This window comes from Megachile rotundata, unplaced genomic scaffold, assembly GCF_050947335.1.
Source record: "Megachile rotundata isolate GNS110a unplaced genomic scaffold, iyMegRotu1 scaffold0089, whole genome shotgun sequence".
NCBI classification, from domain to species: domain Eukaryota; kingdom Metazoa; phylum Arthropoda; class Insecta; order Hymenoptera; family Megachilidae; genus Megachile; species Megachile rotundata.
Window position 1 is genome coordinate 147,463 of NW_027473386.1, and position 64,053 is coordinate 211,515.

Here is a 64,053-nt window from a genome sequence, read left to right on the forward strand (position 1 = left end):
TCATTTATTTCAAAGTCGTAGTCTCTTATTTGCCATTTTTATTAGGACTACTTATTCTTAGTAATATCCTTGTTTTTAATGGGTGGCTAGGTACTTACAAAAGGGACAACACCTGAAATGCAAATTGCCAGCATGTTTCAAGAAAGTCGTTTTTGAAAGTTATTTTATTTCTTAACCCTGTAATTTGTATTTTTTTGAGTCTGTCCTCAGTCTGTCTGGTTAATTGTAATTGTTATGAATATAAGTTTCTAAAGAACTTTAAAACCGGGTCCGAGGCCCATAAACCCTGTCAGGTATCGCGACCCATGTGTCGCGGAAGTTCCATCACGTAGTTAAATTCCTGCTCTCATGGCTTCCACCTTCACTGACAGCTCTTACTTCGCACAAACCATGTTTCGAATACTCGAAATAAGGCGAAGTCAGTAATTTTAAAAATTCAAGTGGAAGTGAGTCATAAAATAGTTTTACAATACTTCAGTGCTAGAAGAAATAATACCTTTCCTCGTGTCATAACACGTAACAATTTACCTTTATCATCTCAGTAGTAACCTACCACATAAGAGTTTTCTTATTAAATAGTTTATTTTTTGATATCCACATTCTTATTATTCAACCGTTACTTATACATTGCATATACCCCCAATATGTATCCTTATGTCTTTAAACAGTCGCAGGGATATATACAAATACACCGGTAGGATACAAAATCAGGCATAAATTTACGTTTACTATCGATTACTGCCCTCAATGCATTTTATAGTAGCAACATGCAGCGCATTTTTATAAAAAACGTATGTTGCTTTTTGTATATATAAGTAGAATTTAAAAACAAAAAGCAATTTAAAAAGTATTTATTCTTCGGATAAATACGCATGTATCAGGCATCGAATGAGCAGATTAATCTTCGATTTAATTCAGACAGGATTACTTGAAGACTAAATCAGCTTAGATAGAATAGGTAAGCTTCTGGAACAATAGAAACGGTTCAAAAAATTCTTAGGCTCTGACTTTCCTTATGCATTTGTCCCATTATAAAAAAAGAGAAGATTCTGACTTTCTCAAAAGCTGTATATCAATTTTCAAGCTCTCGGAGCCTGCTGTAAGCGTACAATTTATTTGAGCGACTTGATATCTGAAGCCTGTTGTTTTAAATGGCGAATTCCAAAATGATTTAGTTAGTTTGTATACAGTAATAGTGAATCGTATTAAGCGTAGTATCTTCAATACAACATTTCTATTTTCCGCCAAACATACTGTCTTTTTATAATGTTCGTCGATTACCGAATACTGCTAATATTTAAATACCTTTCTAATACAATTGTTAAATGTTGATACATTTCTTTTTCATGTTATCATTGTGGCGTCGATAAACGGTCGCCACATCTCTACTATGTTTATATTTAGTTTAAGACTAAGAATACGAGTGAGAATAAAAAAAGGTAAATAACTTGATTGCGTGAATGGATCCAAGTGATTGCTGCGAAGCGTTTGTGAGAGATGGTCGTTTATTAAGATGATCAGTTCGATTCGAAGTTTGAGGAATGTCTGAGAAACACACGTGTATCATTGAAAGATTGATTTAGAGTTAGAGCGATTCGGTTTAGGAAAAGAAAAAATGATTTTGAGAAAGAATGTGTCTGAGTGTATAATGATGAGAGCGAGTTCGTTACGGTTAAGTACAGTTTGAACCGTGGTGTTAAATAAAGTTTGGAATTGTCGTCACAAAGTCGAGTGTTATCACTGTCTTTGCATGTACGTATCCTATACTATTATGCAACTTAATATTCTTAATTCATACTATTTCATATTGTCGAAATCTCTTTGTAAACGTTATGTTCTTCTATCCGACGCCGCACAATGGCGAAAAACGGCGAAAACGTGGACAAAAGCCAAAAAATGAAAATCGCAATTCTTGAAATCCATTTAGTGGAATTAGTTTATAAGGAATATGTGCATACTGTTCTCACAGTTTTAATGATTTTATTATTATCGTTTCGAAGGTATGAGCCACCAAAGTTGAACATTTTTTAAAATCAATTTTCTCCGGGTAAAGATTAACTTAATCCTGTTCATCATTTTTTAAATATTATGTTTATTCACTATCGGCTTTTTATATGATACTTTAGTATTATAGTAGTGCAAATTGCACAACAAAATGTTTATTTTTAACACTGAGATGGAAAGAGATATAAACCATAAACATACTTAATGTTTATGGAAGGAAAAAGTTATGATCTTCACCTCGGTTCATCTACCAAATAGGCTTAAATGAAAGCTGGAAGCTTCCTGAACAAGGATCTGTAACGATATCTTGTGGTAATTTGCGGTCTTCTATGTTATTCACATTTTTGTTCACTTGCGCGCCTTAGTATCATGTGCGACAACAGCGGTTTCAGATGTTTTTCAAATATGTCGTTGCTGACCTTTGCAAAAGGTATTGTTTTGTAGGTAAGATTTCAATATCCTCATCCATATATGTAGGATCGGAAATAATCGAGGTTGACGGATTACTAATTTTTTTTTGGGAATAATAATAACAGAATAATAATTTTAATAATTTAACAAGAGTATAATAATCAACGAAATATAAAAATCAAATACGGACACTGATACAACTTTTCGGACGACTTCCTACTTTCAACGTTACAACGAGACTGACCCGCGACGCCACGGCGTTTTCCTCGTTTGCCCTGGGTTCTCGCGTAAAAGGAAACAAATGCAGTCGAATTCTTCGTTCCCTCGCTAATTTTCGCGCCAACCTGTACTACCGCCGAATTACCTTGGCGCCAATCGTCCACGTTTCCCGCTCGCCCGTTCGCGCCCGATCGTATTCGACAAACACCGAATAAACCAATCCCACATATATATATTACGTATTAGATATTTAAAGTTTATTCAACAATTTAAAAAATAAAAATTTATTTACAATTTTTGATATTAAAGAATGAATTTGTTAATGAAAAAAATATTACTATGATAGTTCAAACATTCAAGATTAAAATGCAGAAAGATTTAATTAATTTCGATAAATAGTTTCCGAGATAAAAATTCATACGTACTAGTTAACTAACCGTATTAGTTAACTAACAAATAAAAATTCGATTTTTCACACAAAAAATTAATTTATAACACTAATATAATCACCTTATAGAAAGACATTTGAATAATTTATCTCAGAATCGAAGATATTAGTTTTGTCCACATTTTTGCCGTTTTTCGCCACTGTGCGCCGCTCAACTAACACTCGACTTCTCCTTGTGCTCATACTTATTAACACGCACGCACATTCTTACACTTTTCATGCAACGAATTTTTCGTATCTTTCACCTGTCACTCGATCCTGTTCATTCTCATTCATTCGGCGCGCAACTCATACTCATTTAAACATTTACTCACTACAACATTATATATACATTTCATACTCATATAAATAATAATTAAATGTAATTCAAATTGTAATAACAGCAAAAATATTAAATAATAATACAATTAATAAAATATTAATCAATTGTTGTCTGAGCGTTAGCGAAGACTATAAGATGAAAAATGTAGGGAAATTACCCACGCTAGGGCCAAAACTACTGGACCAATCTCAACCAACTTTTGAACTTAGCATCCTCATGGCATGGGGTATTGCAGATGAAAATTTGGTTGAGATTGGCCCACTTTGACAAAATTAGTTCTTTTTTTGCATAATAGATGGTTAATAAAATCATGAATTTTGCATTAAATTAATTAAATTGTATATTCAAATTGCATATAATAACAGATTTGGCATTTTTAATTTATAATTATTGAAATGAAAGTTGAAATTTTATAATAGAATCAAATTATGTAATATTTTCTAATATCTTGCTTAAGATTATATTTATTTTATATAAAACTTAAATAAATTAACCTATGGCTTATTGGTTAGAGCCATAGCTCACATGAGCATGAGTGACCCGAGTTCGGGACCAGCTGGTGGCAAAGATTTGATTTATAACTTTTGATCAAACAGAAGGTATTTTAGAATAAAATTTTTATTCTTAAGTACATTTCATGAGATTTAAGCATTTTAATGCTACAATAAAATAAATTAACTCTTGGCTTAATGGTGCAAGCCATAAATCAGTTAAATTTGAATGGTCCAAGTTCGAAACCAGTTCTTGGTAATGCAGTTGGTCAATGATTTTGTTGCAGTTAAGTCAACTGCAAATTAAAATTTTTATTTCACAGTGCAATTTATGTAGATTAAATATGAAATTAATCAAATTGTTTCCATAGAGTACATGGTAGTCCAGTGGTCCGGACACTGTCTATTGTGCTCGTAAGTCCGCTTGCGAGGGTTCGAGCCTGACATAAGCTTAATAATTAATTTTTCTAAGAAATGTACACGTGCGTGGTGCACGTGGCAAATCGCACGTGGCACATGCTCTGAAATTCCAAGTAAAACGCCAATTACAGTGTTCATTCTATATACGCAAAAATGTCCTTTCCGATATAAGCAAAAATGTTATCCCCACCACTGGGGGGAAGACCCCTCGAGACGCTCGAGGTTCGCTCGCCTGGAACTGTAACGTGACCTGGGGATTAGTGTATCCGTGAGACAATACCAATGCAAATATAAAAAATGAAAAAATTTCAACAAAAAAAAATTAAAAATAAAAAAGTTTTATTCGTGCATTAGGAGTGTCCTTCTAGTAGGTCATTGTTTGTTTACGTTCAGTCTCCTTCGCTCGAAATGTAGCACCTTTACGATATACGCAAATGGCGACCGTGATATTTTTCTCTTCTGTCCTTTTCTACGTTCGGCAAGACATCAATCAATGTAGGACCTGTACGATATACGCAAAACCTCAGACCCGAAAGATTTGCGTATATAGAATATCCACTATAATAAGTATTTGATCCACCGCGAAATGGCGGCGAACCCTGGTGCGCACTTCGGCAGAAAAGAAAGACACTCCTCGGCGACGTCTCCTGATGCGTAATTTTCCAGAAACGCGTACAAAGGTGCGGACCGCTCCGTTTGATGGCGGGTACCGGCAAGTGCCGGCGCAACATCGGTATCGGCGCGTGGTGTGGCGGCGCGGCGGTTCGGCCGCAAAGGGCGGGCGGCATCGCGAGGTTCGGTGGTTCGGTCGCAGAGGGATGACCGCGAAGCCAAGGTCAACGGAGGGCACGTGGCAGATTTCGAAGAAATCGGATGGTTGCTAGGCGATGTCGTAGGGGAGTGAAACATGTAAAATAAGCGAGGGTACCGAGGCCCAGACTTCACTTTATAATTTGTTACTACGGAATTTACTTCGTACTTGTCATTACGGACTGTACTTTATATTTTTCCATTGAGCGTTTACTTCGTATTTGTCGTTGCGGACTTCATATTTTCACATTGTGCAAAAACTTTCGTTGCTTGATCAAATATTTCGTTACTTGATTGTAATACTGATACTTGATTTGATATCGTAAATCGTCAAATTACTTTGTCTATCACTCGCTATCGGACTAAATTATAATACGTTTGTTATACAATAATCGAAATAAATTGTGCGTTTTCACCGTCATAAAAATTGAATTGTTCTGATACATAGGTGTTTTTACTTTTTTAAAACACGATAAATACTTTTAACATTAGTTGTTAATGCAACATTTTCTGCGGTTTGCCATGCAGTCAGTTCTGAATTTAAAGCTGCTGTATGATCGCTCATTTTTCTCGAGGTATTCAATTTTACCGTCGTTTATAATTCTTCTTCTTTCTCTACTTTTCAAGACCTTCTAAGAAATTCCTGATCACTTTTTGAGTTTAATTAATTATTTTGGGTAATTAATTGAATTTTGATTAATTCGCCTGTTATTGAGCGTTGTTCTTCCTTTGACTTTAATACAGGATGTGATTCATCTGTATTTAATTTCTTTTCGGGGTCTATGGTATACAATTTATATAACTTTCTCAATAAATTTGTGTTTTTTTATATTGATGCCTATTTAAATAACTTTTTTTTATAATTAGTGTTGTTCTTGTAGTCGTTTAACTACGATTGAAGAACATACATTTTTTTATTATGCTATCTCATTGCTTTACTCGCCTAACATATCTTTAAGGCTAGGATCCCGCAGTAACTGTGCATGTACACTAACACATAGCGGCGCATGCACGTATAGGCGATGTGCGAGAGAGAGGTCCCATTTCGTACTTTTCGTTTCACGTCTCGAAAATTGCATAAATTCACTTTCTGAGGATAGCTTTAGCATCGGTAGATATGCCCAATATCGCGCTGCTATCGATTTTACGTCAATAAACATCACATTCTGAATAAAACGAAAAATTCTTCGGACGTACACGTGAGACAGACATAGATGTAAACAATCAAGATGGCCGCTCCTAGACACGTTGCGCCGTATTTTCCATTTTACGTAAAATTTAGGCATTTACTCACCAAGCAGCGCGACATTACTGTAATGGTACGATGTCGGGTTGGTCCATTTTTTGTCAATTTATGGCTTCTAGAAAAAATGAGACGAAAAATACGATTTCGTGCACTTGCGCCTGTCAACTGTGTTCCGCCATACAATTATAGTTTCACGATTTTCCACTTGGAACGCTTGTAGTATTAGTCGCATGTTGTCGCGGTTTTGGTCACATTACCTACAACGTCGATGAAAATACGAAACTGTCGGTAACTGCGTACAATTTTCGGGACAAGGTATGACACTGCGCATTCCACTGCACACGTCACGTATTCAATCCAATTTTCCACCTTTAAATTTTCCGTGCTTTATTAACAGAGATAGTCTTCGACCATTCGCTTTCGCCAACAGTGACGAACTGACTCGCACGAACAATTACTCATCTCCGCGCACGCTGACGCATTCTCGCCCGAGATTATTCTTATCAGGCATTCCTCGAACTCAGACACCCAACGCGACATTCGAACCGATCATCTAAACATCCTCTCGTAAACGCAACTCAATATCTCATTTCATACGCACCGACATTCTTACAGCTAGACTAAATAAAAGTTAATACCATATAGTGTATATACCAAAGCAAAATAAAATCTCAATTTCATCAGTATCGTCGGATCTTATTTCTCAGAGAAAAAAAGAAGTGCGATCTCGGTTACCGGGAATCGAACCCGAAACCCCAAGAATCGTAGTCGCCGACTCTACGCATTTACCCATACAATTTCTTGGAAGTTCGTTTTCTAACAATTGTAATAGAGGAATCACATTGCACCGAATTTATATAACAGAAAATAATATAATATAATTATATATATAATAGTATATGCAATATTATTTGATATAATACTGGAACTATTATGAGTAATATCACCTAACTCAACCCATACTAAAAGTATTACAAAAAAAAAGAAAATTAAAAATATAACATGCAAAACTAAATTGTTTTCTCCCGCAGTACCTTTTAGCCAGGGGGATTCGATCCCGCGCCTAGAAAACATCCACCGATTACGAGGCAAGAGTCCTACCGCTTTCGCTAATAATGCTGTTGTAGCATCATTTTACATTTCTGAATATAACGAGATATGACGTAAAATTAATAAATGCGGTTTTTCATTTTTTACAACTACAGTTTGCAATATAAAAATCTGAAAAAATTCTACAATATGCGCTATATGAATCTCAATGTTTTAGAATTTTTTCAGAATTTTTATACGAGATTAAATAGGCAAAATAGACCAAAATCCAAAATTTCGTTTTTCCCGTTTTACTGCCCACATGGTTGAGATAGGTGGTTGAAACTTGGTATAATATGTCTTTTTTTTATATGCTATCGACTGCCGTATTGGATATTTCATTTGGCTCAAGTGCATTTTTGATCATCCCCTCCCTCTTTCCTCGAGTCGCGCTCGCTAGGATTAGGAAACTTGGCTCGAGCCCGTATTTCTACAATTTGCTTGATGTCTAAAAATAGATTGATAGATATGGCAACAGCGTAACAATCCGGCAACGATGCCTTCGCGTCCTTTGTCTGTCAAAAGTTGGTTGGTAATAGGAATAGGAATAGGTGGCTAATAGAGTTTAGATATATTTGTAGATCCAGTCGATAGAGGACGCAATCTGAGTTGTCTATTTTATTTCCAGTTTTCTCCGCTCATAAACATTGTCTCTTCGATCGATTCGGAGGTAAACAAAAACGGGATCCTAACCTTAAGCTTCCATTTGTATAACATGGTCGAATCGATTATTACAGATGACATCCAATATGTTCAACTTATAAACATATTCACAATTATTTAAGTATTCAAGCTCGTAAATGTGCTACTTTATGGTATAAAATATCAAAAAATAAAGAATGTGAAAAATTTAGACTCTAAATTTTAGAGTTCCTACTGTTAAGAATACATTAGAGAGGTCAAGTTTATGACACGACCGTTGGTCAAACACTTGATCCAAGGTTTGAATTTGAAACGTAGGTTAGTGGTGTTATAAAACATAGGGCAAGAATTGAAATTCGCAAACCGTTAATGTCATCGTTGCTAGTATATAGGAAAGTAAAGAAAGTTTTCAACCTCGAAGCTATTTTTACAACTTTTTTAAAACTACTAGAAGACTTAGAAGGAAAGCTTACAGACATTGGTTTTTTCGGGCCTCGTTGCAAAGACAGAAGATTCTCAGCAAGCATTGAGAGTCACTGCCAAGTTATGTTCTGATCGTCGGATACATTGCTTTTTGTATTAAGAACGGACAGTCCATTAATCGACACGCGTTCCGATATACAGTAAAGACTGGATGACTGCGACAAACGATGGACTGGATAACTGCAACGTTACTATCCCCACCACTTAGGGGGATCCCCCTTGAATTTTGACACTTGACGAGCGAGCAGCGTATGTAATGTAATCCGAACCGGCGTATCGATGTGACAACACTAATGCAACAGTAAAACTTTTTTATTGTATGGTTTTACTAAATATTACTTTTACCAATGTAATTGTGAAATTCTCCTGATCAAAATAAGACCAAACACGGCATAATTTGAACAACATTTGTTTATGTAGTAATATTGTTTGTTTTTTCGAGTGTATGGAGGCGTGATTTTGTATGGAACCAAAAGACTATTACTCGTCAGACTTCTCTAAAAATTTAATTTTAAACAGCCTCACTCGTTCGCTCTCTGTCCCTTCCTACGTTTAGCGGTCGACGCGAGCCAAATGTAAACAAGGAATCGACATCTCGACTCGATAACTGCAAGGCTTGTTCCCGATTTTGTTGCAGTTGTAACGACTCTGGAACCTAGATTCAGATAGTTACTAGCGCTAGTAAGGTAAAGAGCGGCTTTTACCAACTGAACGACTCGTTTAAAAAAATAACTAAATATAAAGATTGTGGGATTCGTGTGGTGTGCGGTTAAGGAGTGAAATCCACAGGCCAATATCTTTCAACAATAAGGGTTTATTCAATAAAATAACGAAGATGATGAATTTAACAAATAACAAGTAACAAATAACAAAATATGAAAAGTATACTGGTTTGATCAAAAGAAACTAAATAGATATTTATATAATATTAATAATAGAAATAATAGAACTTGGCAAATTAAACAATACGTAATAGGTAATTGTGAATCTAACTAAATCTGATTCTCGTTAGTTAATTCTTTATATTATATCGTACCTAAATCTGATTTCGGATGAAGCTAACTTCGCTTTTATGTAATTAACTGAATTCGGTTTTCTATAGGATTTGATTCTCGGTTTCAAACGCTATCGCAATTACAAAGTTTATCTTGATTAGTACGTTTGTAGTATACATAATGAATTATTCTTTTATGAAATTAATAATATAAGCGCGTTATAGTCTACCGCAGCGAGGAATACGACCTAAGTGTGATTCTCTAAACGTACCTAAATACGCTTTCGCAAAATTGGACAGATTAACGATTTTATCTGATATCTAACGCGGTGTAGTCGACTACGGAAATTACGCTGATGACAGAACAATATTCTTTTACTAATTCAAAATTCCAAGATTTGTTTGATTCTAAATGAATTAATTACTCGGAACAGTTACTCTTTTAACCTGGCTCGACAACTAATTGTCCATGACCCTTTTTGTCAAAACGAACACTGACAGCCAAAACCAGATTGCTTAATTGGGGAGCCTGTTGATCACTGGCTACTAGAACGACCCAACGATACAGGAAAAGGGTGAACAGTATAAGTTCAACAGGGCAGCAAATCAATTGATTCTAACATAAAATCGTAATTGCTGAACTGCCACCCAAAAGACACGGGCTTCAGAGACCAAGCCGCTCAAATGGGGAGCCTGCGTTAGCTGGCTACGAAACTACCCAGAGCGAACTCCGAGAATCTGACGGCGCGTTAGCAATCCGACGAAAAATCAAATTTGAGTAGCTGAGAGCTATCGTTTCGATATCTTAGCCTTTCTTGGCGCTAAGTATAGCACTCTCCTAAAGGAGTTTCAGATACGAGACCGTTTGAATGGGGAGCCTGTTGTTCACTGGCTACTAGAACGACCCACGACCAAGTATCCAAATGGCGTATACCCGCTTTACCAGTCAAGTATTAAGAATCGTTGCGGCTCTTCACAGCGAAAACTGTTCCGGTTATACTTATCTGTAGACTTCTAGTTCGCTCGACTTCGAAAACTGTTCTGCGATTTTGGCGAGCTCCGCTCGGCCTTTTATACTCGCCAGCCTGGCGAATTCTCGGAAAACCCCCATAACGTCGAAATATATAATTATCGTATAAATTCGCAATTAGGCATTAATTATGAAAACGAACGATTTAATTTCATTATCAATATCGCATTCTACTCAATGGTTTATGTTGTTGATATAAAAGTAGTATTTTAGTAGTGTTTTAATGAAATTGCATTTTCTGTCTTCCTTTATGTATTACGCACGGCTTCTATACGGATTGAATCTAAATGTATAAGCATACGGTGTTTCTAGAACATTCCATTGAACAATATTATAATTTACAATATTCACTGCAATAAACTAACATCTGACTCTATTTCCGGATAACATAATATTAGTACGCTCGATATGCATTAACTGATTTGTTCAACTAATGGTTTTTAATAACTAATAACATCGAAATTGTAAAATATATTCTTATCCTTCTCTAGGATTACGCGAGAATACTAGGAAATTCGGGGCGAGCATCGCGGCACGTAGGCACATCGCATTACGGAATTTTCCATATAGAATTATACATTTATTCGAATGACTATAAAATAATACATTAATTTTGTTTTTAATTGTTCTAACTTAACTTGATTGTCTTTGTAAATTGCATTATCCTTTGAAAATATAAAATAATTATTGAAAATGAAAATAAAATAAATATATATATATATATCTGTTACCGACCGTTGAACTGAATACATAAGGTAATTGATATATAATGTACCGTCGGTAATTGTCTAATATTGTCGGTAACTAAACTATTTCTATCAGCGGGTAATGAAATTGAACATAGGACTGTCATATAAAAAAAACCCGTCCCGGGATGTTACACAGTTATCAAGTCGAGGTGTCGATTCTTTGTTTACATTTGACTCGCTGCGACCGCTAAACGTAGGAAAGGACAGAGAGCGAACGAGAGAGGCTATTTAAAAGTTAAGAATCGACACCTCGACTCGATAACTGCAACAAAATCGGGAACAAGTGTTGCAGTTATCGAGTCGAGGTGTCGATTCTTTGTTTACATTTGGCTCGCGTCGACCGCTAAATGTAGGAACGGACAGAGAGCGAACGTGAGAGGCTATTAAAAATGAAATTTTTAGTAAAGTCGGGTGAGTAATGGTCTTTTGGTTCCATATAAAATCGCACCTCAATACACTCGAAAAAACAAACAATATTGCAACATAAACAAATGTTGGTCAAATTATGCCGTGTTTGGTCTTATTTTGATCAGGAGAATCTCACAATTACATTGGTAAAAGTAATATTTAGCAAAACCAAAAAATAAAAAAATGTTACTGTTGCATTATAGTGTTGTCACATCGATACGTCCTGTCGATTGTTTTCTTTCCTCGGACCTCTCTCTCTTTCAGTCTCTGTCCTTTTCTACGTTCGGCGCTCGGCTCGAGCCAAATGTAAACACAAAATCGACACCTCGACTCTATAACTGTAACGCTTGGGTCCCGATTTTGTTGCAGTTATCCAGTCTTTACTGTATTAAAGTACAGTCTACTCGTATTGAATATTGTCAATTCTCCTCTTCCTTTATCAACATTCAAATCTGCAACAATTCAGGTGCGAACATCTGCTGGAAATATTAGAATAGAACAAGAATAATATGTACTGAATTTAAAGTCGTTCCAAACGATTAAACGTGTTTGAAACTATCAGAAACAGTACCAAGCATAATTTGATGACGACAGACACCAATTATGATGAAGTATTGTTGTCAACAATGAGTTATAGAACTTTTATCGTGCTTCCAGTTGATTCTATGTGTCAAAAATAATCGAAAACAATACCAAAATATAGTTTTTTGTCAATTTCATAAGGATCGATATTGATGATGACAGGTTTTTGTCGTCACACTGCCATTCAAATCTGTACAGCAAATTTAGGGTGTCTCGCCAGTCTACTCTTAAAATTCCGAGAGAAAAGTCCTAAAATTGCGGTTTGTAGCACGCTACAAACAAATGAATACTTAAATGAATAAATATGTATCGAGCAGTGTAGAAATATCAGATAGGTGTATAATTTCTTTAAATTCTTTTTTATTCTTCCACACGCTCTCATTGTACCGCACATTCTAACGTTTACACTCACGATTCACTCATTGCTTCGTCCATTTTCTGTATCTTTGCTACTTATTCGCCTTCGCTCTTCACACGCATCCTTGCCAATCACATCAATAGTGTAAAAAACGAGGAATTGAAACCAGAAATTTAGTTAAATCTTATATTAGTTTCAAAGTATTCGATCTATTACGCTTCCAGATACGTACATTCAATCATACTCACTCACACGCACTTTCACACGCGCCAATTCGCGCTTGACGCGAATTTTAATGCCATAATAGTCACAAAAACGTCATGAATATGTTAGTAAAAGTCGAATAAGAAGAAATAAAAATAAAGAGCTTGGTAACGCATTTTTATTGTAAATAATGCAATAGGCTTTTAATTTTTTTCCAATTGCTACAATAGCAGCATTAACTTCTTTTTCATTCGCTATCCTTCTCTGTGTGCGAAACTCATTATCATTATGTTAGGAAATTTAAGGTTGTAGCGTACAGGAATAATTGTAAAGTGCGACAAATAAATTAATTGTATTCAAAGAGAAATCAGACAAGAAAATCGTTAGAATTCCCTTGCGAAATATTATATAATAGAATAGATGGAAATAATATTTAGCGTCGAGAACATTCGAGAAATGCGAATACTTCAGACTAATCGAAATTCTGTCGCGATGCGAACGGAGTTCACGCTCGAGAGTCGCGCGCCCGGAACGGGCCTATTTGGCCAGTCTGGGAGAGAGGACGAGGTAAGTACCATCGGCCGCTCTCGGACTAGCCTAGGAACTCCAGCAGGAGAGATCGGCGAGAATGCCTGGTCGCCTGCTCGGAGAATAACTAGTAGGAAACTCCGGCAGGAGAGTTCGGCGAAAATACCTAGACGCCTGCCCGGAGAGTAAAAGTAGAGGAAGCTCCAGCAGGAAAGTTCGGCGAAACGCCAATGTTTCTTTCAATTGTTTGTTCTTTTATTTTATTTTTATTTTTCAAGTTCGGCTACGACCCTTTGATCGTGACGCGCGACTTATATCGTGCTTGCCTTATAATAAATGTTTCCGTTTCTAATAACAATGGGAGAAATACTAACGCTAATTAGATAGTATTTTTTCGCTGCATACTGTTGGAATATTGGGTGGTTACTTATTTAAATACAATAAAAGTGGAATATTTTCAAAACAAATGAATTTATTTAAGCGATTCAGAAGGACCTCTTCGTAATTCAAGGATCGAACTAAAAATGAAAAGGTTTTATTAAAATAGTAAAACTGGGTCCCACTTCTTGAAAAAATATAAAAACGGCCTAGTACCCATTGATTGTGGAGATAGAGTTAAGGATTTTCTTTATTGCAGACTTAGTGACTCTCAATGCATATACTTATTTTTGCTCATTAATTAAAATGATAATTAAACACTGCTACACGGTATTTCGCGGCTAGCTCGGTGATGGCCTGCGACCTCGCTTCGCCCGCGAATTCTCGACCGGCCCTTCCTGGCCTTGCCCGCGACGATGACCGTCGCGGCGCCTCCGCGGATTCGCGCGCACGCAGCACTTCGGCGCCCGATCCGAACCCGTTCGATATCGATTTATTTTATTTGATAACTGGGCGCCAGACGCTTCTCAGCGTCGCGATAAAGAACTTAGACGCGAAACGAGACTCTAGAGCGGAAAGCTGGGAAAATCGTTTATGTCAATCTCGGAAAAACGCGGAAGATTCGAATCGGCGGCGGAACGGCTCGGTAGCTCAGTATCCGAACGCAGTGGTAGAGTGACGGGATTCTTTAAGGGTAAAGGAGCCAGACGCGGAGGCGGACGAGAGTGATTGATTCGGGACAATTCGCGAGAAACCTCAATTTAGCGGTATTTGTTAACAGCGGTGTTTTATTTAAAATCTAAATAACCTAGGCGTACAGTGTGATCCAGTATCGGAATTCGATTTAACCGTAACACTCTCGGCGGAAGGCCGAGATACGATCTCCGCGAGATTTTAACCACGGAAACGAAATATGCAAGTTCCTAAGCGGAATACAATCTTTGATATTTCCTCGATTCCCGGAACGGTACGCGACGCGACTAATGTAACGGAAACGCAACGCAAATACTTAACAAAACGCGACGCAATTATTTTAACGGAACGCAACGCGACGAAACGCGACAAAACGCGACGAGACGCGACGGGACGCGACGAGACGCGACGAAACGCAATTATACTAAACGCAACGGAATCTAACGCACTTAAACTTATACGAGACGCGATTTAATTCTACACGCGGAACGATTCTGTATCGGCGACCGTCTAGAGAGAGAAAGCGAGAAGTTGCGCGACAAACACGAAATGTCCGGCACGACAAACATGCACTTTACGATCTACTCCCGTACCAAGAGTTCGCGAAATCGAGACGTGGGAGGGTACAATATTGGCTAAGGCCTACTCGAGACGATACTTTAATTGTAGCTTACGCTGTACCATCCCCCGGTACAGGTTCGGTGATCCAGCCGAGTGGCGAATCGAGAGATCGAGAAGCGATATCTCGACAGAGCGAAAAATTCCGGAAGTCGGGATCCTTGACCCTCCCGGACAGGGGCCCCCGAATTTTACCCTTCTAACTTAAACTAATTTCCCTACAATACAAAGCCACTCCGGTCACACTTTGCAGAACCTGCTCGTGAATGGCAAGCCAGGTGGTCGACAACCCACGATATGGTAATCTCGATTTCGCGCCCTTTTACATACATATATCGGTAAATGAGGGGGCTTACCAAGGTGTCCAGACACTAGGCGCGATAACTCGGGGTGTTTCCCTTTTTCCTCACGGAACGATAATTACTTTTTAAACGAAACTCTAGGCAAGTGCCGAATATAGAATAAGGCTCCGCGAGCCCTTGCGCCGGTATCAGGACACCTCGTAGCCTTCCCCTACCCTCGGCCGGCGTCTCCGAATTCTGTCGAAGTCTTCTTCGGCAGGGCCTCTCCCGGCTCCACAGCCACTCTTCTTCTATCGTAGGGCCGTAGCGGGGAAGCGGCACGGAATCGGCACTTTCCTTCGGCGTACGTCGGTTCCTCGCTGGCTTCTCTTCTCTTACTCTGCCGCCTCTCTTCGTCTGTCGGAGGGTCCAAGCCGGGTAGCGGCAGAGCAGCGGCGTGTTCCTTCGTCGTACGTCGCTTCCTCGTTGACAGTGACGTCATTCTCCGGCGGTACATACAAAATAATACAGCGGCAGATTTCGTTCTTACGATATTATACGCGCTTCGTTCTCTCTCTAGACGGTTTCTGCCAACGACCTATGACCTGTCCGGTCTCCCGAGGAGGCTCTTTGTGACGGTTATAAAATACCACATCACAGTATCGACACGTTTACACCCGCAGAATCGCTAACACCCTCGTTTCTTTTCTAGAGCGATCAACTTATTTAAATATAAATGATAATACTCTGTAATACTAATAATATGTTTACAAATTGCGAGAAAAATATCTGCAATCCGTAGTATGTGACAAATGTCGAGGAATTTATGCAGATGAAAGTACTCTTACTTATATCCCGTCTCTTCCTTTTTCGTACTAAATGTGATAAAAATAGTTAAAATTCTAAAGAATAGTGAGTTCAAGCTTTAAAATAGTCTTTGATTTAATAATTTTGAACGAATTTTGACAAAGTTACAAAAGTTTAAAGAGTGCGTCAATTTTAAAATACTCATGGCCGCCTTTTCGGTGCAAATACTCCACTGTGCGACGGCGATAAGGATAACCCTGCAGGCTCCGGCTTTATCTTCGGCCCCTGTAGGGACATAGTTCATTAATGGAATTTCGAATTCACTGAGATCCGCGAGCGCGAGCAGATTAAATTAAGCAGGGGCATGCAGAAAATAAATACGGAAACTTTACGCCATAGCGGGGGAGGGAAGGAAAGAACACGAACCGAGAAGGAAGAGCGAAGGAAGGGAAAGGGAGAGAGGAAGGGTAGAAGAATTAAGGAATCAGCGAGAGGAATTGACAGTGAGGAAGAGGAGCGGGGCAGAAGTCAAAGCAGAGACGGTGAAAGGAAGGGATAGAAAATGAAAGCCAAACCTCTGTACATCGAAGAGAGTAGGAGCATACGTAGCAAGTTAGTAAGGTCAGGACAAGTCAGGAGCTAGTAGAGCAAAACAGGGTCGCGTAGCGTAGGAGAAACGGGATAGCAAGTGCTAGAACGAGGATAGAATAAGTGCGACAGCATAGCAGGAAAGAATCATTGAATATTGAAAAACGAAAGTAGTGCAGTGTTAAGGGGTAACACCACTCTACAGCCCGAAAAAGAGGCCTAACTTTGACAATTTATTTTGGAAGAACTACAAATGGAAAAGAATTTCTTTTCAGAGGGTTTATTTAACACATATTGCACTACAAAAAGGTATTTTTTTATTGTCATTGTCGTACAAAATGGTGGCGACAGAGCCCATCGTCGTAAACACATTTTGGAAAAATACCGCCACGGGAGGACGGATTTCTCGTTATGTATGAGTCGTGGGATAAAAAATCAAGAGAATTTATAATCCATGTACAATTGGCTTTGGAAGTACGTAGGGGTTTTTTGATTAACTTTTTGCATGAAAAATGAGCACTAAATTGTTTATAAAAAAAGGTTTACATTCAATCAAAAAACGGCTATATACTTCCAAAGATAATATTGTTGTGCAGCTACTGTAAAAATTTCAATTCGATCCATGCAATAGTCACCGAGAAATCCGTCCTCCCAGTATGAAGAAATTGGTTTCGAGAAAAACGCGTTTTAAGTGTAGGATTAGTATTTTTTGGAACTAAGCCTTTATTAACCCGTTGGCTACTGTGGGCGCCTATAGGCGCTTAGAAATTTTGTGTCTGTGATACTGAGAGCGCCTTTAGGCGCCCGGCACAGTTTGGCTTCATGACACGGAGGACGCCAATAGGCTCGTGACGCAGTTTGGATTTCTGACACGGAGGGCGCCTATAGGTGCCGCGAAAATTATATCGATATTTATTCTCATAAATCTTAGTTAAGAGAGAGTTAATGTTCATTGCATCTTCTACTACTTGCTTCCTCAATATTTAAATATTAACGAAACATAAAAAAAGGAAAATTAGACGGAGTGGAGACACGCGCTTTGTTATTTATATCCTCAGGAGCAGACAATAAGCGAATTGTAAAAATATCACTTCGTATTCTGGTGACTATGTTTTTCTCAGTGAATCATTCCATACCGCCTCATCGTACAATTTAAATTTAGATTTTACAATTATTTTCTTATTTTATCCCTAGTATGAAAAATTCGAGTACGAAAATGAACAAAAAAACGTACAAACATGGTGCACCATATAATTCTGATTCAGAAGCAAGTGGTATTGAAATGCCTGTTCCTTTTTACAAGCGGGAACTTAAGAAACGTCGCCTTTTATCTTCATCACAATCGGAAGATGATAGTGTAAAAGTAGCACCAAAGCAAACAAAACGAAATTTTCCTGGACGCGAAGACATTTTGAACCAACAATTTACGAATTTGATAACCAGAATAGTGGAATCAAAACAAATATAGCTAGAAAATCATCCATCCTCGAAATGTTTCAAACGTTTTTTTCGGAAGAGTTAATAGAATCCATTGTAGAGCAGACCAACAAATCTTTCGAAAATAATACAAGAGGCGACATACACAGTACTAAGGCAACTACTGTACCAGAAATGTATAATTTTTTAGCCATTAACATGTTGATGGGGCGAATTCATAAAATATCTTTATCAGAATATTGGTGTAAAAATAAGTTAATAAGAACAGAGTCATTTCGAGAAATAATGTCTAGAGATAGATATACACTATTGCTAAAAAAACTTGCGTTTTTATGATAATATTTTGAATCACGATCCAATTATGAAAATACGTTATATTGTTGAACAATTAAGAACATCATTTAAAAGTGCATTTTATCCATTTGAGAAATTATGTATAGACGAAAGCCTGTTAAACTTTAACGGAGGATGTTATTTTAAACAATTTGTACCGTCGAAACGAAGTAGGTTCGGCATAAAATCCTTCGTATTGTGTGATATTCAGACAGGCTTCATTCAAGATTTACTGGTATATTCCGGGGCAAATATGATAATTTCTGAAGATATACCATCCAAATCAATAGGAAAGTCCGGGCAGATCGTGATGACACTTCTTAAACATTATCTTGGCAGAGGTCACACACTTGTCGTGGATAATTGGTATAGCAGTCCCAGTTTATTTCTCGAACTACATAAAAACCTAACCAACGCGTACGGAACGATAACAAAAAATAGGCTGGATATACCAGACTTGAAAAAAAGATTAAAAAAGGCGAATGCGTATTTCGGTCAACGGAAAATATGTTACCTTTGAAATGGATGGACAAGAGGGAAGTCTGGATTATTACGACCTATCATTCTGCAAATATGATCGAGACATCGTTGTTTCACTTATCGGTTTAGGGAATCCGAAACAACAACAATAATTATTACGATCTTTGTAACATGTATCAGAATGTTTATGAATTTGGACTCTTTGTACTATGTCGCTCATATCTTGGTTTTCTGCTACTAATGAGCAAGATACAACTTTCTCAATAACGTTGCGGCCTTCGTTGGTAAGGGAATCAGGTACATTTTCACACCAAATATGCATGTGTAAATGTGGACTTCTTCTATTCTGAAATTCAATTCTATACCAAAGATTGATAACAACGCTATCTAAGCAACGAGAGTTTTTTAAATACAGCATCAACGCGTTTACTCGTACCGTAAATTGTCTTGCTATAACTACTGGATATTTCTTAATCAACTGTAGTCGATCCGCAAAAGTTAGGTTTTCAAATTCGGTAATGGGACGACCATCGGATAAGAGTAACGCTTTCAACATATCTGGCCAGTTTAGATCATTGCAAGAGAAGCTAGCAAACCATATGGGCGGGCCAAGACTTCGAACCATGGCGATTAATTCCGAACAGCAACGTTTCCAGTATGATACCGATCCTCTTATATTTCTCATCGTGGGGTGCATATTATCTACTAATCGCACTGGAGTATGTTCTCCTTGGCGCATTCTACATGATACTGAAACGCTAGCTTTTGCGCAGAAATATTCAACAACAGGTAATGCGAAGAACAAATAATCTGTTGGTTGAAATCGTTTGTCATTGCTCAGAATACGCGCTTGGAAGTAATCCAGTGGTGTTATTGAGATATCTCGGTGCTCTCCGAAACCATTTTTTCCATCTGGAAATAGAAAGAACCAACACAGTTCTTCCATTCTTCTTTCCCTCTCTAGGTTCAAAGGAGGCGCAGTTTTTCTATGTACATTCGCCAATCTTATCGGGTCACTTTTTGTGTTGTTATTATTACCGATAGAGACGATATTATCGATATTGGGAATATCGTCATCAATCGGACGTAACATACTTGTTGCGAAAACAACTTGTGCCTCGCCGGACTCTGTATGAGCAGTCGCAACAGGTGATTGTTGTATCCTTTCTACTTGTGGGGATCTATTCCTTTCGGGCGCAATTGCTAGAGGTGTTAATTAGTAGATACTTAGCACATTGCTATTGCCTCCTTTAGCATATAAATTACGACGCAAGATTATGTGTAAATCATCAATATTCGTAAATTTCGTACAGCATGAAAGGCCTCGTGATGGTGTTTTATATCCTTTCGGACCTCTTGCGTGGGAATCAAACAACCAATAGCAGGGACTTTCCGATTGGTTGCTGCATGATACAGCAACTGATATAAAATTCGCGGTAAGAATTCCGTATGTATACTGTTGGAAAAACATAATTAAACCATTCTTTAAATTTGGGAATCCTTTATCACCGTTATCAATGTCAATATGACCATTTACAGCCATTTCATAGTCAATGTCAATACCGACTCTGGTATTATTAAACGATAAGTGTGGCAATAATTCTGTTACAGTTAGGTAGTCTACATTGACTTCTCCGGGGTCAGGGTTATTTCGCGCTTCAATGCAATCACGGTAATATTTATCTCCTACTAAAAGTACATAATCAATATCACTAGTATACCACGTACTAGGATCGAGTAAATTAAACGCAACACAAGCAACTGCAGCTATGCCTGCGCATTGCTTACCGCGAGATTCGATGCTGAAGCGATCGGCACGCGATCTAGCTTGATGGCACGTGCCTCGTAAAATAGTTACATTATGACCTACATGCACAAATTTACTGTTCGATTCAGTACTTCTTTGTGTAACTTCAATTTCTTTTGTTACAACTGGAAGCTCTTCAGTGACATGAGCTACTTCCGTAATGTTATTGATAATATTAGAGAAACATGATCGCACATCTTTGTACAAAGCATTATTTTATAGCAGCCATTCTAAAGCTCTTCGAAGTTTACCGACATCTATTTCAAATTGTCGCTGTCGTTCCAAATTTTCTAGACTTTCTACGGCAATCATTATACCGGTCTGGTTTAACCTAACTGGAAGTTGTTCGGCAACTTCGAATACATCACGGGCAAATAGGACTACCTGACCTTTGCACCAATTCTGACTGAAGCGATTTTGAATTTTAAGGAACGGGACTATTCTGCACAACATGTGTTTTTCGATTTCCGATAAATCTGATATACTTACAAGGGACATCACCCAACTGATACACGCCGATTTTGATGAAATTTTTATATATTATAGAACTTGAAAAAATATTTGACACGTATTTTTTTTTATCGGCAAACATCCACTCTGAAGTGGTGAGAATAACCCTTAAAGTTGGGTTTGAAAAAACTATTTTCGCAAATATCTCGGCAACTATTAGGCCCAGATAAAAAATTCAAAATGCAAATTTTTCTGTTTTTAAAAGCCAATAATATGGCACGAGTGGAATTTTGAAAAATATGTTAAAAATTAACATTATTTTGCAAATTTTTTAAATAAAACATTGTACCGATTTGATCAAATTTCGCATACATAAACTATGGGTCCAAAGAAAAAATACGGATAAATTTGGAATTTTTAATTTCGCTTGCGGAAAAAATATTACTGTTGTAACGTAGCCGTTTCCTCCACCCGCGTTGCTAGGCAACGCGGTGGCGTACGCGGCTTATGGACCTCCTTGGGCCGGACGCTTCAGCGCGCCAGAGCCGACGCGAGGGGGCCGATCGCGGAAGGAAGGGGACTGGTCGCGGGTAAAAGAGAACACCGAGTTTACCGACTAATTATACTTTATTGTTATTATTTATTTCCGCCGGGGGCGCAGGTGGAGTCGCCTCGTTTTCCGCGGTCTTCCGCTTCTAGAAGATACAAATACAAGTGTTAGGCGCGATCGTTCTTACAATATGGCGGCGGTGGTGGCGCGGGTCTTACAATATACACTGCTGGCCAAAATTAACGCACCACTTTCTTTAGCTATTTCTTTCTTTACGTTCTGTTGGAGGTAGGACTTTGAAATTTTGAGGATAGTTGGGCCCATGGGTTATCTCAATGTTCCAGGAGTGCCATTGTTGCCTCCCGCCCCTTGCGGTATCGGTGACCCCTTGAATGCTAGGGGGTCGGAAAACCGAAAAAAAAGGCTCTAAATTCGACAGAAAAAAAGAAAAAATCCGAAATTTTTTTACAGAATGAGATTCTTTAGGTTGCAGCCTTTCCGAAAATGCCCTGCTCAACCGCCTGCAACACCCCCAACCCCCTCCCTAATTTTCCGCCCCTCCCAAAGTGGCGGTTTTTTCGATTTTGCTCAAACTTTTACCGAAGCTTCCTCTCGACCCCAGTTATACCTGGTAAAAGATTGGTCGCGTTTGCACCAACCCCTTGGTCGCTACACGCTGTCAAAGAACCACCCCTTGCTGTTTTTTCATTTTTTTCACAGTTAAAAGTTAATTTTGGACCTGCAGTTCACGGAAAAACTTATTTCCGTGCCAACGGTATCGTTCCTTTCGATGGTTTGGGCCTGGTGTGAAACTAACCCCCGCTGATGGGGGTTCCTACTTCCAACCCTCTCAATCCACCCCCGGGGGTGGGCGGATAAATTGGGTGCATGCCATCGATTGAGGGATCATTGGACCATTTCTGTACAAATTTTCAAGTCGATTACTCGAACCGTTCTCGCGCGATATGCAAAAAAGTGGAAATTTTGAGATTTTTAACCCCAAGTTCACCTAGCAGCCACGACTTATTGGAGGCAGTTGGCATTTCGCGGATTAGCCTTTCACGAAGTTTGAACCCTCCTCTCTTCGATCTCAGAAGGTGCAATCGCTCACATGATCCACACAGCCTCCAGCGATGCCGCAAATGTACTCTGTCACCGTCGTGTCGGCCGGGGCGAGCGCCGGCGGCGCGCGGGTGGAAAGCAAATCCTCGGGCATGTCTCCGAGTGGCGGGAATGTCAACCGGAAGCGCTCGGAACGATAGAATTACCAGCCGCTCAAAAAGACTCAATGAAAAATCACAGCATTCCACACGCCTACACATAACAGACAATTTTTCAAACTCATTCGGTTCACATTTCCAGCAGATTTGTGGGTTTCTTTTTGGACAGGATATCTTCACGGCGTCGCTGGAGGCTGTGTGGATCATGTGAGCGATTGCACCTTCTGAGATCGAAGAGAGGAGGGTTCAAACTTCGTGAGAGGCCAATCCGCGGGATGCCAACTGCTTCCAATAAGTCGTGGCTGCTAGGTGAACTTGGGGTTGAAAATCTCAAAATTTCCACTTTTTTGCATATCGCGCGAGAACGGTTCGAGTAATCGACTTGAAAATTTGTAAAGAAATGCTCCAATGATCCCTCAATCGATCGCATGGACCCAATTTACCCGCCCACCCCCGGGGGTGGATTGAGAGGGTTGGAAGTAGGAACCCCCCCAGCGGGGGTTGGTTTCACACCAGGCCCAAACCATCGACAGGAACGATACCGTTTGCACGGAAACAAGTTTTTCCGTGAACTGCAGGTCCAAAATTAACTTTTAACTGTGAAAAAAATGAAAAAACAGCAAGGGGTGGTTCTTTGACAGCGTGTAGCGACCAAGGGGTTGGTGCAAACGCGACCAAACTTTTACCAGGTATAGCTGGGGTCGAGAGGAAGCTTCGGTAAAAGTTTGAGCAAAATCGAAAAAACCGCCCCTTTGGGAGGGGGTTGGGGGTGTCGCAGGCGGTTGAGCCGGGCATTTTCGGAAAGGCTGCAACCTAAAGAACCTCATTCTGTAAAAAAATTTCGGATTTTTTCTTTTTTTCTGTCGAATTTAGAGCCTTTTTTTCGGTTTTTCGACCCCCTAGCATTCAAGGGGTCACCGATACCGCAAGGGGCGGCAGGCAACAATGGCACTCCTGGAGCATTGAGATAACCCATGGGCCCAACTATCCTCAAAATGTCAAAGTCCTACCTCCAACAGAACGTAAAGAAAGAAACGGCTAAAGAATGTGGTGCGTTAATTTTGACCAGCAGTGTATAGTCTTACATACTACGCTTACATACTATGCACTTATATACTATGCCTACCTATTCTTACAATCTATCTTATCTCTAAGTCCATCGCGGCGTTCGCGGGTCGGTCGGAGGAACGCGCTCGCGGTTCGGACGGAGGAACACGTCGCGGTGTTCGCGTTTCGGGCGGAGGAACGCATTCACAGGTTTCGCGGTACTTATACTACGGCCGGTGCGCGATCGAGAAGAGGAGGAGGGGAGGAAAGTAAAGAACACAGGGTAAGTGGCCACTTCTGGCCTTGCCTTGCTCTTATTAAAACTGAGATTGTGTTCCTGGAGTTAGGTTCCCGGCGGTCCGGCAGACTCCGCGCCGTGGCCTGGCCTCCGACACGGTGTCCACCCCGACTTACCTACCCCGGGCCTGGCCGCAAACGGTAGAGAAGCCGGTGGACCGTTGACTCGCGTCCTCCACTCCTACGGAGCTAGGCCTTGCCGCTGGTTCCATGGCCGGTGGAGGTGCCGAGGGTTGGTGTGGCCAGCCCCGGTGCGTGGCCTTGCCTCTGCACCGGCGCCGACCTCCATCTTTCCCAGCCCGAGCCTTGTCCGCAGACTGGGGAAACCGAATTTGCCTGGAGCGGACCTCCGGAGAGGTCCTGTCGGGGCCGAAGCCCCGATCCAACTCATCAATCACACGATCGATCGGTGATTAAGTGTATCGGGTGTCGGTGGGGGGTCCCCACCTCGCGGTGCGCGGCTGACGATGCGCGGTCGACGACCCGCGGCTGACGGAGCACGCCTGGTGGGGGGCGCGGCTGACGGTTCGTGACGTATACGTCACAATTCCTATTTATATTTAGCGTATTAGTTAAATAATTGATTAAATCTCTATTATCTTGATAGTATTTCTTTTGCTTTTCGTGAGCTACGTTTAAATTTCTGTAACCTGACATAACATATACATCGATTATTGTTGCACAGCTATCTTTTTTATTATAATATCTGGTTTTCTTATCCCATCTCTTGTTGGTATCTTTGGTTCTTTTATTACTTGGAAACCTCTGTTTTTAAAATTTTCTACTAATTTATTGACAATGTTGTCGTGCCTCATTATACTTCCCCCTTGGGTTCTGTGGCACTCTTGTATTATTTGTGCTGTTGTTTCCTGTGCATAACATCCCGCTCTACATTGAGTGCTTTGCGTGTTCCTGCGATTGCCTCTCCTCGTTCTCATTAAGGATGGAAGTGCATTTATTCTAACAGCATGGTACTTGATCCAATCGCTAGCTGGAATCGTGACTCTTTCATCGATTACCCAGCCGTGAGACGATTGTACATATGCTGATTCTCTCAATTCGTAGCCATCAGTTTGTTTATATAAATTAGAATTCCATTTGGTGTCCTCGTTAGCATGTATTTTAGCCCAATTGTATGATTTTTTTATTGTTTCAGTATTAACTAGTTTCCGCATAAATGGCCATGGTGAATTTTTCAGCGCATCAATTCTTCTTACAACTAAGTTAGGTATTTTCGTAAATAGTGACATTATTCCTAAGCCCCCATCTTTAACACGCGCATGAAAGTAAGCAATAGGAACATCGTGCGGAAGATGTAACCATTTTCTTACATATTTTCTTATCAACCTATCTATTCTTTTCAGGGTAACGTAGTTGACTCTTCCTAGGACAAGCTGATGAAGAAGTCCCGGTAGCAGGTAAGTTCTAAGTATTGTCATCCTTTGCTGAGGTTTCAATGGTGCTTTAGTAATTCTATTTAAATATTTTTCCAGGGAAATATTCTGTTTGATCAATCCCCTAGGCGAGTACGTGATCCCAAGATCTTCCCATGTATCAATAATTCTAACTTGTGTTAAAGGTGAGTCATTAATTTTGAACATTCTTGTTTCGATAACTTTAGTCTTTTTGTTTTTTCCTGAAGGAATTAGTGAAAGGCATTTGCACTTCTCTGAAACTATCTCAAGGCCATGTTTATGCATTTCATTCACAACTTGGTCAATAGCTGATTGTAGACCTTCCTTAATACTCGCAATGAGGACGAGGTCATCAGCAAAGGCTGACGCATTTATAACAGATTCCAGTATTTGAACGCCGATTGAATTAGGAATAGATTTTAAAATGTCGTCCATTACTATATTAAAAATGAGGAATGATTGTGGGTCTCCCTGCCTGACTCCTTATCGCGGATGAATGATTTCGGATTTTTGATTATCCTTCTCAATATATAATTCGGCTTTTTCGTACACATGTTCAATATATTCTAAAATTTTATTTGGTAAACCTTTTTGTTTTAGTGTGTAAAATATCGATTTGTGCGATACAGAATCAAATGCTTTTCTGATGTCTAAGAATGCCATATAGAGTTGTTTTTTATTATTTTATTATTCCACGCATGATAACAAATTTATTATTCCTCTCTGTCTATTTTCAGGTTTTAAGGGAATATATAATCTATTAGCAAGAATCTTGTGATAATGTCTCATGATAACTGACGATACCGATAACGACCGATAATTAGCTGGATTTAGGTTGTCATTTCCTTTTGGAATTAATATAGTTCTTGCTCTTGCCCACTCAGATGGAATTTTCGCAGAAAATAAAATTATATTCATTACAATTGCTTTTATCCTATTAGGTACTCTATTCATCCAAATTTTAGCTTGAAGTCCATCTGCATCTTTCGCTGTATCAAGCTTTGGTTTAAATTTAATGACTTCCTCTATCGTAATCTCTTTCAATATGTCGTCATGTGTCCTATTACTAGGTTGCGTATCGTTTATCTGAATATTATCCTTATATTTTTCAAAAATAGATTTCCAATGTATTATTAATTCTTCGAGAGGTAGTTGTCCTGTGTCATCTTTTTCACCATCTATAATTAAGTTTGCAGTTCTGGTTTGCTACGCGGTATTTCGCGGCTAGCTCGGTAGTTGCCCGCGAACCCCGCCTCGCCAGCGAATTCTCGAAACGGCCCTTCGGACCTACCCCGCGACCACGACCGTCGCGGCGCCTCCGCGGATTCGCGAACGAGTAGCACTTCGGCGCCCGATTCGAATCCGTTCGATACCGCTTTGATTTGTTATTTGATTGGGCGCCAGACGCGTTTCCGCGTCGCGATAAGGAACTTCAACGCGAGTGACTCGAATCGGCGGCGGAACGGCTCGGCAGCTCAGTATCCGTACGCGATGGTAGAGTGGCGTGATTCTTACAGGGTAAGGAGGCTAGACGCGGAGGCGGATTTGGTAGAATATTCCGGGGTAATTCTCAAGAGACCTCGACTCAGCAGTATTTAGTAAAAGCAGCGCTGTTTATTTAATTCTAATTAATCTAGGCGATGAACAGTATGATCCCGTACCGACAACCAGTTCGCTCATTGTTGCTTAGCGACTGACCGCTGTCCGAAAATTCCGTGATTCTAATCCCGTGATCGGGAATCTAATGCCAATTCCTAAGCGTGATGTAGTCATCGATTTCCGGAATGATACGCGGCGCAATTATCTCTACGCAATTCTAATAGCTAACGAAACGCGATGTCATTAACCTAACGCGACATAACGCGACGAAACGCAAATATTCTAGACGCCCGAAAATTAACGCAATTAACTAACGCGACGCGACTTATTCTACGCACGAAATGATTCTGTATCGACGACCGTCTAGAGAGAGAAGGCGAGAACTAGCGCGACAAACTACGAAATGTCCGATACGACAAAACATGCACTTTCCGATCTGCTCCCGCGTAAATGAGAATTCGAAATCGAGACGTGGGTGGGCACAAAATTTTGCAACGCTTTCACGAGACTAGAACTAAATCGTGGCTACCGCGATACCAATCCCCCGGTCCGTTTCAGTGACCTGCCGGGTGTGGCTTATAGCTAGATCGAGAAGCGATCTTCCTATCTCACGATACTTCTAAATTTCCCCGCAATTACCTAACCTAATTACTAACTAACGCTCAATGCCGACGCCCCGGCCACATTTTGCAGAATCGGCTGGTGACTGGTACACTCGCTGATCGAAAACCCACGGTACGTTATTCTCGATTTCAGATTCTTTACAACGATATAAGGTGAGGGGCTTACCGAGATGTCCGACAAGGCACAGGGTCCTCGGGCCGCAGCGGCGATACAACTTCGAAAAGCGGAACAAAACGAGATACTAATGTCGCGTTCCCGAAAGGGCAAATGCCGAATACAGAATGCTAAACCGCGTGCCCCTTTGCCGGTATTCGGACACCTCGTGATCGCCCCCACCCTAGGCCGAAGTTTCCGTCTTCTCGCGAAGGCATCTTCGGCAGGATCTCCTCTTGCTCCGCGACCTCTCTTCCTCTATCGCAGGTCCTTAGCGGGGAAGCGGCAGGGTAGCGGAACCTTCCTTAGGCGTACGTCGCTCTCTCGCCGATCTTCGTCCCCTTACTCCGCTGCCTCTCTTGGCCTATTACTGGGTCCGAGCGGGGTGGCGGCAGGGTAGCGGTACGTTCCCTCGACGTACGGTGTTCCTTCGCTGGATGATGACGTCGTTATCCGATGGTATATACAAAATAAAGCGGCGACAGATTCCGATCGTACGATATTATATGCGCTTCGTTCTCTCTCTAGACGGTATTTGCCCTTAATGCAATGACTGTCCGGTCTCCCGAGGAGGATCCCTGTGACGGGTATAAAATACCACGTCACACGGTACGGGATCACACTGTTCATCACCTAGATTAATTAGATTTAAATAAACAGCGCTGCTTTTAACGAATACTGCTGAGTCGAGGTCTCTTACGAATTATCCCGGGATATTTCCTCAAATCCGCCTCCGCGTCTAGCCTCTTTACGCTGTAAGAATCACGCCACTCTACCATCGCGCACGGATACTGAGCTACCGAGCCGTTCCGCCGCCGGTTCGAGTCTCTTGCGTTAAAGTTCCTTATCGCGACGCGGAAACGCGTCTGGCGCCCAATCAAATAACAAATCAAAGCGGTATCGAACGGATTCGAATCGGGCGCCGAAGTGCTACTCCTCTGCGAATCCGCGGAGGTGCCGCGACGGTCGTGGTCGCGGGTTAGGTCGGAAGGGCCGTTTCGAGAATTCGCGGGCAACTAGCGAGCTAGCCGCGAAATATCGCGTAGCACAGTTTTAGTGGGTGTGCGTAGAAACCGTCCATCTTCCAGGGGGGCCGGAAGCGAGAGTCCTACTCTATCTGGGCTATCTTCCCAGATGACCATTATTGGATTTCTGTCTTCCTAACTCAAAAAAAAAAAGTTTGCCCCCGATCTCGAACCTCGTGTCTATCACCTCCTCTTTCCCTTTGTTATGGAGTGTCGCGCATTTCTTGGCGTTGAATGCGAGGCCCAATCTTCTTGCTATGTCGTAGATTATATTTGGAAGCTCCCGCATCTCCTCCTCAATCGCCGCTAACAGCGCGACATCATCCGCGTACGCCGAAGTTGTTATCTTTTTCCCGGCGATATTGTGGCCGTGGCCCGATTCCACGGATCGATCTTGAACATCTCTATTGTGATATTGAACAGGAGAGGGCTGAGGGGGCACCCCTGCTTGATCCCAGATCTTATCGGGATTCTCTCCGTAAACCCCTCAGCCGTCCTGACCCTTGTCGAACAGTCTGTATATAGGCTGTTGATGATATTGACTACCGCCGTTGGAACGCCAGCGTTGGCCAGCAAACCAGTGATGGCGGAGTGGGGGACCGATCCGAACGCGTTCAAGAGGTCCAGCCACGCCACCAACAACTCCTGTTTTCTCCGCTGAGCGTCTTCAAGGCTTGCCTGCAACACGAAGTTGTGCCCAAGACAACCTTCGTGCGGCAGGAAGCCCTTCTGGGATTCAGAGAGCCGTTTGTTCATAACGGCCCAGGAGGTTAGGCGCTCGGCCATGACAGCAGCGAAGAGTTTCGGCGTGGTGTCACCCATCGCGAGCGGGCGCCAGTTCGCCAGGTCATTCCGGTCACCTCTCTTGTAGACAAGAACGGTGTTTGACTCCTTCCAACAGTCAGGAATACGCTCCATTCTGAGGCAGGTGTTAAAAAGCGCCGTGAGTAACTGCGCATCCGGGTCAACCCTCTTGAGGTCACCGTAGGTAACGCCGTCAGGCCCAGGGGATGAGTTCTTCATCCTCCCAAGTCGACGACGTACCTCGGTGACCTCAAAGGGCGAGACCAAGGAGGCAGCTCCTCGCGCTTCCTCAAAATGGATAGTCGGGAGGGGCCCCGGACAATACCGGAGAGCATACATACCTGCGAAGTATTGCTGGACAGTGTTCAACAATACTTCGCAGTGTGGAGAGGAACCCTTGAGAACCTCTCGCACCGCACGCTTCCGGTTTGTCTGAAACAAGCGCTGTATGCGCGTCGCCTCCCGGACGTATTCCTGGCGGTTGGAAGGAGCTCCGGTCGCCGACGAACTGTCCGCGCGATGGTCACTCGCCTCCGCCCTCGCTCTGTTTGTTGGCGGGCCCTCTCGCCTCCTGGTGGCTGGATTTGCAGCCCGACCGGTTGACACGGCTCCATGCTCTCTGAAGAATTCCGCCACTTTCGTAGCGAAAGACTCCAGCCCCTGAGCATCGGAAACCCCTTCAGACAGCTCGACGAGAACTGACCGCTCAGCGCCCATCGCTTCCCGACTGCTTCGCTGAAGCAAGCCGGGTCGTTCGGCACCAGGCGCGCGCTCGACGCTCTGCCTGTCGGGGCACTCGACCTCGGGGAGCCGTGCTCGCCGGACCGGACTGCGCCCAATCCTCCTCCCGCGGCGCTCATCAGAGGACGCAGCGGTAACTGACCCCCACCCGCGCGCCCCCGACGGTCTTCGGGCCTGGACGTTGAGGGGTTGTCTCCTGTTGCCTTGTAGGGCTGGGTCGACTGCCCTTCTGGGGAATTCGAAGTCGTCCACTCTTGACGCAGGTCTACGCGTGTTATTGTTGGCATCCCCTCGGCCCCTCCTGTTCTGCCCATCCTCTATCGATCTAAAAACAGAGCCCCGGTTTGACCCGGGGGAATTAGTCGCGCTGTTGGCGGCATTACTTAATCTAGGACAAACACAACAACAATTACAATTATTATTAAAACTGATCGGGCTAGTTCCCCGATCAGTTACGTCCCTTATTATTTTTTGGAGGCCCCGCCCCTTTGTCCTAATTCCACTCACGCGTGGTGCCCGGATCAACTCCTCTTCTCCCCCTGGTCCTCGTTCTTCAATCCGTGGCTGCCTCTCCGGTGTCCTTGGTAACGGGGTCGTCAGTCCCTCCACGGTGGCTTCCTGCCGCCCAGCCATTCGCCTCGTGGACAGCGGCGTGAAGTCCCGCGATTCCTCCTCTTTCCTCTTCTCCATCTCCTCCTTAACCTCCTTCTCCTGTTCCGGCGCCGCGATGACTACTGGCGACGACTCGGCAATTACAGGCAATAACTCTCTCTTTCTTGAGCGCCCCATTCCAGGGGACGCCTGGCTGGAGTTGGCGTCCCCTTCCTCTCCCCCCCTGTTGGTCGGCGGGGGGCTACTCTTCTTGTTCTCCAGCCCAGGCGGTAATGTCATCGCCCGGGCGCTCCTCCTTGTCTCGGGGCGCTCCTTCTCTGTTTGCGTGGTGGCCTCTTCGCTCACCGTCACTTTCTCTGGGGGTGTGCCGCCTCCCACCCCGCGCCTGGTCCTGGGGGAGGTCCGAGGGGGCTCCGTGGCGGCTCTGGCAGCCCGCGACCGTGTTACTGGTGCGGACTCCAGGAACGTAACGTCGACCTGTTTCTTCGGTCCCCTCGGAGATGTTTTTCCTCCCCCTCCGCGCTCCGTTGTGACGGCAATTGCGGCCACCGGCCTGCTGCACACCGATGTCGACGTCAGTGTCAGTGTCCCCGCCGTCGCGAAGGTGCATGTGGCCGCCAGTGTCGAGGTGGGGGGCGCAGTGGATGTAGAGGCGCCCCCTTTCTTCTTTGCTTCCGACACGGGCGGGAGGGACATTGCCCGTGTCATTCTCCTCGTCGTCATAGTGGTAGTGGCGGCCGTTTGCCCTTTTGTCACCTCCGCGTATGTTACGGCGGGGGTAGTCCTCTTCGACGTGAATGTCCGTAGGGGCGGGTCGGGTTGTGGCGGTTCCGTGGAGGCCCGGGTACTCCGTCTTCCTGCTCCCGGGCTTTTTCTGGTTGTTGCTATTATGGGGGGAGTACTAGATGTTGGCGTACTCCCCCGTGAACCACCCATTGACGCCGACCCGCCACTTGCGGCGCCGGTCCCCGCCGGTGTAATGCTGGTCCTGCCAGCGCTGGTCCTGCCGGCCGTCGGTAATCCCGGTGTTGCAGTTACCGGCGGGGTTGCGGGGCTGGCCGCTGCTGAGGGTCGTCCTTCTGCTGGGCTGGACGGCGTTCCGCTTCTCCTCGCTGCCGTTGTCGCTTTACTAGTGGCCCAGCTCGTCAATAAAGTAGATTTCCCCGTTACCGTCCTCGTTGTCGCAGTCTTCTTAGTTGCGGTTCCCTTCTTACCGGCAGCCACGGTATTTCGGGTCTTCGCCGGTTGTGTCGTTGTGTGGCGCGACGCTACGCCTCCACGCGTGGTGGGTTGTGCGGTCACGAGTGGCGACGGGGCCCTCCGCGTCAATTCGGCCGAAGCCTCGTCTAAACAAGGGGATCGCTCCTCGATTTGATCCCCCCCGGCTGGATTTCCATTTTCATTATTGCTATGGTTAATACTCTCGTCCATTTCCTTTTCATTTTCTTTCTCTCTTTCTTTTTCTTTTTCCTTTCTATGGCTGCTACCCGCGATCGGTGACGGGCGCGCCCCAGAGGCGCGAGGAGATGCACTGCCCGGGTGCGCGGCAGCAAAATGCGCCTTCACCTTCTTTATCGCATAGGCGCTATCGTCAGTGAAGGCGCATCTGCTGCACACGAATCTCCGGGTCACGCCATGGTGTCGGAGGCGGAGGTGCTTTCCCAGATCTTCGTGTCTCTGATACGCGCCCGACCCTTTTTGTAAAGCGGCCCCTTCCCTATAACAAAATGGACACTTAAAAGTTTCTGGAAAGGGGAAGGGGACATGCACTTCATTATTCACTAATATGCATTCCAGCCGGGGGTTCGTCATCCTGATTGAACTTGAAATACTGAATTGAATAAATAAATAAATAAATAAATAGTCAAATGAATAAATAAAACTCCCCTAAAACAAATAAATAATTAAGTAAATACAATTAATTAACGTGCCAAGACGTGGTCAATAGTGTCTATATGTATACTACTAGTTTAGTAATTAGGTTTCTAACAACTAATGACTAGAAAAAGAAGACTTACGGACTAATGACTAGAATTAACCTAATTAATAAACTAGAGTCAATTATCTAAAATTAACACGGACGAACGATGTACGTACGACCGTGCGAATCGCTCCGTGCGGCAATTTCGCGATGAAAACCACGAAATTACCACAGAGAGACCGGATACAACTGCTATCGAACTGCACGAGTTGTAAAGGGACTCGTGCACCTCGATAATTAACGGCGAAAACAATTAATTAATTAGACTACTGCAAAGAGAACAATAGAGTTCTCGAATTGTCTACCTGTAACGATCGAATTCGACCGGTACAGGAGCTCAAAAACTACGAGCAAAAACAGTGACTGGGGGACAGGGGAAGGTGAGCTGCTATCGATTTGAACTAACGTTCGCACCGATAGCAGGGACAAACAATAGGTAAACACCTACTCCGCGAGCAATACCGCGACCGCTGAAGGCGGTTCCGCGGCGCGTGTTTCGAAAATCGAAACGTCCACCTGCAAACTCTAAGTTCTACTTAGCGCCTCCAGGGGCACCACTCTACAGTACGCTACACTACTGCCCTCCACCGCCAGAACCAGCCACTACTCACCGCCAGTCTGTCGCAGTCCCTCCGCCAAGGCACTTCGCGAGTCGCACAGCCGTGCCGCACGTGGACGAACCAACGCGAACGCGGACGCGATAAAACTTTGAAACGCAACACTATGACTAAAAGAGGAGTCAGAATATTTTGGCAGAATGCACTGCAAGGCAGGTACGACCCGCGTCGGAGTCGGAGCAAGCCCCGGAGTCCGACCGATTGCAAAAATAAGATTAATATTCTGACTCCCCGATGGGGAGTGTATCAGATATTAAGCTGATAAGAACAGATAATTGGAGTTTATTTTTCAAAACATGTTTCCCCACAGCCGAGGCTACGGGGTGATACATAGATTTCTCGCAACAAATATAATAAATAATATAAAAATATCACCCGCACATAGAGAAGCTTTTCTTACATGCTAACTTAACTATTTGTATTCCACTTGCCTTCTTTCCTTTCCAGTTATGAAGTCAGGCGCGTCAATTATGTGCAAGCCGTGGCCCTCTTGGACCCGTGCTTCCGCAGCTTCGCAATTCCGTAATAAATATACAAATAAAAATACAAAAAACCCTAAGGGGGAAACATGATATTTACAATTATTTAATTTTTGGCATTTGATATATATATATTTATCTCTCTGCATTTATACGAAGAGGAGATGGAGCAACGCCTTCCGTGGCACACAATATAATTACAGTCAACAGATTAAACTGAGATCTGATAAGGCGTTGTAAGATGAAATAAAATCTGGTTCAATAGAATAAAATATCACAGACTCGGGCAAGGTATATTGTACCGGGCCTCGCATTCCACCAGCTAGTCCTTCAGAATTGATCTTACCCTTCTGTAGATGTTTAGATAGTATCTATAGCTCTTTCTATATTTATATCGCTATGTTATGCTGCAATCGATTCAATGCTTTTTAATATTTTAACTTTCTATCTCATACTCTATTTTGCACGTTTTCATCTACTCTCTGCCGTTGTCGTTATGTTGTCTGTATTACTTTGTGGAGGGTATTGTCGTATCCCTGAGACATGCTCGACATATATGTCTCGTGACCATTTAATCGTGTCTGCAACCATTAATTTTCGCATAAGCGATGCATATTTTGGGGATATACGGAGGAGATCGAGGACGAACTCGTTCCCGGGATCCCAGGCGCCCAGTGCACCCACGACGAACGCGTCGACAACAACTCTGTAGCCGCGCCGCTGCAAGCTATCGGCCAGAGGCCGATACTTGTCGATCTTGCGCACCCTTGCCTCCTCTACTCCCGCAAGGGTGTTCTCGAAGGGCACGGCTACATCGATGATGACGACGGTCCTCGACGGCTCGTGCGTTACCACGATGTCGGGTCGCTGCGCCGAGGACGCGTCGTTGATGCCCTGAACGCGTCTGTTCACCCTTATTTCCCCCGGGAGCCGGATCGCCCGTACGAGCCTCTCGACGAGGTTGTCATGCCTCCGCTGCCTGGCGGCAGAATGGGAGCCGCAGTGTCCGAGTACGTGGGGAAGGGTTTCGGCGTCATATCCGCATCGCCGGCAACGCTTATCATCGTTCCCCCATCGACGCGCCCCATTTAAGGGGAGCACGTCGTGGCGGGCCCGATGGATAAAGCGCCAATCAGCGAAACGGATAAACTCACCCGTTCGCATGAAGCGATTGCTCGCTGCATGGCGGGAAGTTGCGTCGAACACCTTCCCCTGGTCCGGCTTCCCCAGAAGCGAGGACATCCAATACTCAGACACGGCGGCCCTCATCCTGCTAATCACGGTTGCCTTGGCAGACGGAGGGATCACAACCTTGCGCCCATTCGGTGCTTTACACGCCACTGAGAGCTCAGCTCGATCAGCGCAATACTCCCATCGAAAGCCGAGACGTACGCTCGACCTGAGCGCTGCAGATCGCACTCTCGACCAGAACGACGAGCGCCCCGTCGTCGGCCTCGCCCAATCTCCCTCGAGCGAACCCGAGAGGTATTGTGCGAGATCCTCGTCTGTCGGGTCCCGACGCAGCTTCTCGCGGGCAGCGATTTTCAACGTAAACCTTGCAATTTCGGAGACCGTCGTGTCCTCCGCATTCAGCATTTTGAATGCGTGGGCCACGAGGGTAACCTCAGCAAGGTCTGCTACCGGCGGTACTCCACATCCTCCCCTAGAGGGGGGGATATAGAGTACCTCCGGGCTCGCGCGTTGGGGCAGGTTGAGCCACCCTTTCGCCACCCGTTTGATCGCTGCATCGAGATCCGACAAAAACGCTCGACGCATACTGGCCCCCCTCAACAGAAAATCAAGACGAGGCAGTATAAATACTGCCAGCGTCTCAAGTTTCTGCCAAGGGGCTAGGAGAGAGCGGTCCACAGCGCCCAGGTCGCCCAGCACGCCACGGATCGTGGTGTACGGCGTCTGGTCGAGCTGAACCCCAGTGGGGACACCTAGATGCTCGTAGGGTTCTCCTTTTCCCAAGGTCGGAACGAGTTCGCCTCCGATCTCGAACCTCGTTGCCAATACTTCATCCCTTCCTTTAACGTGTAGAGTTGCACACTTGCTCGAGTTGAATGCGAGGCCCAGTCTTGTTGCAATATTTTCCACAATCTGTAGCAAAGCTCGTATCTCCTCCTCGTTTGCCGCCAACAGCGCGACGTCGTCCGCGTATGCTAGAGTCGTTATCTTCTTCCCTGCTATTTCGTAGCCATGGCCCGATTCCATGGCCGCGCGGATCATGGGCTCGATCGCTATATTGAACAGGATCGGACTCAGGGGGCACCCCTGCTTAACACCCGATTTAATTGGGATTCTATCTGTAAACCCCTCAGCTGTCCTTACCCTCGTCGAGCAGTCTGTATACAGGCTGCTGACGATATTGATGACCGTCGGTGGAACGCCAGCTTGAGCCAGCAAACCAGTGATGGTGGAGTGGGGGACTGACCCGAACGCGTTCGAGAGGTCCAGCCACGCCACCACCAACTCCTGTTTCCTCCGCTGAGCGTCTTCAAGGCTTGCCTGCAACACGAAGTTGTGTTCGAGACAACCTTCGTGCGGCAGGAAGCCCTTCTGGGATTCAGAGAGCCGTTTGTTCATAACGGCCCAGGAGGTTAGGCGGTCGGCCATGACAGCAGCGAAGAGTTTCGGCGTGGTGTCACCCATCGCGAGCGGGCGCCAGTTCGCCAGGTCATCCCGGTCACCTTTCTTGTAAACAAGAACGGTGTTTGACTCCTTCCAACAGTCAGGAATACGCTCCATTCTGAGGCAGGTGTTGAAAAGCGCCGTGAGTAGCCGCGCCTCCGGGTCAACCCTCTTGAGGTCACCGTAGGTAACGCCGTCAGGCCCAGGGGATGAGTTCTTCATCCTCCCAAGTCGACGACGTACCTCGGCGACCTCAAAGGGCGAGACCAGGAGGCTAGTTCCTCGCGCTTCCTCAAAATGGATGGTCGGGAGGGGCCCCGGACAATCCCGGAGAGCATACACCCCTGCGAAGTATTGCTGGACAGTGTCCAACAATACTTCGCAGTGTGGAGAGGAACCCTTGAGTACCTCCCGCACTGCACGCTTCCGGTTTGTCTGAAACAAGCGCTGTATGCGCGTCGCCTCCCGGACGTATTCCTGGCGGTTGGAAGGAGCACCGGTCGCCGACGAACTGTCCGCGCGATGGTCACTCGCCTCCGTCCTCGCTCTGTTTGATGGTCGGCCCTCTCGCCTCCTGGTGGCTGGATTTGCAGCCCGACCGGTTGACACGACTCCATGCTTTTTGAAGAATTCCGCCACTTTCGTAGCGAAAGACTCCAGCCCCTGAGCATCGGAAACCCCTTCAGACAGCTCGACGAGAACTGACCGCTCGGCGCCTATCGCTTCCCGACTGCTTCGCTGAAGCAAGCCGGGTCGTTCGGCACCAGGCGCGCGCTCGACGCTCTGCCTGTCGGGGCACTCGACCTCGGGGAGCCGTGCTCGCCGGACCGGACTGCGCCCAATCCTCCTCCCGCGGCGCTCATCAGAGAACCCAGGGGTAACTGACCCCCGCCCGCGCGCCCCCGGCGGCCATCGGGTCTGGACGCTGAGGGGTTGTCTTCGATTGCCTTGTAAAACAGGGTCAATAGCCCTTCTAGGAAACTGAAACTCCTCGTTTCTAGGTGCAGTTCTTCTTCCGTTATTATTGGCACCCCCTCGGCCCGTCCTGTTCTGCCCATTCTCATTGTCGTTTCTAAAAACAGAGCCCCGGTGTGACCCGGGGGAATTAGTCGCACTGTTGGCGGCTTCTCTTAACCTAAGACAATCACATGTACATGAACAATTATTGTTAAAACCGATAGGGCTTGTTCCCCTATCGGTTACGTCCCTAATTATTTTCGGGAGGCCCCGTCCCTTTGTCCTGACCCCACTCACGCGTGGTGCCCGGATCAAGTCCTCTTCTCCTGGTGGTCCTCTCGCTTCAATCCGTGGCTGCCTTTCCGGCGTCCTCGGTAACGGGGTCGTCTGTCCCTCCACGGTGGCTTCCTGCCGTCCAGCCATTCGCCTCGTGGTCAGCGGCGTGAAGCCCCGTACTTCCTCCTCTTCCTTCTTCTTCTCCTCCTCTTCCTCCTTCTCCTGCGCCGGCGCCGCGATTACCACTGGCGACGACTCGGCAATTGCAGGCAGAATTCCCATTCTCCTTGAGCGCCCCATTACAGGGGACGCTTGGATGGTGTTGGCGTCCCCTTCTTCCTCCCCTCGGTTGGTCAGTGGGGGGCTCCTGACTTCTTGCTCCAGCCCGGGCGGTAATGTTCTTGCCCGGGCACTCCTCCTTGTTACGGGGCGCTCTTGTTCCGTTCGTGGGGTGGCCTCTTCCCTTGCCGTCACTTCTTCTGGGGGTGAGCCGCCTTTCACCCCGCGCCTGGTCCTGGGGGGGGGGGGTCCGAGGGGGCTCCGTGGCGGCTCTGGCAGCCCTCGATCTCGTGACCGGTGCAGACTCCAGAAACGAAACGTCCACTTTCTCCTTCGGTCCCCTCGGTGATGTTTTTCCTCCCCCTCCGCGCTTCGTGGTGACGGCAATTGCGGCCACCGGCCTGCTACACACCGATGTCGTCGTCAGTGTGAGGGTCCCGGCTGTCGCAAAGGTGCATGTGGTCGTCATCGACAGGGTGGGGGGCGCTGGTGGTGTGGATGCACCCCCTTTCTCCTTTTCTTCCGACACGGGCGGGAGAGACGTCGCCCGTGTCATTCTCCGTGTCGCCGTAGTGGTGGTGGCGGCCACTTGCCCTTTCGTGACCTCTGCGTACGTGACAGCCGGCGTTACCCTCCTCGCTGCCATGGTTCGTTGGGGCGGGTCAGGTTGAGGTGGTTCGGTGGAGGCCCGGGTGCTCCGCCGTGTTTTCACCGGGCTCTTCTTTTTGGCTACTGTGGGGGGAGTGAGGGATGTTCTTCCACTCCCCTTTGAACCACCCATTGACACTGACCCGCCGCTTGCGGCGCCGGCCACCGTCGACGTGCCCCTGGTCCTGCCAGCTGCTTCCTTTGGTGTTGTGGTCGACGGTGTTACGGGGCTCGCCGCTGCCGAGGGTCGTCCATCTATCGGACTGGACGGCGTTCCGCTGCGCCTCGATGTCGCTGCCGTCGTCGTCGTCTTCCCCGTATTACCGACAGCCCAGCTCGTCAGTAAATTAGTTTTCCCCGTTACCGACTTCACCGTTGCCGACCTTGTCGTAGCGCTCTTCTTTACCGGTTTCTTCCCGGCAGCCACGGTACTCCGGGCGCTCGTCGCTGTCGTCGTGGTGGTACGGCGTGACGTGGTGGTCGTTTGAATCGTTGTTTGTCCTGCGGTAAGCGGGGAGGGGGCCTCCCTCGTCGTTTCGGCAATTGCCTCGTCAATTCTAGGTGATCGCGACTCGGTGATATCCCCCCCGGCTGGATTTCTATTTTCATTATTACTAATATTAATGCTAATACTTTCATCTAATTCCTTTTCGTTTTCCTTTTCTCTTTCCTTCTCTTTTTCTTTTTCTTTTTCTTTTCCTTTATTCTTACTACTACCCGCGATCGGTGACGGGCGCGCCCCAGAGGCACGAGGAGATGCACTGCCCGGGTGCGCGTTCGCATAATGCGCCTTCACCTTCTTGATAGCGTATGCACTATCATCAGTGAAGGAGCACCTGCTACATACGAACCGACGGGTCACGCCTTGGTGTCGTAGGCGGAGGTGCTTCCCCAAATCCTCGTGTCTCTGGTACGCGCCCGCCCCCTTCTGTAATGCGGCCCCTTCCCTATAACAAAACGGACACTTGAAAATTTCTGGGAAGGGGTAAGGAACTAGAACCTCATTATTTTCTAATACACAGTCCAGCCGGGGGTTCGTCATCCTGATGTTAACACTAATTCTGAATAAATAAATAAATAAATAAATAAATAAACTCCCCTACAAACTAAGCAAATAAATAAATTAATAAGTATATAAATGTTCTAATACGCTTACGCGAGTCAAGTGTTACACTATACTACTAGTTTAATAATTAGGTATCTTAAAATTAATGACTAGATAAATAACTTACAAACTAATGACTAGATTTAACCTAATTATTAAACTAGAGTCAAAATCTAAAATAGAAACGCAACGGACGATGTACGGACGACCGTGCGAATCGCTCCGTGCGGCAATTTCGCGATGAAAACCACGAAATTACCACAAAGAGACCGGATACAACTGCTATCGAACTGCACGAGTTGTAAAGGGACTCGTGCACCTCGATAATTAACGGCGATATCAAAAATTAATTAATAAACTACTGCAAATGAGAACAATGCGTTCTCGAATTGTCTACCTGTAACGATCGAATTCGACCGGTACAGGAGCTCAAAAACTACGAGCAAAAACAGTGACTGGGGGACAGGGGAAGGTGAGCTGCTATCGATTTGAACTAACGTTCGCACCGATAGCAGGGACAAACAATAGGTAAACACCTACTCCGCGAGCAATACCGCGACCGCTGAAGGCGGTTCGCGGCGCGTGTTTCGAAAATCGAAACGTCCACCTGCAAACTCTAAGTACTACTTAGCGCCTCCAGGGGCACCACTCTACAGTCGCTACACTACTGCCCTCCACCGTCAGAACCAGCCACTCACCGTCAGTCTGTCGCAGTCCCTCCGCCAAGGCACTTCGCGAGTCGCACAGCCGTGCCGCACGTGGACGAACCAACGCGAACGCGGACGCGATAAAACTTTTAAAACGCAACACTATGACTAGAGGAGCCAGAATATTTTTGCACAATGAATTATGTGGGCCGCGTCCTGCGGCACTGCAAGGCAGGTACGACCCGCGTCGGAGTCGGAGCAAGCCCCGGAGTCCGACCGATTGCAAAAATAAGATTAATATTCTGACTCCCCGATGGGGAGTGTATCAGATATTAAGCTGATAAGAACAGATAAATGCTTCTTTATTGAACAATTAATGTTCCCCCTGTCGAAGCTAGAGGGTGTTACATACATATACTTTTACTATTTCATTCTAACAATATTTCATTCTTATATATGGTTCAGTATCTTTACAATGAACACATAAATTTATTATATGGATAGAGTCAATTCTCGCCTGCATACTTTAATTCCATTCTTTCAGGCATGTCGGTAATAAGTAAGGACTTAGATCGCTTGAGCTAGTCCTTCCGCAGCTTCGGTGTACTCAAGAACGTTGACAAATAAAAATACAAAAAATCCTATGGAGGGAACATAATAAATTAATTAATTTGTACCAATCACTCTTTTAGTGCTATCACAGTCAGTCAATAGCCATAGTTATTTCTATACAATTATATAAATATATTTTCATCTCACTCTACTTTTGAAGAGGAGATGCAGGGAGTTATTTCAATATTCTGTGATATTTGGGGCCTTGCATTCCAATTAGCACTTTTACCAGCTTTTTATTTCAGTATTTATGGTCCGTGGTTTATCGTCTTTACTATGTATTTTCGCATCCTATTTCGTTTCTATTGCTGTTATTGCTGTTTTCAGCGTTACTGTTGCCGTGATTGATTCTATTTCTTTCGTTGGACACCGGGTATTGCCGCACTCCGGTTACATGTTCCACGTAAATATCGCGCGACCAGCCTATTGTTTCGGCAACCATCAATTTCTTCATTAAGGATGCGTATCGTGGCGAGACGCGGAGGAGATCGAGGACGAACTCGTTCCCCGGGTCCCACGCGCCCAGTGCGCCCACGACGAACGCGTCGACAACGACTTTGTAGCCGCGCCGCTGCAAGCTATCGGCCAAAGGCCGATACTTGGCGATCTTGAGCACTCTCGCCTCCTCTACACCCGCGAGAGTGTTCTCGAAGGGCACGGCCACATCGACGATGACGACGGACCTCGACGGCTCATGCCTGACCACAATATCGGGTCGCAGCGTCGAGACCTCATCGGTGACACCCTGGACGCGCTGGTTGACCCGGAGCTCCCCTGGGAGCCGGATCGCCCGTACGAGCCTCTGGACGAGGTTGTCATGCCTCCGCTGCCTGGCGGCAGAATGGGGGCCGCAGTGTCCGAGTACGTGGGGAAGGGTTTCGGCGTCATATCCGCATCGCCGGCAACGCCTATCATCGTTCCCCCATCGACGCGCCCCATTTAAGGGGAGCACGTCGAGGCGGGCCCGATGGATAAAGCGCCAATCAGCGAAGCGGATAAACTCACCCGTACGTATGAAGCGATTGCTCGCTGCATGGCGGGAAGTTGCGTCGAACACCTTCCCCTGGTCCGGCTTCCTCAGAAGCGAGGACATCCAATACTCGGAAACGGCGGCCCTCATTCTGCTGATGACGGTTGCCTTGGCAGACGGAGGGATCACAACCTGACATCCGTTCGGTGCTCTGCACGCCACTGAGAGTTCAGCTCGATCAGCGCAATACTCCCATCGAAAACCGAGACGTACGCTCGACCTGAGCGCTGCAGATCGCACCCTCGACCAGAATGACGAGCGCCCCGTCGTCGGCCTCGCACAATCTCCCTCGAGCGAACCCGAGAGGTATTGTGCGAGATCCTCGTCCGTCGGATCCCGACGCAGCTTCTCGCGGGCAGCGATTTTCAACGCATACCTTGCAATTTCGGAGACCGTCGTGTCCTCCGCATTCAGCATTTTGAATGCGTGGGCCACGAGGGTAACCTCAGCAAGGTCTGCTACCGGCGGTACTCCACATCCTCCCCGAGAGGGTTGAGCCACCCTTTCGCCACCCGTTTGATCGCTGCATCGAGATCCGACAAAAACGCTCGACGCATACTGGCCCCCCTCAACAGAAAATCAAGACGAGGCAGTATAAATACTGCCAGCGTCTCAAGTTTCTGCCAAGGGGCTAGGAGAGAGCGATCCACAGCGCCCAGGTCGCCCAGCACGCCCCGGATCGTGGTGTACGGCGTCTGATCCAGCTGGACCCCAGTGGGGACACCTAGATGCTCGTAGGGTTCTCCTTTTCCCAGAGCTGGAACGAGTTCGCCTCCGATCTCGAACCCGGTGTCCAATACCTCGTCTCTTCCTCGTATATGTAACGTCGCGCATTTCTTCGGATTAAATGCAAGGCCCAGTCTTCGTGCGACGTCTTCAATAATTTTAAGGAGCTCCCGCATCTCCTCTTCATTTGCCGCCAGCAGCGCGACATCGTCCGCGTAGGCTAGTGCCGCAATTTTCTTCCCGGCAATTTCGTATCCGCCTCCTGATAATACGGCGGCGCGGATCATGGGCTCGATCGCAATATTGAACAGGATAGGGCTGAGGGGGCACCCCTGCTTTACCCCTGATCTTATGGGGATTCTCTCCGTAAACCCCTCAGCCGTCCTGACCCTCGTCGAGCAGTCTGTATATAGACTGCTGACGATATTCACAACCGTCGATGGAACGCCAGCGTTGGCCAGCAAGCCAGTGATGGTGGAGTGGGGGACCGATCCGAACGCGTTCGAAAGGTCCAGCCACGCCACCACCAACTCCTGTTTCCTCCGCTGAGCGTCTTCAAGGCTAGCCTGCAACACGAAGTTGTGCTCAAGACAACCTTCGTGCGGCAGGAAGCCCTTCTGGGATTCGGAAAGCCGTTTATTAGTAACGGCCCAGGAGGTTAGGCGGTCGGCCATTACAGCAGCGAAAAGCTTCGGCGTGGTGTCACCCATCGCGAGCGGGCGCCAGTTCGCCAGGTCATTCCGGTCACCTTTCTTGTATACAAGAACGGTGTTTGACTCCTTCCAACAGTCAGGAATACGCTCCATTTTGAGGCAGGTGTTGAAAAGCGCCGTGAGTAACTGCGCATCCGGGTCAACCCTCTTGAGGTCACCGTAGGTAACGCCGTCAGGCCCAGGGGATGAGTTCTTCATCCTCCCAAGTCGACGACGTACCTCGGTGATCTCAAAGGGCGAGACCAAGGAGGCAGTTCCTCGCGCTTCCTCGAAATGGATAGTCGGGAGGGGCCCCGGACAATCCCGGAGAGCATACATACCTGCAAAGTATTGCTGAACAGTGCTCAACAATACTTCGCAGTGTGGAGAGGAACCCTTGAGAACCTCTCGCACCGCACGCTTCCGGTTTGTCCGAAACAAGCGCTGTATGCGCGTCGCCTCCCGGACGTATTCCTGGCGGTTGGAAGGAGCTCCGGTCGCCGACGAACTGTCCGCGCGATGGTCACTCGCCTCCGCCCTCGCTCTGTTTGTTGGCCGGCCCTCTCGCCTCCTGGTGGCTGGATTTGCAGCCCGACCGGTTGACACGACTCCATGCTTTTTGAAGAATTCCGCCACTTTCGCAGCGAAAGACTCCAGCCCCTGAGCATCGGAAACCCCTTCAGACAGCTCGACGAGAACTGACCGCTCGGCGCCTATCGCTTCCCGACTGCTTCGCTGAAGCAAGCCGGGTCGTTCGGCACCAGGCGCGCGCTCGACGCTCTGCCTGTCGGGGCACTCGACCTCGGGGAGCCGTGCTCGCCGGACCGGACTGCGCCCAATCCTCCTCCCGCGGCGCTCATCAGAGGACGCAGGGGTAACTGACCCCCACCCGCGCGCCCCCGACGGTCTTCGGGCCTGGACGTTGAGGGGTTGTCTCCTGTAGCCTTGTAAGGCTGGGTCGACTGCCCTTCTGGGGAATTCGAAATCATCGTTCTCGTTTCTTGCAGGTCTCCAAGTGCTATTATTGGCACCCCCTCGGCCCCTCCTGTTCTGCCCGTTCTCGCTCGATCTAAAAACAGAGCCCCGGTGTGACCCGGGGGTATTAGTCGCGCTGTTGGCGGTTTCACTTAACCTAGGACAAACACATCGACAACAACAATTATTATTAAAACTGATCGGGCTAGTTCCCCGATCAGTTACGTCACGTATAATTCTTGGGAGGCCCCGTCCCTTTGTCCTAGTTCCTGTGGCCTTCGGCGCCCGGACTAGGTCCTCTTCTCCTCCTAGTTGTCCTATTGCTTCAACCCGTGGCTGCCCTATTGGCGTCCTCGGTAACGGGGTCGTCGTGAGTGGTCCCTCCTCCGTGGCTTCCAGCCGTCCAGCCCTTCGCCTCGGAGCCAGCGGCATGGGGCCCCGCATTTCCTCCTCTTCTCTCTTTTCCTCCTGGTCCTCCTTCTCCTCCGGCGCCGCGATGACCGCTGGCGACGCCTCGGTTATCGCAGGCAGCAGCATTCTCATTCTGGAGCGCCCTACTCCTGGGGACGCCTCGATGGTGTTGGCGTCCCCTCCTCCGCCCCCTTGGTTGGTCGTTGGGGGGCTGTCCTTCTTGTTATCCAGCCCGGGCGGCAACGTCCTCGCCCGGGCACTTCTCCTCGTCTCTGGGCGCTCCGCTGTAGCCTGCTCGGTGACCTCTTCTCTCGCCGTCGTTTCTCCTTTTGGGGGTGCGCCGCCTCCCACCCCGCGCCTGGTCCTGGGGGAGGTCCGAGGGGGTTCGGTGGCGGCTCTGGCAGCCCGCGACCTTGTTACGGGTGCGGACTCCAGGAATGCAACGTCTACCTTCTTCCTCGAACCCCTCGGAGATGTTCGCCCTCCCCCTACGCGCTCCGTCGTGACGGCGATTGCGGCCACCGGTCTGCTCCTTACCGAGGTCGTCGTCAGGGTGAGTGTCCCCGCCGTCGCGAAGGTGCAAGTGGCCGCCACTGTCGAGGTGGGGGGCGCGGTGGATGTTTTTGCGCCCCCTTTCTTTCCCTTTTCCTCTTCCGACACGGGCGGGAGGGATAGTGCCCGTGTCATCCTCCTCGTCGTTATTGTGGTGGTGGCGGCCGTTTGTCCTTTCGTCACCTCCGCATACGTGACGGCGGGGGTGGTCCTCTTCGATGTAAATGTGCGTTGGGGCGGGTCGGGTTGAGGTGGTTCCGTTGCAGCCCGGGTTCTTCTCCGTGTTGTTACACCCGGGCTTTTCCTCGTTGTTGGAGTTATTTTTGTGGGGGGAGTACCAGATGTTGGCGTACTCCCCCGTGAACCACCCATTGACTCCGACCCGCCACTTGCGGCGCCGGACCCCGCCGGTGTAATGCTGGTCCTGCCAGCACTGGTCCTGCCAGTCGTCGGTATATCCGGTGTTGCAATTACCGGCGGGGTTGCAGGGCTGGCCGCTGCTGAGGGTCGTCCTTCTGTAGCTGGACTGGACGGCGTTCCACTTCGCCTCGCTGTCGTCGTTGTCGTGGTGCCTGTTTTACCGGCTGCCCAGCTCGTCAGTAATGTAGATCTCCCCGTTACCGACTTCGCCGCCGTCTTCGTGGTGGTGCTCTTCTTTATCGACGTCTTCTTACCGGCAGCCACGGAAGTCCGGGCGCCCGTCGATGTTGTTGTAGAGCGGCGCGACGGTGTACTCTGTACTGTCGGTTGTCCAGTGAGATGCGGAGACGGGACCCCCCGCGTCGTTTCGGCCGTAGCCTCGTCTATCCTACATCGCGACTCGGTAGAATCCCCCCCGGCTGGATTTCTATTTTCATTTGTACTATTATTATTATTGCTTTCGTCTAGGTCTTTCTCATTTTCCTTTTCTTTTTCTTTTTCTTTATTTTTACTGCTACCCGCGGTCGGTGACGGGCGCGCCCCAGAGGCACGAGGAGATGCACTTCCCGGGTGCGCGGCAGCGAAATGCGCCTTCACCTTCTTTATCGCATATGCGCTATCGTCAGTGAAGGCGCATCTGCTGCACACGAACCGACGGGTCACGCCTTGATGTCGGAGGCGGAGGTGCTTCCCAAGATCCTCGTGCCTCTGATACGCGCCCGCCCCCTTTTGCAATGCGGCCCCTTCCCTGTAGCAAAACGGGCATTTAAATAATTCAGGGAAGGGGAAAGGAACTAGAACTTCGTTATTTGCTAAGACACAGTCCAGCCGGGGGTTCGTCATCCTGATGTTACAAATGATTCTAAATAAATAAATAAATAAATAAATAAATAAACTCCCCTAAAAAAAACTAAGTAAATAAATAGATTAATAAATATATATAAATGTTCTATTACGCTTACGCGAGTCAAGTGTTACTCTACGCTACTAGTTTAATAATTAGGTATCTTAAATATATTGACTAGAACAAAACCTTAGGAACTAATGACTAGAATTAACCTAATTATCAAACTAGAGTCAAAAACTAAAATAGAAAACGGACGAACGATGTACGGACGACCGTGCGAATCGCTCCGTGCGGCAATTTCGCGATGAAAACCACGAAATTACCACAGAGAGACCGGATACAACTGCTATCGAACTGCACGAGTTGTAAAGGGACTCGTGCACCTCGATAATTAACGGCGATATCAAAAATTAATTAATAAACTACTGCAAAGAGAACAATAGAGTTCTCGAATTGTCTGCCTGTAACGATCGAATTCGACCGGTACAGGAGCTCAAAAACTACGAGCAAAAACAGTGACTGGGGGACAGGGGAAGGTGAGCTGCTATCGATTTGAACTAACGTTCGCACCGATAGCAGAGACGAACAAAGAGGTAAACACCTACTCCGCGAGCAATACCGCGACCGCTGAAGGCGGTTCGCGGCGCGTGTTTCGAAAATCGAAACGTCCACCTGCAAACTCTAAGTACTACTTAGCGCCTCCAGGGGCACCACTCTACAGTACGCTACACTACTGCCCTCCACCGCCAGAACCAGTCACTCACCGTCAGTCTGTCGCAGTCCCTCCGCCAAGGCACTTCGCGAGTCGCACAGCCGTGCCGCACGTGGACGAACCAACGCGAACGCGGACGCGATAAAACTTTTAAAACGCAACACTATGACTAAAAGAGGAGTCAGAATATTTTTGCACAATGAGTTATGTGGGCCGCGTCCTGCGGCACTGCAAGGCAGGTACGACCCGCGTCGGAGTCGGAGCAAGCCCCGGAGTCCGACCGATTGCAAAAATAAGATTAATATTCTGACTCCCCGATGGGGAGTGTATCAGATATTAAGCTGATAAGAACAGATAAATTGAAGTTTATTTAACAATGAATGTTTCCCCACAGCCGAAGCTGCAGGGTGATACATAAATTTCTCCATATCAACAAAATATAATACAATAATAAAAAGAACATATCACCCGCATTTAGAAATAATTCATCCATGCCTATTTAGCTTTAAATTTCCACTTGCCTTCATATCTTTCAGCTTTACAGTCAGGCGCGTCATATATATTAAAAGTTGTAATCCTCTTGGATCCGTTCTTCCGCAGCTTCGTGTTTGTATAATAAATAGATAAATAAAAATACAAAAAACCCTAAGGGGGGAAACATAGCATTTTCAATATGATTGTTTTTAAAATTTTATATATACATCTCTCTACTTTTGTATGAGGAGGAGATGGAGCATTCCCTTTCAGTTCAGTAAGATTAAATATAATATAATAAGATGTAGTAAAATAAAATTTAATAAAATATCGTGGAATAGAGTAAGGTGCACTATACCAGGCCTCGCATCCTTCCATCTAATATTATTCCTCTGTGTACATCTCATTGTTACCGCTATGACTAGATCAATATACTATACTGTTGTCCTTTTGTTATTTTATCTCACTTTCTAGTGTTATATCTTTAATTATTTTCGTTTACCCTAGCATTGTTATTTGTGTTATTTGTATTTGGGTCGTTTTGTGCAGTATACTGCCGTATTCCTGATACGTGCTCCACGTATATATCTCTAGACCATTTAATTGTTTCTGATACCATTAATTTGCGCATCAGTGAGGCATATTTAGGGGATATTCGGAGGAGATCGAGGACGAACTCGTTCCCGGGATCCCAGGCGCCCAGTGCACCAACGACGAACGCGTCGACAACAACTCTGTAGCCGCGCCGCTGCAAGCTATCGGCCAGAGGCCGATACTTGTCGATCTTGCGCACCCTTGCCTCCTCTACTCCCGCAAGGGTGTTCTCGAAGGGCACGGCTACATCGATGATGACGACGGTCCTCGACGGCTCGTGCGTTACCACGATATCGGGTCGCTGCGCCGAGGACGCGTCGTTGATGCCCTGAACGCGTCTGTTCACCCTTATTTCCCCCGGGAGCCGGATCGCCCGTACGAGCCTCTCGACGAGGTTGTCGTGCCTCCGCTGCCTGGCGGCAGAATGGGGGCCGCAGTGTCCGAGTACGTGGGGAAGGGTTTCGGCGTCATATCCGCATCGCCGGCAACGCTTATCATCGTTCCCCCATCGACGCGCCCCATTTAAGGGGAGCACGTCGAGGCGGGCCCGATGGATAAAGCGCCAATCAGCGAAGCGTATAAACTCACCCGTACGCATGAAGCGATTGCTCGCTGCATGGCGGGAAGTTGCGTCGAACACCTTCCCCTGGTCCGGCTTCTTAAGGAGCGAGGACATCCAATACTCAGACACGGCGGCCCTCATCCTGCTCATGACGGTTGCCTTGGCAGACGGAGGGACCACAACCTTGCGCCCATTCGGTGCTTTACACGCCACTGAGAGTTCAGCTCGATCAGCACAATACTCCCATCGAAAGCCGAGACGTACGCTCGACCTGAGCGCTGCAGATCGCACCCTCGACCAGAACGACGAGCGCCCCGTCGTCGGCCTCGCCCAATCTCCCTCGAGCGAACCCGAGAGGTATTGTGCGAGATCCTCGTCTGTCGGATCCCGGCGCAGCTTCTCGCGGGCAGCGATTTTCAACGCATACCTTGCAATTTCGGAGACCGTCGTGTCCTCCGCATTCAGCATTTTGAATGCGTGGGCCACGAGGGTAACCTCAGCAAGGTCTGCTACCGGCGGTACTCCACAACCTCCCCTAGAGGGGGGGATATAGAGTACCTCCGGGCTCGCGCGTTGGGGCAGGTTGAGCCACCCTTTCGCCACCCGTTTGATCGCTGCATCGAGATCCGACAAAAACGCTCGACGCATACTGGCCCCCCTCAACAGAAAATCAAGACGAGGCAGTATAAATACTGCCAGCGTCTCAAGTTTCTGCCAAGGGGCTAGGAGAGAGCGATCCACAGCGCCCAGGTCGCCCAGCACGCCCCGGATCGTGGTGTACGGCGTCTGGTCGAGCTGGACCCCAGTGGGGACACCTAGATGCTCGTAGGGTTCTCCTTTTCCCAAGGCCGGAACGAGTTCGCCTCCGATCTCGAACCTCGTTTCTACCACTTCATCTCTACCTTTTGTGTGCAAAGTTGCGCATTTCTTTGGATTGAATGCGAGGCCCAATCTCGTCGCAATATTTTCCACGATCTGTAATAGCGCTCGCATCTCCTCCTCGTTGGCCGCCAACAGTGCGACATCGTCTGCGTAGGCCAGCGCGCAGATCTTTTTGCCGGCAATCTCATATCCGAGTCCTGATGTTACCGCAGCACGAATCATGGGCTCGATAGCAATGTTGAACAGGATCGGGCTGAGGGGGCACCCCTGCTTGACACCCGATTTAATTGGGATTCTGCCTGTAAACCCCTCAGCTGTCCTTACCCTCGTCGAGCAGTCTGTATACAGGCTGCTGACGATATTGATGACCGTCGGTGGAACGCCAGCTTGAGCCAGCAAACCAGTGATGGTGGAGTGGGGGACTGACCCGAACGCGTTCGAGAGGTCCAGCCACGCCACCACCAACTCCTGTTTCCTCCGCTGAGCGTCTTCAAGGCTTGCCTGCAACACGAAGTTGTGTTCGAGACAACCTTCGTGCGGCAGGAAGCCCTTCTGGGATTCAGAGAGCCGTTTGTTCATAACGGCCCAGGAAGTTAGGCGGTCGGCCATGACAGCAGCGAAGAGTTTCGGCGTAGTGTCACCCATCGCGAGCGGGCGCCAGTTCGCCAGGTCATCCCGGTCACCTTTCTTGTAGACAAGAACGGTGTTTGACTCCTTCCAACAGTCAGGAATACGCTCCATTCTGAGGCAGGTGTTGAAAAGCGCCGTGAGTAGCCGCGCCTCCGGGTCAACCCTCTTGAGGTCACCGTAGGTAACGCCGTCAGGCCCAGGGGATGAGTTCTTCATCCTCCCAAGTCGACGACGTACCTCGGTGATCTCAAAGGGCGAGACCAGGAGGTTAGTTCCTCTCGCTTCCTCATAATGGATGGTCGGGAGGGGCCCCGGACAATCCCGGAGAGCATACACCCCTGCGAAGTATTGCTGGACAGTGTCCAACAATACTTCGCAGTGTGGAGAGGAACCCTTGAGTACCTCCCGCACTGCACGCTTCCGGTTTGTCCGAAACAAGCGCTGTATGCGCGTCGCCTCCCGTACGTATTCCTGGCGGTTGGAAGGAGCACCGGTCGCCGACGAACTGTCCGCGCGATGGTCACTCGCCTCCGCCCTCGCTCTGTTTGTTGGCCGGCCCTCTCGCCTCCTGGTGGCTGGATTTGCAGCCCGACCGGTTGACACGGCCCCATGCTTTTTGAAGAATTCCGCCACTTTCGTAGCGAAAGACTCCAGCCCCTGAGCATCGGAAACCCCTTCAGACAGCTCGACGAGAACTGACCGCTCGGCGCCTATCGCTTCCCGACTGCTTCGCTGAAGCAAGCCGGGTCGTTCGGCACCAGGCGCGCGCTCGACGCTCTGCCTGTCGGGGCACTCGACCTCGGGGAGCCGTGCTCGCCGGACCGGACTGCGCCCAATCCTCCTCCCGCGGCGCTCATCAGAGAACCCAGGGGTAACTGACCCCCGCCCGCGCGCCCCCGGCGGCCATCGGGTCTGGACACTGAGGGGTTGTCTTCGTTCGCCTTGCAAAGCTGGGTCAATAGCCCTTCTTGGAAACTGGAATTCCTCGTATCTTGTTGCAGGTCTACTACTATTGTTTCTATTGGCACCCCCTCGGCCCGTCCTGTTCTGCCCATTCACGTTCTCATGTCTAAAAACAGAGCCCCGGTGTGACCCGGGGGGATTAGTCGCACTGTTGGCGGCATTACTTAGCCTAGGACAATTACAATTACACAAACAATTATTATTAAAACCGATAGGGCTGGTTCCCCTATCGGTTACGTCCCTGATTATTTTCGGGAGGCCCCGTCCCTTTGTCCTGACCCCACTAGCTCGTGGTGCCCGGGTCAAGTCCTCTTCTCCTGCTCCTCTTGCTTCAATCCGTGGCTGCCTTTCCGGCGTCCTCGGTAACGGGGTCGTCGTTGGTCCCTCCACGGTGGCTTCCTGCCGTCCAGCCATTCGCCTCGTGGTCAGCGGCGTGAAGCCCCGTAATTCCTCCTCTTCTTCCTTCTTCTCCTCCTTTTCCTCCTGCTCCTGTACCGGCGCCGCGATTACTACTGGCGACGACTCGGCTATTGCAGGCAGAACTATCTTTCTTCCTGAGCGCCCCATTACAGGGGACGCTTGGATGGAATTTGCGTCCCCTTCTTCATCCCCCCGGGTGGTCGGTGGGGGGCTCCTCGTCTCCTTCTCCATCCCGGGCGGCAATGTCCTTGCCCGTGTACTCCTTCTTGTCATGGGGCGCTCCTCCTGTTCTTTCAAGGTGGCCTCTTCTCTTGCCGTCTCTTCCGTGGGGGGCGTGCCGCCTCTCGCCCCGCGCCTAGTTCTGGGGGAGGTCCGAGGGGGCTCCGTGGCGGCTCTGGCAGCCCGCGACCTTGTGACCGGTGCGGACTCCAGGAACGTTACTTCAACTTTCTCCTTCGGTCCCCTCGGTGATGTTTTCCCTCCCCCTCCGCGCTTCGTGGTGACGGCAATTGCGGCCACCGGCCTGCTACACACCGATGTCGTCGTCAGTGTAAGGGTCCCGGCTGTCGCAAAGGTGCACGTGGCCGCCATTGGCAGGGTGGGGGGCGCTGATGATGTTGGTGCACCCCCTTTCTCCTTAGCTTCAGACACGGGCGGGAGGGACGTCGCCCGTGTCACCCTCCTCGTCGCTGTTGTTGTTGTGGCGGCCACTTGTCCTTTGGTAACCTCCGCATATGTGACAGCCGGGGTTACCCTTCTCGTTGCTATGGTCCGTTGGGGCGGGTCGGGTTGAGGTGGTTCGGTGGAGGCCCGGGTACTCCGCCGTAGTTTTACCGGGCTTTTCTTCTTGCTGGCTATTGTAGGGGGAGTATTAGATGGTGTTATACTCCCCCTTGAACCACCCATTGACACCGACCCGCCACTTGCAGCGCCAGTCTCCGTCGACTTGCCCCTGGTCCTGCCAGCAGGTTGTTCCGGTGTCGGTGCGGTCGACGGTGTTACGGGGCTCGCCGCTGCCGAGGGTCGTCCATCTATCGGACTGGACGGCGTACCGCTACGTCTCTGTATCGCTGCCGTCGTTGTCCTGCCCGTGTTACCGACGGCCCAGCTCGTCAGTAAATTAGTTTTCCCCGTTACCGACTTCGCCGTTGTCGACTTCCCAGCAGCGCTCTTCTTTGCCGGCGCCTTCTTCCCGGCAGCCACGATACTCCGGGCGCTTGTCGCTGTCGATGACATGGTACGGCGTGACGTGGTTGCTAGTGTGGTCGTCGTTGTCTGTCCTGTGGTAAGCGGGGAGGGGGCCTCCCTCGTCGTTTCGGCAATTGCCTCGTCTACTCTAACAGATCGCATCTCGGTGGAATCCCCCCCGGCTGGGTTTCGATTTTCATTAATAGTATTATTATTATTACTTTCATCCATATCTTTCTCATTTTCTTTTTCTCTCTCTTTTTCTTTTTCCTTTTCTTTATTCTTGCTACTACCCACGATCGGAGACGGACGCGCCCCAGAGGCACGAGGAGATGCACTTCCCGGGTGCGCGGCAGCGAAATGCGCCTTCACCTTCTTTATCGCATATGCGCTATCGTCGGTGAAGGCGCATCTGCTGCACACGAATCGCCGGGTCACGCCTTGATGTCGGAGGCGGAGGTGCTTCCCAAGATCCTCGTGCCTCTGGTACGCGCCCGCCCCCTTTTGTAATGCGGCCCCTTCCCTGTAGCAAAACGGGCATTTAAATAATTCAGGGAAGGGGAAAGGAACTAGGACTTCGTTATTTTCTAGAACACAGTCCAGCCGGGGGTTCGTCATCCTGATGTTTAAAATGATTTTAAATAAATAAATAAATAAATAAATAAACTCCCCTAAAAACTAAACAAACAAATAGATTAATAAATAAATATGTACATGTTTTATAACGCTTACGCGAGTCAAGTGCTACAGCTAAGATCTACTAATTTAATAATTAGGTGTCTTATAATTAAATGACTAGAACAAAACTTACAGACTAATGACTAGAATTGACCTAATTATTAAACTAGAGTCAAAATCTAAAATAGAAAACGGACGAACGATGTACGTACGACCGTGCGAATCGCTCCGTGCGGCAATTTCGCGATGAAAACCACGAAATTACCACAGAGAGACCGGATACAACTGCTATCGAACTGCACGAGTTGTAAAGGGACTCGTGCACCTCGATAATTAACGGCGAAAACAATAAATTAATTAATCTACTGCAAATGAGAACAATAGAGTTCTCGAATTGTCTACCTGTAACGATCAAATTCGACCGGTACAGGAGCTCAAAAACTACTCGCAAAAACAGTGACTGGGGGACAGGGGAAGGTGAGCTGCTATCGATTTGAACTAACGTTCGCACCGATAGCAGGGACAAACAATAGGTAAACACCTACTCCGCGAGCAATACCGCGACCGCTGAAGGCGGTTCGCGGCGCTTGTTTCGAAAATCGAAACGTCCACCTGCAAACTCTAAGTTCTACTTAGCGCCTCCAGGGGCACCACTCTACAGCCGCTACACTACTGCCCTCCACCGCCAGAACCAGTCACTCACCGCCAGTCTGTCGCAGTCCCTCCGCCAAGGCACTTCGCGAGTCGCACAGCCGTGCCGCACGTGGACGAACCAACGCGAACGCGGACGCGATAAAACTTTAGACGCAACACTATGACTAAAAGAGGAGTCAGAATATTTTTGCAGAATGAGTTATGTGGGCCGCGTCCTGCGGCACTGCAAGGCAGGTACGACCCGCGTCGGAGTCGGAGCAAGCCCCGGAGTCCGACCGATTGCAAAAATAAGATTAATATTCTGACTCCCCGATGGGGAGTGTATCAGATATTAAGCTGATAAGAACAGATAAATTGGACTTTATTTTAACAGTAAATGTTTCCCTGCTTCCGAAGTTGCAGGGTGTTACATTGGCTTATATATCACAATCATTCTTATGTATATAATTAAAATATAATATACTATTAAGTGCGTCACCCTAGTTACACACTTTAATCGAGAATTATCACAACTATGCCTTTAGCGGTATTTTGTTTTAGGCGCGTCATATACTCATAAGGCCAGTGTCCTCTTGGGCTGGACCTTCCACAGCTCCGGTTGTCACAAGTTTCGAAAAATAAAAATACAAAAAATTCTACAGGGAAACATCCGTGAGATTAATTGTACATATCTATACAGTCCTTTATATACATTAGCAAAACAATGATTTCATTATATTGCACATCACTGTAGGTGATCAAGGAGGAAATGCATCTTACAGTTCAATATCACTAATTATACTAAATATGCTGGGCCTCGCCTTTTCCTGTATTTTGGCAGTTACTCGATTAATTTGGTTCAATAACATAAAATAAAATATTTTAGTTTATTTCATTTTGTGTCCTGTTATTCACGTTGCTTTCAATGTCGTTAGGATTTTGCATATTTGATTCCTTGTATTGCCGTATCCCTGAGACGTGTTCTACGTATATATCTCGGGACCAACCGATTGTCTCTGCTACCATCAATTTTCTCATGAGTGAGGCATATCGTGGGGAAATTCGGAGGAGATCGAGGACGAACTCGTTCCCGGGATCCCAGGCGCCCAGTGCACCAACGACGAACGCGTCGACAACAACTCTGTAGCCGCGCCGCTGCAAGCTATCGGCCAGAGGCCGATACTTGTCGATCTTGCGCACCCTTGCCTCCTCTACTCCCGCAAGGGTGTTCTCGAAGGGCACGGCTACATCGATGATGACGACGGTCCTCGACGGCTCGTGCGTTACCACGATATCGGGTCGCTGCGCCGAGGACGCGTCGTTGATGCCCTGAACGCGTCTGTTCACCTTTATTTCCCCCGGGAGCCGGATCGCCCGTACGAGCCTCTGGACGAGGTTGTCATGCCTCCGCTGCCTGGCGGCAGAATGGGGGCCGCAGTGTCCGAGTACGTGGGGAAGGGTTTCGGCGTCATATCCGCATCGCCGGCAACGCTTATCATCGTTCCCCCATCGACGCGCCCCATTTAAGGGGAGCACGTCGAGGCGGGCCCGATGGATGAAGCGCCAATCAGCGAAGCGGATAAACTCACCCGTACGCATGAAGCGATTGCTCGCTGCATGGCGGGAAGTTGCGTCGAACACCTTCCCCTGGTCCGGCTTCCTCAGAAGCGAGGACATCCAATACTCGGAAACGGCGGCCCTCACTCTGCTGATGACGGTTGCCTTGGCAGACGGAGGGATCACAACCTGACATCCGTTCGGTGCTCTGCACGCCACTGAGAGTTCAGCTCGATCAGCGCAATACTCCCACCGAAAACCGAGACGTACGCTCGACCTGAGCGCTGCAGATCGCACCCTCGACCAGAATGACGAGCGCCCCGTCGTCGGCCTCGCCCAATCTCCCTCGAGCGAACCCGAGAGGTATTGTGCGAGATCCTCGTCTGTCGGATCCCGACGCAGCTTCTCGCGGGCAGCGATTTTCAACGCATACCTTGCAATTTCGGAGACCGTCGTGTCCTCCGCATTCAGCATTTTGAATGCGTGGGCCACGAGGGTAACCTCAGCAAGGTCTGCTACCGGGGGTACTCCACATCCTCCCCTAGAGGGGGGGATATAGAGTACCTCCGGGCTCGCGCGTTGGGGCAGGTTGAGCCACCCTTTCGCCACCCGTTTGATAGCTGCATCGAGATCCGACAAAAACGCTCGACGCATACTGGCCCCCCTCAACAGAAAATCAAGACGCGGCAGTATAAATACCGCCAACGTCTCAAGTTTCTGCCAAGGGGCTAGGAGGGAGCGATCCACAGCGTCCAGGTCGCCCAGCACGCCACGGATCGTGGTGTACGGCGTCTGATCCAGCTGGACCCCAGTGGGGACACCTAGATGCTCGTAGGGTTCTCCTTTTCCCAGAGCTGGAACGAGTTCGCCTCCGATCTCGAACCTCGTGTCAAGTACCTCATCCTTTCCTCTTGTATGAAGAGTTGCGCATTTCTTGGGATTGAAGGCGAGGCCCAGTCGCGTCGCAATATCTTCTACAATCCTCAACAGTTCTCGCATTTCCTCCTCGTTGGCCGCCAACAGCGCGACATCGTCCGCGTAAGCTAAGGCTGCTATTTTCCGGCCAGCTATCGTGTATCCGTGGCCCGACTCCACGGCTGCGCGGATCATCGGCTCTATCGCTATGTTGAACAGTATGGGGCTGAGGGGGCACCCCTGCTTTACTCCCGATTGAATTGGGATTTTCTCCGTAGACCCCTCAGCCGTCCTGACCCTCGTCGAGCAGTCTGTGTATAGACTGCTGACGATATTCACAACCGTCGATGGAACGCCAGCGTTGGCCAGCAAACCAGTGATGGTGGAGTGGGGGACCGATCCGAACGCGTTCGAAAGGTCCAGCCACGCCACCACCAACTCCTGTTTCCTCCGCTGAGCGTCTTCAAGGCTAGCCTGCAGCACGAAGTTGTGCTCAAGACAACCTTCGTGCGGCAGGAAGCCCTTCTGGGATTCGGAAAGCCGTTTATTAGTAACGGCCCAGGAGGTTAGGCGGTCGGCCATGACAGCAGCGAAAAGCTTCGGCGTGGTGTCACCCATCGCGAGCGGGCGCCAGTTCGCCAGGTCATTCCGGTCACCTTTCTTGTATACAAGAACGGTGTTTGACTCCTTCCAACAGTCAGGAATACGCTCCATTTTGAGGCAGGTGTTAAAAAGCGCCGTGAGTAGCTGCGCATCCGGGTCAACCCTCTTGAGGTCACCGTAGGTAACGCCGTCAGGCCCAGGGGATGAGTTCTTCATCCTCCCAAGTCGACGACGTACCTCGGTGATCTCAAAGGGCGAGACCAAGGAGGCAGTTCCTCGCGCTTCCTCGAAATGGATAGTCGGGAGGGGCCCCGGACAATCCCGGAGAGCATACATACCTGCAAAGTATTGCTGAACAGTGCTCAACAATACTTCGCAGTGTGGAGAGGAACCCTTGAGAACCTCTCGCACCGCACGCTTCCGGTTTGTCCGAAACAAGCGCTGTATGCGCGTCGCCTCCCGGACGTATTCCTGGCGGTTGGAAGGAGCACCGGTCGCCGACGAACTGTCCGCGCGATGGTCACTCGCCTCCGCCCTCGCTCTGTTTGTTGGCCGGCCCTCTCGCCTCCTGGTGGCTGGATTTGCAGCCCGACCGGTTGACACGGCCCCATGCTTTTTGAAGAATTCCGCCACTTTCGTAGCGAAAGACTCCAGCCCCTGAGCATCGGAAACCCCTTCAGACAGCTCGACGAGAACTGACCGCTCGGCGCCTATCGCTTCCCGACTGCTTCGCTGAAGCAAGCCGGGTCGTTCGGCACCAGGCGCGCGCTCGACGCTCTGCCTGTCGGGGCACTCGACCTCGGGGAGCCGTGCTCGCCGGACCGGGCTGCGCCCAATCCTCCTCCCGCGGCGCTCATCAGAGGACGCAGGGGTAACTGACCCCCACCCGCGCGCCCCCGACGGTCTTCGGGCCTGGACGTTGAGGGGTTGTCTCCTGTAGCCTTGTAGGGCTGGGTCGACTGCCCTTCTAGGGAATTCAAAATCGTCTACCCTCGACGCAGTTCTTCTCGTGCCGTTATTGGCACCCCCTCGGCCCCTCCTGTTCTGCCCGTTCTCATTGGATCTAAAAACAGAGCCCCGGTTTGACCCGGGGGAATTAGTCGCACTGTTGGCGGCATTGCTTATCCTAGGACAAACACAACAACAATCACAACAATTATTAAAACTGATCGGGCTAGTTCCCCGATCAGTTACGTCCCTAATGATTCTTGGGAGGCCCCGTCCCTTTGTCCTGGTCCCTGTAGCCTTCGGCGCCCGGACTAGGTCCTCTTCTCCTCCTCGTTGTTCCATTGCTTCAACCCGTGGCTGCCCTATTGGCGTCCTCGGTAACGGGGTCGTCGAGATTCCCTCCTCGGTGGCTTCCAGCCGTCCAGCCCTTCGCCTCGGAGCCAGCGGCATGAAACCCCGCATTTCCTCCTCTTCTCTCTTCTCCTCCTTGTCCTCCTTCTCCTCCGGCGCCGCGATGACCGCTGGCGACGCCTCGGTTATCGCAGGCAGCAACATTCTTATTCTGGAGCGCCCTACTCCTGGGAACGCCTCGATGGTGTTGGCGTCCCCTCCTCCGCCCCCTTGTTTGGTCGTTGGGGGGCTATCCTTCTTGTTGTCCAGCCCGGGCGGTAAAGTCCTCGCCCGGGCACTTCTCCTTGTCTCTGGGCGCTCCTCTTCAGCCTGCTCGGTGACCTCTTCTCTCGCCGTCTTTTCTCCTTTTGGGGGTGTGCCGCCTCCCACCCCGCGCCTGGTCCTGGGGGAGGTCCGAGGGGGTTCGGTGGCGGCTCTGGCAGCCCGCGACCTTGTTACGGGTGCGGACTCCAGGAATGTGACGTCTACCTTCTTCCTCGAACCCCTCGGAGATGTTCGCCCTCCCCCTACGCGCTCCGTCGTGACGGCGATTGCGGCCACCGGTCTGCTCCTTACCGAGGTCGTCGTCAGGGTGAGTGTCCCCGCCGTCGCGAAGGTGCAAGTGGCCGCCACTGTCGAGGTGGGGGGCGCGGTGGATGTTCTGGCGCCCCCTTTCTTTTCCTTTTCCTCTTCCGACACGGGCGGGAGGGATAGTGCCCGTGTCATCCTCCTCGTCGTTATTGTTGTTGTGGCGGCCGTTTGTCCTTTAGTCACCTCCGCATACGTGACGGCGGGGGTGGTCCTCCTCGATGAAAACGTTCGTTGGGGCGGGTCGGGTTGAGGTGGTTCCGTTGCAGCCCGGGTTCTTCTCCGTGTTGTTACACCCGGGCTTTTCCTCATTGTTGGAGTTATTTTTGTGGGGGGAGTACCAGATGTTGGCGTACTCCCCCGTGAACCACCCATTGACACCGACCCGCCACTTGCGGCGCCGGACCCCGCCGGTGTTGTACTGGTCCTGCCAGTGCTGGTCCTGCCAGCCATCGGTGCACCCGGTGTTGTGGTTACCGGCGGGGTTGCGGGGCTGGCCGCTGCTGAGGGTCGTCCTTCCTCTGTAGCCGGGCTGGACGGCGTTCCGCTCCTTCTCGCTGTCGCCGTCGTCGTGGTTCCTGCTTTGCCGGCTGCCCAGCTCGTCAATAGTGTAGGTCTCCCCGTTACCGACTTCGCCGCCGTCTTCGTTGTAGAGCTCTTCTTCGTCGACGCTTTCTTACCGGCAGCCACGGTAGTCCGGGCGCCCGTTGACGTTGTCGTGGAGCGGCGCGACGTTGTACTTAGTACGGTCGGTTGTCCTGTGGTAAGCGGAGACGGGACCCCCCGCGTCGTTTCGGCCGTAGCCTCGTCTAATCTACATCGCGACTCGGTAGAATCCCCCCCGGCTGGATTCCTATTTTCATTAATACTGTTATTGTTACTTTCGTCCATATCCTTCTCATTTTCATTTTCTCTTTCTTTTTCTTTTTCTTTATTTCTGCTACTACCCGCGATCGGAGACGGGCGCGCCCCAGAGGCACGAGGAGATGCACTTCCCGGGTGCGCGGCAGCGAAATGCGCCTTCACCTTCTTTATCGCATAAGCGCTATCGTCAGTGAAGGCGCATCTGCTGCACACGAAACGCCGGGTCACGCCCTGGTGTCGGAGGCGGAGGTGCTTTCCAAGATCCTCGTGCCTCTGGTACGCGCCCGCCCCCTTTTGCAGTGCGGCCCCTTCCCTGTAGCAAAATGGGCATTTAAATAATTCTGGAAAGGGGAAGGGGACATGGACTTCGTTATTTACTAATACACAGTCCAACCGGGGGTTCGTCATCCTGATGTTTAAAATGATTTTAAATAAATAAATAAATAAATAAATAAACTCCCCTAAAAACTAAACAGACAAATAAATTAATAAATAAATATATAAATGTTCTAATACGCTTACGCGAGTCAAGTGTTACACTATACTACTAATTTAATAATTAGGTACCTTAAAATTAATGACTAGATAAATAACTTACAAACTAATGACTAGAATTAACCTAATTATTAAACTAGAGTCAAAAACTAAAATAGAAACGCAACGGACGATGTACGGACGACCGTGCGAATCGTTCCGTGCGGCAATTTCGCGATGAAAACCACGAAATTACCACAGAGAGACCGGATACAACTGCTGTCGAACTGCACGAGTTGTAAAGGGACTCGTGCACCTCGATAATTAACGGCGAAAACAATAAATTAATTAATCTACTGCAAATGAGAACAATAGAATTCTCGAATTGTCTGCCTGTAACGATCGAATTCGACCGGTACAGGAGCTCAAAAACTACGAGCAAAAACAGTGACTGGGGGACAGGGGAAGGTGAGCTGCTATCGATTTGAACTAACGTTCGCACCGATAGCAGGGACGAACAAAGAGGTAAACACCTACTCCGCGAGCAATACCGCGACCGCTGAAGGCGGTTCGCGGCGCTTGTTTCGAAAATCGAAACGTCCACCTGCAAACTCTAAGTTCTACTTAGCGCCTCCAGGGGCACCACTCTACAGCCGCTACACTACTGCCCTCCACCGCCAGAACCAGTCACTCACCGCCAGTCTGTCGCAGTCCCTCCGCCAAGGCACTTCGCGAGTCGCACAGCCGTGCCGCACGTGGACGAACCAACGCGAACGCGGACGCGATAAAACTTTAGACGCAACACTATGACTAGAGGAGCCAGAATATTTTTGCAAATGAATTATGTGGGCCGCGTCCTGCGGCACTGCAAGGCAGGTACGACCCGCGTCGGAGTCGGAGCAAGCCCCGGAGTCCGACCGATTGCAAAAATAAGATTAATATTCTGACTCCCCGATGGGGAGTGTATCAGATATTAAGCTGATAAGAACAGATAAATTGGTCTTTATTTTTCAATTAATGTTTCCCCACAGCCGAAGCTGTAGGGTGATACATTTTAAAATCTCATCACATATACATTTCCATAAAATTATAATATATTAAGCACTTAACATTTGTCATATACTTAGATTTATCTTCTATACGCATTTTTATTTTCTCAGTCTTTTCGTGTCATCATCTTCTAAGGCCAGTACCCATTTGGGCTGGACCTTCCACAGCCTCGGTCAGATATGTGTCAAATAAAAATACAAAAAAACCTTCAGGGGAAACATTAGTAGATTAGTTATTTGTATCCATATAGCAATATCTACTTATCAATAGACCACGAATATATTTAATATTATTCTCCGCGCAAAGTTGAGGAGGAGATGCATTTTATTACTCCGTGGTACCGATTTTATTGGGCCCCACCTTCCTTCCATTCTTCAATAGATTGTGTCAATAGATTATGTTCAGTAACTCTAGATTAGTTTATCAGTCTATTCACTATACTGTCTCATGTTATCATTTATATTATTAATATTATTAATTCTTTCAGCGTTATCATCGTTATTAATGTCGTTATTCAGTCTCCCTGTATTTGATGTTGAATACTGTCTAATTCCTGAGACATGTTCAACATAGATATCCCGGGACCATCCAATGGTCTCCGCAACCATTAATTTTCTCATTAATGACGCGTATTTTGGAGAGATGCGGAGGAGATCGAGGACGAACTCGTTCCCCGGGTCCCAAGCGCCCAGTGCGCCCACGACGAACGCGTCGACAACGACTCTGTAGCCGCGCCGCTGCAAGCTATCAGCCAAAGACTGATACTTGGCGATCTTACGCACTCTTGCCTCCTCTACCCCCGCAAGAGTGTTTTCGAAGGGCACGGCTACATCGACGATGACGACGGACCTCGACGGCTCGTGCCTGACCACAATGTCAGGTCGCAGCGCCGAGACCTCGCCGGTGACACCCTGGACGCATTGGTTGACCCGGAGCTCCCCTGGGAGCCGGATCGCCCGTACGAGCCTCTGGACGAGGTTGTCATGCCTCCGCTGCCTGGCGGCAGAATGGGGGCCGCAGTGACCGAGTACGTGGGGAAGGGTTTCGGCGTCATATCCGCATCGCCGGCAACGCTTATCATCGTTCCCCCATCGACGCGCCCCATTTAAGGGGAGCACGTCGAGGCGGGCCCGATGGATAAAGCGCCAATCAGCGAAACGGATAAACTCACCCGTTCGCATGAAGCGATTGCTCGCTACATGGCGGGAAGTTGCGTCGAACACCTTCCCCTGGTCCGGCTTCTTGAGAAGCGAGGACATCCAATACTCGGAAACGGCGGCCCTCATTCTGCTGATGACGGTTGCCTTGGCAGACGGAGGGATCACAACCCGACATCCGTTCGGTGCTCTGCACGCCACTGAGAGTTCAGCTCGATCAGCGCAATACTCCCATCGAAAGCCGAGACGTACGCTCGACCTGAGCGCTGCAGATCGCACCCTCGACCAGAATGACGAGCGCCCCGTCGTCGGCCTCGCCCAATCTCCCTCGAGCGAACCCGAGAGGTATTGTGCGAGATCCTCCTCTGTCGGATCCCGACGCAGCTTCTCGCGGGCAGCGATTTTCAACGCATACCTTGCAATTTCGGAGACCGTCGTGTCCTCCGCATTCAGCATTTTGAATGCGTGGGCCACGAGGGTAACCTC

The 64,053-nt window shown here is 47.9% G+C and overlaps 1 protein-coding gene, 1 non-coding gene and 4 pseudogenes across 2 annotated transcripts; all 6 read right to left on the reverse strand.

The window, feature by feature from the left end:
- Positions 1 to 31,164: 31,164 nt before the first annotated feature.
- On the reverse strand, positions 31,165 to 41,026 carry LOC143266198 (uncharacterized). The gene is made up of 3 exons (XM_076541808.1): positions 40,522 to 41,026; positions 31,293 to 33,436; positions 31,165 to 31,173 (listed from the first exon to the last, which is right to left on the reverse strand). Exons 2-3 carry the CDS (start codon positions 33,207 to 33,209, stop codon positions 31,165 to 31,167), a joined length of 1,926 nt encoding a protein of 641 aa, XP_076397923.1. The 5' UTR covers positions 33,210 to 33,436; positions 40,522 to 41,026.
- On the reverse strand, positions 34,122 to 34,297 carry LOC143266204 (U2 spliceosomal RNA; annotated as a pseudogene).
- A 193-nt stretch (positions 41,027 to 41,219) lies between the features above and the next one.
- LOC143266203 (U2 spliceosomal RNA) lies at positions 41,220 to 41,397 on the reverse strand (annotated as a pseudogene).
- A 6,803-nt stretch (positions 41,398 to 48,200) lies between these two features.
- Positions 48,201 to 48,379, reverse strand: LOC143266208 (U2 spliceosomal RNA; annotated as a pseudogene).
- Positions 48,380 to 55,240: 6,861 nt separating this feature from the next.
- Positions 55,241 to 55,422, reverse strand: LOC143266206 (U2 spliceosomal RNA; annotated as a pseudogene).
- A 6,778-nt stretch (positions 55,423 to 62,200) lies between these two features.
- On the reverse strand, positions 62,201 to 62,401 carry LOC143266207 (U2 spliceosomal RNA). The gene has a single exon (XR_013041282.1). It is a non-coding gene; the product is annotated as a U2 spliceosomal RNA (small nuclear RNA).
- Between the last annotated feature and the right edge of the window lie 1,652 nt (positions 62,402 to 64,053).

Excerpts from the sequence above, each read along its gene's own strand:
- LOC143266198 (XM_076541808.1), bottom strand. The coding sequence starts at position 33,209 with ATGACGAACCCCCGGCTGGAATGCATATTAGTGAATAATGAAGTGCAT.